The sequence below is a fragment of the Arvicola amphibius genome, chromosome 14, assembly GCF_903992535.2.
Source record: "Arvicola amphibius chromosome 14, mArvAmp1.2, whole genome shotgun sequence".
In the NCBI taxonomy this organism is placed as follows: domain Eukaryota; kingdom Metazoa; phylum Chordata; class Mammalia; order Rodentia; family Cricetidae; genus Arvicola; species Arvicola amphibius.
Window position 1 is genome coordinate 43,567,871 of NC_052060.1, and position 72,089 is coordinate 43,639,959.

The following is a 72,089-nucleotide window of genomic DNA, read 5'->3' on the forward strand; positions in this document are numbered from 1 at the left end:
GGGAGCTGAGCCCACTGACAGCCTTGTCATGAACAGTGGCATTTCTTTTGTCCCACAGAAGAACTCAGTTCTTTTGCTTCCAGTTTTAAACTACCAAACAGCTTAAGAGTTGCCTATCAGAGAAGCTGTGGCCAGCTGAGAAGGAGCAATGGTTTCTGGATAATTTTCAGGGTGAGATCTGGCTTATAGAACAGTTACCTCTGATAATTTGTCCCGACACCCCTTTGGGCAACCACACTGTGGTGTTCTTAATAGCAGGAGCATAGCCAGTTCTCAGCCAATCTGGTTTTTCCTTTGGCTGGCTGAGACTACAGCCACTTTCTTTCACCTTCTGTCCAGCCCAACCTGGTTCTGTAAATATGTCACCCAGAGGATACGTGGAGCTGTGTTCTGCCTCAGTGCCTCCAGTCCGTGATTTTAGCAGTCATTTTTACCTTTCCACAAAGAGAACCTCTGATCTGATCGTAATCCCAGGTGGCAGTTTGAACCTGTTGAATAGTGAGAATGGTCCAAGATTTTAAAGCATTTAACAATTTGGAAAGAGGATTTTAGCACCATCAACAAAGAGGAAAAAAGCATAACATCTTTGGAGTGGTGAATCCAAAAGCAAATCTGAGAGGTGCATCTCAGCACCATCACCCGGGGGTGCTTGGCTGATGGGAGTGTATCACTAAAGGGGCACATGCAAGGGAAATTAGTTCTACTTCCCAGAACTCATGTGTTCTTTCCCCTTATCTGCCCTGCCAGGATCTGCACTGCAGGTGCCAGTATCAACTCGGGATAAGCAGAGCTTCCTTACTGGCCTTCACCAGACCTAGGAGCATTCTCTAAAATGGTCTTTATAGTAGACAGACACAAGAGAAATGTCTTTTAAAAACCACAAACAGCATTCTGTTCAGCCAGGAAGTAGAAGATTCTTTTATCTTAATTTTTCTTATGGGGACGATCCCTGAGTTTCACAGAAAGAGAATTACCAATAGGAAACTTAGGCAGGTCTCCCTAGATTCACCCTAGGCTCTTTCACCTATCCCCTAAGGAGGAGGAGGAGGAGGAGGAGGAGGAGGAGGAGGAGGAGGAGGAGGAGGAGGAGGAGGAGGAGGAGGAGGAGGAGGAGGAGGAGGAGGAGGAGGAGGAGGAGAATAAGGATGTTGCCCTATGGTTTAGATGTGGTTGATCTATGGAAGAATCTCAAGTTGGAAACTTGGTTCTCCATAAAATGATGTAGGTGGATATGGAACCTTAAGAAGTCAAGATGGTCAGCATTTCAGCATGAAGGGGAATAAGAGAATTCTTTTTAAGTCATAGGCCCTACCCCAGCTGAGGAGTTATGGCAGTTGTTGGTTTCTCGGGAGGGAGAGTCAGTTTTCTTTTAGGATGTGTCCCGAAAAGAGAGCATGAAGTTGGAGGCAGAGATCTAGGAGGAATTAGTGGGGGGAGTGAACATAATCAAAATAAGTTGTCCACATATTTGAAATTCTCAAAGAATTAGTAAGAAGTGTTATTTTTTTAAGTGGAACTTATTAGAAAATCATTCAGTCATTGCGAGTGCTGCCTTTATCAGGAAATAAAGTAGTTCTTATGAGACCCTGGTTAATGCTAAAGGAGACTGTCATTTTTTTTTTTTAAAATAGCAAGTTCTTGGCACCATACTGTCCACAATTGGACTTCCCTTGTGACCAAATTAGTAGGGTTTCCCAATCTGACTTTCAGGCTCCAGAATCTGTGAACTAAATAAACCTGAGTTTGTACATCACCTGCCATCAGGTGTTTTGCAGAGCATGCACTAGTTTATGCTGCTGCAGGTAGTTTGGAACCTATGAAGAGAGAGAGCAGCCTTCACGGCATCAAGGGAGCATTTTGAATACCCATGTCTAGGAACAGTTCCTGTGGCCCCCAAACAGAACTTCCTTCTGACTCCACAATATACTTGTTTGAATGCACACTTCTTCATGTTCTGATGAAAGCAAAGCAGTGTCTGTTTTGGTTAGATAGTGATGAACTCTGCAAAACTTGCTGATCTTTATCTTAATAGGATGGATCAATTGCTCTGTCCTGTGTCAGCAGCAACTATAGAGTTGGGAAGACAAAAATGTAGCAACCGGAAATCTCCCCATTATCTGCCTTCTTCACTGTCTTTAATCTTTGCCCACCTAAGACTAAATGACTGGTCAGAGGAAATGCTTAAATTTCCTAAAACTATTTTATCCAAATTCCGAATTATTTGATCCACTTCAGGAGTCTGAAGTGGGAATTAAAATAAAAATCCGTTTGGCATCGAACTGAATGGGTGTATTTTCTGGCACACAGACATAGGCAAAATTATACAATTCATAATTCATAAGCATGTCTAGTGCTTTATCTGGAACCACTGGTTATTTTATTATCCAAGCTTTAACCCTTATGTTGCAAAGCAGATGGGCCAGGGAATCCCATAGGCCTAAATTGTGAGTTCTAGGCCAGTTATCCAGGGTTACATAGTGAAACCTTCAAAGAGATAAACTAACTGACAAAATGAAAACTTGCCAAACTTGCAATTTTAGGCAAGGAGGTACTTACATACTTTCAATTCCAAACTGAAAAACTGCGTTTGGAAAACATTTTGGTATTAGCTATCTTAATATTCTCTTTTGAAAGGTATAACATAATAAATAATTATTGATTGGCCAACTGATTCAAAATGTTTCAAATCCATAATCTAAAAAATATATATTTATAGTAGAAATAGTACAGAAGACACAATTTGTCACCCTAAAACAATTTTAAAGGAATACCACCAGCATTAACTTATCCTTTTATTAAATAAATAGTGTTTTTCAAGTTTAATTCTCTCATGGATTTTTTTGTTTTGATGGTAGATAAAATATATTTAGTACCGAAAGTATAACATTTAATGTACTTTGACTAAAATTTCATCTTCTATGTTAAATCCAATTTTAACTATGTATCAGTTCCTTATATTGGATGGACTTTGGGTCTGGTTAATTTTTGTGTTTTTTATTTACTTTTAAACTTTTTAGGATAAATCTTAAAAATTAAAGGTAAATATTTAATGTTGAATAAATTAATAAATAATGTCTAGAAAAATCTTAAATGCTAAAAAAATAGAAAGTTTTAAGGGAGCATGCTAAGGAATTATCAAAGGTCTTATATTTGAGGGTGATTTTTTTCACTAATTTTATATAAAGATTGCTTTTTTGATAAAGCTCTATCTTTTCTTCTTGTTTATCAGTCAAAGTTGGACCAAACTGCCTCCTTATTAATGATAAATGAAAAATCAGAAAGAAGCAAGTAAAATTAAAACAGCCAGAATTAAAAGTAAGTATGTGATTCAGAAAGAGACTGGCAAAGGGGTAATAAAAGACAGATGGTACATGTTAGGTTCCCTTATAGAAGGACAAAATCAGGAAGTTAAATAGCTTCCCAACACTCACTCACTCCAGCTGATCTTCCCAATGCAACACACGTCCCAATGTGACTGTGGGTAGGGTGTGTCCACAGCATAGGAAAGGGTGGACAGAGTCAATCGCCAATTATGGGTGTGGCTACATAAAGTTCCAGTACCAGAGCTAGCAGAGGACAGGGAAATACTACACAGAGGCGTGAAAATAGCGTCTTGAGATACGGTTTTGCATTGGATTGTCAGGGATTACCCTCCAGACCTCATTCCCAGTTTTACCTCTGTTATTCTTGACTAAAAAAAAAAATTGTCTTTTTGTCTGTTGATTAGTCTACATGAGGAAGAGGTATGGGTTTCTAGCCTTGACTCCTGTTTTCCTATGTGAGGGCTTAAGAGAGAGTATTTTCACAGAAACCCATCTCTTTCTGCCTGCCATGGCTTTGCTTTGTTGGTGGTGTGAGCCCTCTAGCAATGAGTGATGCCAGGGTCTCACAGAGCCTTGCTCTGTAGAGCGGATCCCCCTCCATCTCCCATAGTTCCTCTGAACCAAATGTGGAAATATTAAACATACAAAACTCAAATGAGAACATTAATCTGGAAGCATATCAAGATGAAATTTTTAAAAAAATGGATCATTTGGAATGCTCTTTATTGTCTCCCTGTCTCAGGGTAAGCCATGGTTTATGAATGTATGTGTTACATACATGAGTATTTCTATGCTCCTTCTTCCCTGTTGCTGGCAGAAATTCTCCAAATATTGCTTTGGAGTTGTTCTTTTGATTTTTATCCCCAGAGCTTTTATGCAGGAGAATAAGTTTAGCCATTTTTTCAAGCTGTGAGAATATGGAATGCATAACTTTTTCTGCTATAAGATACTTTTTTGGATGTATTTATGTAATTCAAAGCAGATGCATCTACAGATTTACACGAGGAAACACAGATTACTGAAGAAAGGGAGTCCGCTCTGGCTTGGGGACGTTTTGATATTTTTACCCTGGAAATGATTGCAATGTGTAAAACTCTTGCAGACTGGGTGCAATGGCAGGGCTCTGGCAAGTCATATATGGTGTCAGAAAATACATATCTGACTATAGCTCATTTCAACTTTAGGTCTCCATCTTGAGACATGGTCCATGTCAGATGGAAACAGTAGCCAGCGAAAGGAGTCTTCGGCAAGGTTTTCCAGAGCAGGGTAGCGTGATCTGGCCTGACATTCCAGCATCTGAAAAGCAGAAACTTACTGGCATGTGATCAAAGCGGCAATGTGGTCCTCTGCACTGGCTGCTGATGTGGACATGGGCCTTTGAGAAAGGTTTCTGGAGTCCAAAACTTAATGTGCGGGCAACCTGGGAAGCAACTCTTCTCTGAGACACACTCTCAGAAGTGAAGTCTTGGCACAGGTTCTGGGCTGAGGTGTGTAGGTGGATGACCATCTTCTCCCCAGCAAACTCTATGACTATGGAGTTCCTTTCTATTTGTCTTTGAAGTGGGAAGTCCACAAATATAGAAAGGGAAGGCAAAGGGATTGTAAGTTGTTCTGCTTCTAGCAATATCAAGAGCAATTCAGAAGCGAATATGATTGCTGCTATATCAGATCTTTGGTACTGACTCTTCTCACACTCTCTTTGTATTGCCATTAAATTGTCCTGGCAAGTGCTGCTATTTACTGTGGACTGTAACATTTAAGATAGTATAGCCTTGGTTTTCCATTCATGAAGTACTTGTTTTAAAATGATTTCATGAGTGATTACCCTGGCTAGGGAAGTCATAGGACCTAGGAGAGAACTGACCACTGGGTTCACTTAAAATGACATGGTGCCAAACTGTCTTCTAACCATGCACGTTTGTACTTATGCTGCCATCAATGGTAATCAGAGAAGTCTTTCTTTGCAGAGAACAGCAGTGAACGTCGACTCTCAGTAGCTCAAGGGGCTTCATAAAAGCCACTCGATGACTTATCCCTAAACAGGTCATTATACCACTCTTAGGCTCAGGGTCCTATCTTCTGGGAATGACACCGTCCTTGCAATTAGGAACTTACACACATGGTGATTGCCTACACTGGACCTATACAGGACTAGAACTGTCAACAGACCATAATGGATAGGGGAGGGGTTGAAAGAACCCATCCCTCCCTAGAGAACTGTAGCTTTTTGAAGGATTCTCGGGGAAGGAGAGTCATTATCTCAGATGTGTACCCACTCTTGAATCCTCCGGCTTCCATTGGGTAGTCCCATACTTGTGATCACACAGACAGTTCTGGTTAAATTAAGTGAGTGAGTCATAGAGCAAACCAAAAAGATGTGAATGGAGAAAGAGACCTATAGGGATGTGGGAAGGTTGATGGAAGTCGCAGAAGATAAGAGGTATGTGAGGGCATAATAAGCAGAATGTCTTAAATCTACTGAAAAATTGTCAAAAACCCAAAATTTAATTAATAACACCCAATTTTGTATCAGGAGTTTCTCAGTGCTGCCTGGCTGGAGCCTTGGTATCCCTCTTCCCCTTCAATTAATACAACTGAGACACTATCTTCCTTTATTTGATTAGTACAACTGAGACACTAGCTTCTTTTATTCAATTAGTACAACTGAGACACTAGTTTCCTTTTTTATTAAAGCCTTTTTTTTTTTTTTTTTTTTTTTTTGGTTTTTCGAGACAGGGTTTCTCTGCAGCTTTTTTTTAGAGCCTGTCCTGGAACTAGCTCTTGTAGACCAGGATGGCCTCGAACTCACAGAGATCCGCCTGCCTCTGCCTCCCGAGTGCTGGGATTAAAGGCATGCTCCACCACCGCCCGGCTAAGCCTTGTTTTTCTACTTAAAAATTTGAAACTTTAAACAATCCCTTTTATTTATTTTTAATTTATCGTTCTCTGATGGTTTCAAGTATCTGTATTTACACTATATAATATACTTTGGTCATTTTCATTCCGTATTACCTTCTCATCTATCTTCTCCTCACCCACTCTGAAATTTCTGTTCCCAACAAATCTCCCTTCTACCTTCATCATGTAGTGTGTGTGTGTGTGTGTGTGTGTGTGTGTGTGTGTGTGTGTGTGTGTGTGTGTTCTCCACTGAATTTAGTTAGGGTTTTTTGCATGAGCATAGGTTGGACCTTATTTAATGGAATATGGGGGAACTTACCAGGGGTAAAACCACTGAAGAGAAGGATTCCCCCACCACAATAGCAAATAACTAACTGCCAATAGCCCCGCAGGGAAAGGTAAGACCTCACGAATCCCTTTCTGACCCATGAGAGGATATTGATGGACCCTTGTGCAGGTCTTCAGTAATCACAACTGCTATGAATTTACAAGAACAACAGCTACGTCATATCTAGGAGGCAGCATTTCACAGCATCCCTTCTCATCTGCCAGCTCTCAGATTCTTCCCCCACCTTTCCCCAAGATGCTCCTAAACCTTAAAGGGGGTGGTGTAGATGTCCCATTAATCCTAAGCACTCATCTATAACTCATTATTAGCACGTCGATCAATGATGAGTCTGCACTAACCATTATGAAATGAAAAGAGAAGGTTCTCTGCACAAGGTTGAAGGCAGCAGTAGTCTGTGTGGATAAACAAATATTTGGAGACAATTTTATCTCATGTCTATTTAACTAAGGAGAGCCTTGGACTTTGGGCCAGATTTACCATATCAATGATAAATTTGGTTACAAGGCATAGATGGATCAAGTTGGAACTGAGAAGGAGGCTTCCTCACTGCCTGGGAAGGAAAGACATCAGTAGTTTTAACCCTCTGTTAACTGTATGAACTATAATAACAACCTGACAGAAAAGATGTGTCAACTAGTGTAATAGTGGTGTGACTGTCATTGAGGTAACCAACTGCTGTCTGGGTGGATTTTAAATAGCCATTTTTAAATTTAATATTAAATTTCATTTAGACATTTAATATACTTGATTCTTTGAAATATGTCAATGATAAGCAAACAGAAACAAGCAAAACACTTGAGAAGTTCCTTATTACAACTCTAATAATGAGATAGAAACAATATATCTTAATTATGTAAGAAAATATTCCTATACTTTCAAAACTCACAGATATGAAAGAAAAGAATAATTATACATTTTAAATTGCGTCTATAACTAAACATGTCATATTCTAAATTAATGTATAATATATAAATATATATAAATATAAGTAGACATATGTGAAATAAAAATATATAGTATCATTTCCTATAGTTTCTGTGTGATACTGAGTACGGAGTTCAGGACCTCCTATCTGTTAAGGAAGTGCTGTATCCCTGAGCACTTTCTTAACAGACTTATTTCTCTTTCTAAGCAAGAGTATTAATAATCTTGTTTTAATTTACTTTATCGTTTTCAACCTTAGTTCTCAGTTCACCCAGGGTATGGCATTTTGCCCACTACTTCTATAAATTTTCCTTCTCTAGACAGTTTGTTATTCATCCCAAGTCAATTGATGTCATATTTTCAAAGGCAGAACATCCATAGTCCCTAGCAGATGGCATTAGAATGACTTTCTTTTTGGAGTCAAAGAGCTCCATGCCATGGTCTGGACTTGGGGATAGACACTGACAATGAACGCTGTTCTGTGTGTAAGCGACTGTTGGAAAGCAGTGTAATTTACAGAGTGAACAAAGAAGGAGCAAAAGTGTGTGTGAGAGAAACCATAAGAATTCCACTCAAAAAGTGCTCGTTTTGGGAAACCAGCGCATGTTGAAATGAATTTGGTATGAGTTTTCTGTAAGTTTTAAGATAAAGGGTTAGACCAGCAATGAAAGTAATGAGGGAACAGATATTGTTTAAATCTGTCAAAAGGACATAAAGAATTATACACAGAGATAGTAAGTCTGCCAGATCGTGTTTTGAAATGATCTACACTTTGGAGCTTGGGGAGAAGAGAAAGAGCTACAATGGGATAGCACGAAGGAGCAAGGCTGCACACGAAACCACCAACAGTCTGAGATGGCATGCAACCCAGCAGAAAGGAAGTGGAAAAAATGTAAAGTAGAAATGGAAACCACAAGGAAATGATATGATGTAAGCAAATGCAGACAGGTTTTGACATCTGTGCATTGCAAATTGAAGAAAAAAATCATGACAAAGACAATGTCGTCTCATGGAAAAGAGACATGAATGACAAGTGGGGATAACAATACAGAGGGTAAACAGGGCAGCACATGGGGAAAAGCAAAAGAAATTTCTATTGATAGAAATAGTAAAAAAATGTTTCCCAAAGTAAAGAACATCTTGAATTTTCAGAAGTCTGAGCAAAATTAATACAGAACTGACAGCAGAATTAGATATTTAGCCAAATTAATAAAAGTCAAGGATCATAAAAGCAGTCTGGTGGACTTGTAATGACTCATTAGAGCATGTAAGGCAAGGAGATCGGTGCCAGAGCTTAATAAGCACTTGATACATGTCTTGCTTCCCCCCTTTGCGTTTTAATTGTCGTCGCTGCCACAGTCATTTTTCTCTTTCATGTTATGTTGCTGACTTCAGCATCCTTGGCTCTCGGTCTTCTTTAGGAAGTCTGGTCAGAATCCAGTTTCATTTCCCCTGTTTACTGATGACTTTACATCTCTACTTGTTTGTCCAGCGGCATGGTTTGCCATTCCTTTACACCCATCTGCCATTTGCTGGGTCTGGGGTATTTGACAGAGTGCATATGTCAATAATGCATAGCCACTCAGGATTTCATTCACTCCATCCACACTAAATAGATAGATGATAGATAGATGATAGATAGATAGATAGATAGATAGATAGATAGATAGATGATAGATGATAGATAGATAGATAGATAGATAGATAGATAGATGATAGATAGATGATAGATGATAGATAGATAGATGATAGATAGATAGATAGATAGATGATAGATAGATACATGATAGATAGATGATAGATAGATAGATAGATAGATAGATAGATAGATAGATGATAGATAGATGATAGATAGATAGATAGATAGATGATAGATGATAGATAGATAGATAGATAGATGATAGATAGATGATAGATGATAGATAGATAGATGATAGATAGATAGATAGATAGATACATGATAGATAGATAGATGATAGATAGATAGATAGATAGATAGATAGATGATAGATAGATAGATGATAGATAGATAGATAGATAGATAGATAGATAGATAGATAGATAGATAGATGATAGATAGATGATAGATGATAGATAGATAGATAGATAGATAGATAGATGATAGATAGATAGATAGATAGATGATAGATAGATGATAGATAGATGATAGATAGATAGATAGATAGATAGATGATAGATAGATGATAGATAGATGATAGATAGATGATAGATAGATAGATGATAGATAGATGATAGATGATAGATAGATGATAGATAGATGATAGATGATAGATAGATGATAGATAGATGATAGATAGATGATAGATAGATAGATAGATAGATGATAGATAGATAGATAGATACATGATAGATAGATACATGATAGATAGATGATAGATAGATAAATAGATGATAGATAGATAGATGATAGATAGATAGATAGATAGATAGATAGATAGATAGATAGATAGATAGACAGACAGACAGATAGACATAACAAGAGAGGAAAGAAACTTTCTCCTTATATTTCTCAGGAATCATTTACAATGACCTGTTGTACAGATGATTATTTTGGCGTCATCTAAACTAGTTTTGGCTCACTGTGATACTTTTTTCTTTATTTAGTTTATAACAAGAGAAGTCAAGAACTCAAAACATTTGACAGCTGAGTAATGAGCCATAGGGCTGTATAACAGTGTCTCTTTCTTGTTTATTTGCTTTCCCATACAGCAACAGTTTACTTCGACGTAATCTAATAATGACCTCAAATTAATCTTCCTTCAACCTCCCTTACACAGCTTCCAAACTGACCCTCCTAAAACAAAGTGCAATCACTTCTTAAGAATGGTTTTCTATTTCTTTGAAAAGGAAGTAGGAAATTTCGCCATTCAGGTGTCCCCCCTTTTCATCTTCAGCCTTATCCCTTCCTTGTGGATGCTTTGAGACATTGCATAAATATTTCTGCTAAGTGATTTGTGTCTTATTTTGAAAAAAATGACACTACTAAAATGGCGAGAGTTTCTGGGGCTAATGGTGTTCGTAATATGTTACTAGGATAATGAAGTTCATATAGTCCCTTCCTGTTTTCCTCAATCCCTCCGACCTTTTACCTCAAGCGCTCCCCTTTTCTCCGTTCCGCTCCCATTTCCTTCACGGCGCCCAATTTTCCTCCCTCCTTGCTTCCTTCCCCTCCTCTGACCTATCTCCGGACTTCTCGTCACTGCCGGCCGGCCATCCGACCGCTTTCTCGGCCTCCCTCATTTCCTTCCCTCCTCTTCCTACCTTCCATACCCTCCTTATTACTCCATCTCTCCCCTTCTTCCTTTTCCTTCTTTCCTCCATTCCTTGCTTCCTTCCTTCTTTACTTTCCTTTCTTCCTTTCTTCTCCCTCACTCCATTTCCCCCTTCTCCACTCTATCACTCTCCTCATTCTCTAATCATACATAGGTAAGATATTTAGCATTAAACACTGTACAGCATAGATTGCTAATACTTCCACCTGAGAGTCGATGTTATGTCAAAGTGCATCTTTGTGGGATTCTGCCCTGTACCTGTGTTTTCTTTTATTATACCTTAAAGCTGGTGATAAAACTCTCCTTTTGTTCTTTAACGGAATGTTTTCCTTTGTTTTGCAGTACAGTTCACATTTCTCGACATTTTAAGTAAAATCAGCCTCAGTTTGTCATGACAATATTCTAGACCTAAGAAACCAAAGGTAATCTAGTTCTTTGGAGTTCATTTAGTTTCATTCTGTATTTATATAGCAGCACCTATGTTTAGACCATGACACAGGTCCATACAAGCCAATGGTCTGGTTCAAGTGAAGGCAGCTTAGCAAGTGCCTTCAAGAAGGGCAGCCTATCCGCTGCCCCAGCCACCTCACCTGAGGTAGAGGAGCAGTAGCCTTTGCCAGCTACAAACACTGCACTCTTGCCCTTGGAATATGAAGTTGATTTTCTGCCTGGTCTTCTGGGTACTTGGTACTTGTAGTCATGGCAAGCCTAGGACACACATATACTTCTCTATAAGCCAGGGATACATGACTATCAGCTGTGATCACTTCCAGGGCTGGAATGCAAGCCCAGAAGACTCCCTAAAGCAGTGCTTCAGCAAATGTTAGAAATTAGTTTGTATAATATCTGTTCTAATACATTTGGAACAGAATGTGTCATTTGAGAACATGACGCTCTTTATTGGAAAAGAGAATTAAATCGTGTGTTCTTTATGAAAATGTCTGACTTAAGGCAGTTATATTTGACAAATGGGGAACCTTAAGGAAGGAAGACTTTTTTTTTTCTGAGTTCAAGGTTCCAACCTAAAAATAACTGACTTGGTGGCAAATGCCTCTCATCCCAGCACTTGTGAGGGTGAGGCAGTTAATCTCTGTGAGTTCAAGCCATCCTGGTTTACATAGTGAATTACAGACAAACCAGGGATACATAGGGAAACCCTGTCTCAAAAATAAATAAGTAAAAAATAAATAATCTGAAAGTTGAAAGTCCCTGTCTTGAGTGTTCATATTTCCAAAGCATTCAAGATAATACGATGACCTCTAGTCTGCAATTAGTAGGTAGATATGTTTCCAATAACACAATTCATGGCACCTTAGTTCTCAGCATTAAACAAAACAACTTGATATCATGAAAAGCAGGTGAAGACAACAGAAAGGCAGGTAGAGAATTTCTCTGCTCATTGTTTTTCTGAGATTTTTTGATAGTGTTTTGCATTCCCAAGGTGGCCAGCATGTGTATGTACATATTTGGAAGTCTGTCTCGGAATATACAGCAGGGTTTACCAATATCTCTCTATAATATCATGACTTTAAGGTAGAAAATATGTGAGCTGAATATTTCTTTAGCACGGAGTATCGCTTCCATCGGTTCATTCTCACAGGGCCACAGCTGGAGCTGGGGATGTAGCTCAGTGTTAGTATGCACAAGTGTTTGTGTTTGATTCCTAGCACCAGCCCTTCCATGTGCAAAATAGCCTCGGTCAATAACTGAATGGGCAGCTGCTGGACTCATCTGGCTAGTATTTATGAAAAAGGATGGGTCAAAAGTCTGTTATCTGTAGCTACCCAATCTTTGGGCCCAACGGGATCCGTAGCCTGGCTCAGAGCAAAAAAAGATACACGTGCTTATTGTCAAAGAAGTTGTCCAGCCAGTTAGGCAACATGTGAAGCTCATGAATTTTGTGCCTTTGTTAAATGGGCGCATTAGTTAAAGGGGTGAGGGAGAAAAGGTTCTTGATAGACGCCTAGCTTTTAAACGTCAGAGTTTTCTAAGTTATTCTAACTTCCCTGGCAATAAGAGGCTACCTCACTTAGTTGTGAAGTCTACAGGAAAGATGATTGATAGATGATTGATAAATTGTAGATAGATAGATTATAGATTGATGACAGCTGTTTATAAAAGGATGATAGATCAATGACATGATAGAAAACACATTATAGATAGATAGCTAAGACAGATTACAGATGATGGATAGATATATGAATGGGTACATGATAGATTATAGATACATGAGGTGATAAATGACAGATGACAAATTATTAGATGAATAGATATTAGGTAGATACTTAATAGGCAGACAGGTTACTTTTGGTTTGACATGTCAAACTGTTATCATTCTCAGCTGAAAATAAATTAATTTACATACTGTGCAATACCTCCATTTTAATACCAGGATGAGCTCTATGCAGCAGTATTGCGATGTGCATAGCATAGAAGACAGATGAAGGAAGCAGCAGAGATTTCAGAATATAAAATTAAAATCAGAGTGCCCTGGGAATCTGGTGGAACTACACTGCCAGTTTCCAGACCTTGCTGAAGTTCAGTTTGCTCTGCAACAAAGATATTATTAATACCAATTACTTTACACTTTGACATGAGGATAAAAAGACAATTTTATGTGCAATTTGTATAGGGTTGCTCGATAAAAAAGAATATTCAGTTAAATTTGCATTCCAGAGAAACAAATTTTTAATCTAAGCATTTAATATAACTCATGCAGACATTCATGAAACACAATTAGCTGCTTATCTGAATGTTTTCTTGTTACAGACGACAACTCAAATTGCAGAAAGCAACAGGCTAAATACTTTCAACTCCTAGCTTTCCTGGTACTGACTGTAGTGAACAGAAACCACATACAGTGCCTAAGCCATTGGGGGCAGCATAAATTCTTTAGGAATTGAACCATGAAGTCTAAAATGGCCTTGAAAGCAAATATAAATAGATTAGAATCCAAAAGTCAGAATCAAAAGAAAGAACAGACAATGGCAGAGAATCTGTCCAAAATGGGAATAGGGAGTTCACAGTTAACTCAAGGGCCAAGGTAAGGGGAAATACGATGTGTAAATTTAAAAATAAATAAATAAAAATAAAAATCTCTAGTGGAAGGCACGTACTGAGGACGTGGAGTCACAGCAAGCACACCTCTTGTTTTGTGGATGCGCCTTTACTCTAAAGAGCATAAATCGATGACCATTGTTGGGTAAATGTTTGCAGAAGGCTACACACGCCCACTGCGGGTTGATTGGTCACTGCTCTTCTCTGACAGCAAGGGAAGTCTGTAAGGGAGACTGTAGGATGCTTTTGTCCACAGCACTTTCCTTAGTCGTGATGGCCAACAAAACATCTCCCTTTGGTACAGCATTTGAACTTAATTATGCACAGAATACATAAATTTATTAAAACCCAATTTCCCTCAAGGTATTAAGCTGACATGTCTATTCAAATAGAGGGGTTTTATGTCCTCATTCTGTGCTATTGGCTTACAAAAGAAAATGTCACATTCAGTCTGTACACTCAAAAAGGCTCATAAGCCATCCACAAGGTTCAACATCAGCCAAAACGATGGCATAACCAACCTGTCCTGGGATAACATAGTTGTGCTACCGGCTCCTACTCAGTGAGAATCACTGGATTAAAGTTTTGAAACAGGAATTTTCATCCATGAGAGATGAGTGATCAGATTGATATATCTAATGTAAAGATATTATTTTTCAAAAATAAAATGACCTCAGTAGAAAAACTTGTACCTATGCCAGTTATATTTCTATATTTTTGTCTATTTTTCCTAGAAGTGTCAAAGTGCACACACTTTCAAATCCCATGTTTTTAAGACCATAATCACTAAGTCTACTTTTCCACATCATTTTCCCCCTACTTATTCCCTGTAAGAGTGTCTTTTGCCCAGCCATAACTCTAAGTATTTGATACCTAGTGTCATAGATCTTGGTTTCTCTGGACCAACTCACCCCAGAATTTTGGGGGTTCCTTGAGAGACTGGGTTTGGCCCCAATGAAAAACAGAACCAACGCAGAGTAAACAGTGAAAACTGGTTTTAGGCGGGGCTCACCATGTGCATTCTTTTTCATCCTTCCCAACATCCCATAGGCTTCTGTAAATCACGAGGATCAAAAGACTGCAGAGTTTGGTTAAGGGCACACAGCTGGGCTTGGGTGTCTCTGGGTTTATACTTATGGATGTCTGAATCCAAAGCCCCTGTCATGTCTGCTGCCTCAAATTAACAAGAACTTTCCTCGGGCAAAATTTCCACAATAATTTTCAAAAGATTGGTTCATACTTCAGTATCTTTCCTTGGATGCATTCAAGCTTATTGGTTTGAACTAGTCATATAAATGCTTTCTCTCCTTGACATATAAATTTGTTTCCTTAGCTTAGGTCCCTTTAGATAGAGTCCTGACCAACTATACCATTCAAAGATTTTTCTAGGAAAGGAAGCTGATCGGCAGTTTTCAACCTAAAATAAATAAATAAATAAATAAAGGCAGGCTTTGGTGATGGCTAGATCTCAAAATACAAAATGACAAAATTTGGTTAAAACTTAAATCTAGACACATAGCCCAGTGTAGCTTCTATTTCCTCAGCTCTCAGTCCTCTTAGCAGGCATCTAAAAATGGATTTTGAGTTGGAAAAACACATGGGCATAGTAACTATTTGTACTATCAAAAGGAATACATTTTATTTGCTCACTACTAAAGAAAGATACAGCATGATAAGTAACATTTTCTAAGACACAGTGTGGCCAGCACTGCTCCAGATGTTCTTGAAAGTCATCTTCAGTGCTGGCTTCCAAGGACCTGTAGAGTTCCCTCTGTTCTCTATGCTGGCCACATCAACGCCATTGCCTCAGGGCGAGACTTCAAGTCTTCACTTCATTGCTCTCCTTCTCTTCTGACGTTCTTAGAAGGGGAGGCTCCAACTCTCCTCTTACTTCCATGAAGGCTGAAACTCAGAGCAGGGCCAGCCCCTTGGCCGCTACTCCCATTTCCTTGAGCATTGCTGTTAAAATGCTTGAGATAGTCTGCTAAGAACCTCCCCATCTTCTTCTCACTGTGTGAGAAGCAATTTTCAAGATGTATTTCTGTGGTATGGAGTATTATGATCTGGAGAAGGAGAAAAATGTTTCTGTAGTGTTCATTTCTGGAAGAGGTGGAGATCCCAGCTCAGAGCAAACCAATGACCCCGACATGAAGTTATGGGGTTTGGTTCACAGCACTACTGCCTCCCAGTGGTCCTTCTAGTTGTACACAGTAACGATCATCTGGCAGAGGGATGAGAGTTTTAGTAATCAAAAGCATCCCCCATTTTCCCTGTAGTGATTCTATCTTACCTTATCTGCTGGCAGCAGTCATAGCCACCATTAGAACTCGGCTGAGTCTCTTGTGAACGACCATGTTCTGGAACACACATTGCCTCGCAGCATTCCAATTTAAGCAGTGTAATGGAGGAAAAACAACCACCCTGAACAGTGCAGATGACACCTAATTATCATGGTTTGGTGTGAATTAAAACATGGTGTGCTAAATTTTCCACTGAATACCTAGCAGATAATTGGGGATTGTTACATGGTACCAATTTCCCTTATGATGGTAGAGATTCTGGACAAACTTTGTACCTTATAACCCAAAGTAGAAAGGCAGCTCACTGATGTTCAGCAGGGAAACATCATGGTTTGCTGCCTTTATTTTCTGCTAAGTTTTTACTGTTATTATGGACATTGTGCCATTTACTGACCAAACACAATAAAGGTCCTAACAATTACAAAAGAGTGAATGACATAAATTTCCCTAAAGTGTATCATATATAATCATTTCCTCAGAAAATAAAAGCCAGGAATAAAAAAAAAAGTTCCGAAAACCTCAAAGAACCACATATTTTCTCCAGTGCCATGCAGTGGGGGTCTCAGCACGAACTGTCTTGCTTTTTGTGAGGTAATTGTTTAACCAAGAATTTTGAGAAGAATGCTAGAGATATTCCTTGCCTGGATACTAGATTAGGGCAATATCCCTCATTTTCAAAGTTTTTTCTTTTTTTAAATTTTCACGAAGCTGTTCTCTTGCCAATATTATCATTAGGAGGAGTTGGTGGGGGTGGAAATGCTATTTGGAGATTAGCTTTTCAAGAAAAGGATGATCCAAAATGCTCCAAACGATGAACCAAATAAAATAGCATCTGAAAGCTAAGACACTAAGAGGTAGAACATTCAATTCATGTCCACACACTAACCGATCAAGCCAGAAGTACAAGCAAATGATCCTTTTCATGGGATCAAATTTAACTTTTGATATTGCTTCCCTGGTTGTAACAGCTCCGACCTTGAGACAAACACCTGGAAAGGTAAACCCTGAAGAAAGTGCCTCCACAAACGTAAACACAAACACCACACCTGAGAGATATTTAACAAGCTAGTTTTTCAGGACTGTCGTGTGGGTTTCTCCTCTGTAGCTAAATCGGATTCCACATACATTCCAAGCTATGTTTAAGCAAACCCAGTTACTATGGTGACATGATACCCTTTTTAAATCCAGCATGCAATATCTAATTTTGTGTTTAACTATTTGGCTGCAAGTTACAGAAAAACTAATCAAAAATGTCGCCCATGTTTTTTAAAAAGTTTGCCCTACCTCTGTCCTGGTCAATCTTTTCCCTAATTATCTAACTTTTTTCTACATGATTAAGTAGATGGTTTGTTTTTTCTGAAACTGGCTACAGGTTTTTTAAAAATAACACAGAGAAGCAATAAATTTCTCCTGTTTAGGATAGAAGAAACCTTAACATAGGAAAACAAGCAAATTCATTTTTAAAGAATTTCCTTGCTGGCTCTCATTAGAAATGACATTTTCAAAATAAATCCCCAATATTAGAGCTTGTTGGTCTCTCTAATTTTAGTCTTTTTCCTCCCACACCCAGTCACGAGTTTTGCATTTTAGAGTTGCGCTCTCTGGATGAAGAACGAGAGAGCTGTGTTACATGGAAAGCTGTACAGAAAAGTCCACGTTGAAGCAACAGGATTGTGTGTGTGTGTGTGTGTGTGTGTGTGTGTGTGTGTGTGTGTGTGAGAGAGAGAGAGAGAGAGAGAGAGAGAGAGAGAGAGAGAGAGAGAGAGAGAGAGAGAGCTCGTGCATGTGTGCATGCGCTCTCCACTAGAAGAATGAAATAGCAATCCAAGATTATTTCTTCAATTTTTTTCATTGTCCATCACCCATCTATTCCACTCTGATAGATTCTCTTCATCATTCTCTGACACTTTGGTACCCTTTTCTCTTTCTTGTTCATCTCTATCATTCTGCCCTTTAAACAAAACTTGCTGTTCTCAGATACGTGGGCATCATCTAGCAGAGGACAGTATGGGGGACTTCTCCTTACCTACTGGACTCTGTCAGTGTGGATCTGGGGTACTGGAGGACTTCATAGTCCTCACATGGAAATATCCCAGGCCAAACCGGCATCCTCTCTGGTTAGCATAGGTGATCTCTCTGAGCAAATGTTTATGTGTTGTGTTATGAAAGTATCAGTGGCATATTAATCTTGGAAAGATGCATGTCAGTAAATGGATAAATTCTCACTAGAAATACTGGATTTTTAGCTATGATTTATTTTTTGAAGATATTTTCTTTGTGAATATTCTTTTTCAAAAGGGCCTCTTTTGATCTTGATGGCGTGTGATACTAGTACTATGTCTTCTGTATCTATATACCAGCTCAGCCGTCCATTTGTCTGTCCATCCATCCTTCTGTCTCTGCCCTGGACAAACAAACGTAACTACTTTCTAATAGGATATATTTTGCCGCAACATTCAATGAGTTTGGTATCTCTATGGACATCAATAAGTTTTTTTTAAAAAAACACCAATTAATTATAGTTTAAGGGAAAACAGAGTACAACCTTCTCAGATAATAGTGAAAATTTAACTATGGAACTCCTTTTCTTCATGAGTAAGGTGCTGACTCCACGTTTTCAATCTGAATAATTTGAGCCCTTGGCTCCTGCTCTCATTACCCTTATGATACTCTATCAACATCTTCTGCCCTAGCTTTTTTTTCTTGGTTTTTATTCTCCTCTACTGCATCTTAGTTCATTTTTGTGATTTACTTCAACAACTTCATCTTAGAATCCCAAACTCCAGACTGGTGTTACTACTATGGTCTCAACATGTGGTATTCCTTTGTGTGCCAGCCCCACTTTCTTGTTCCCCTTGAACATGCTTTTTGGCCCTCCATGGAATTGCATAATTTTAACCACCATTTACAATGTAAATATTTCACACGAATTTATCTCATGTAAACATCCAGAAATCTTTTTATGGAAGTCAGTACTATTGTTACATCTTTGATTAATGATAATGAAATGATCTTAGCACAGATTTATTCAATGCCATATAATTAACTGGAGGACACATATTGGTTCTATTTGACACTAAAGCTCTTAGCTGAAACACTGCTGTGGATCGAGAACCTTCCTGACTTGGCTATGAAAACATAAGTCGCCAGTGAGGAAAGGATGATACAAAAGATGGCAATTCAAAAGTAAACGTAGGTGATGCCTGCTACTGGGACCTAACGAAAGCTCTGACAAGGTTTGATGCTCCCACGATGCTCTTCCTCCACCTGAAGAAAACAGGGAGGTAAGAACACCTGTGGGCTCAGGGGTTAGCAGCCTGTGGGATATCTTCAAGCGCTCCACCAAACACAGTGAAAGGAAAGCAAGGGGCACAGGTAATACAACGAGAGTTTTCCGTTTCCCATACACAAGATATTTGCCTAGCACTTTCATCAAATATCACAGATCACAGTTTCTTAAACATTTCCATTCATGATCCCATTTTGCCCAGGAAAGTTTTACATGATTCTAAGTACACAGGTTCATAAGACAGGTATGCAAACCAAATGGTTACTCATAGTAAAAACACAGAAAAGTTTGTTTTAAACAATTCTTTGTTACATGTATATTTTCAACAGTATATGAAAGCAAACTTATATGCTAATGAGATGTGCTTGCTTCCTTTTGCCAAAAGAATTAAAATTTAGCTCAGCATTTGTGGCATCGGGCAGATAGCATTGCCGATGTTTTTCAGTGTTTATTATGTTTCTATTTTACAGTCCTTGGTACTGAGAATGGTAAAGTCAAACATTCAGATACAATCCAATCCGAAAGCATATTTAATACGATACACGCTGAGGACGGGTGGTCAGAACATATTTAAAAGTTTTTGTTTTCAGAATGAAACATGATCCTATAAAATTGGGTAACTTTGTGCACAGAAAAAAAAAAAACTACAATTTTTACTGTGTAGCAGTCTGAAATCTGAGCCAACATGTCTCAGGAAACCTTGCCGGAGTTGCACAACGAGGCAGCACATGCAGCTCAAAGCACAAATGCTGTGTTCAGAACTAAGGCTTCACTGATGCCACAGGATGCAGCGTGGGGCCAGCACCGCTGTGAACACCTCCAATTCGTTCTGTTTTGATTTTGAAGACAGTTTGGCCAGTGAGTGCTCAGAAAACTCTAATCGTTGCAGATGGCTTTGTGATCTGTCACATGACCTGCCACATCACCTCACATGTGGTGCCCACACACAGATTAAGGGACCAGGTGATAGTACCAGCCCCTTACATTTTTACAGTGAATTCACTGCTCACTGTTTGTTTTCTTTGGTTTCTGTTACACTTAGTTGAATTAAAGAAAATATTTGCTTGTTTCTGTCTATTATTTGCCCCTGTTGGGATGTAAACTCTGAGAGTCGAGAACTTGGCTCTCTGTATTGTTTCATTACCCACAATTGGATCAGTGCCTGGATAAAGATAAAAAGAAATGTTTGCTGGATACATGTTTGAGACAGAAGGAAACCTAATGTAGCATTCAGAAGGAAAAATTATTTTTTAAAAAAATGCATCCATTTGTCATCTTTCCATTCTTGCTTTTCTCCTTTTTTATTGAATTTATTGAGCTATACATTTTTCTCTACTCCCCTTCTGTCTTCTCACCTCCACTTCTACCCTCTCCCGTGATCCCCATGCTCCCAATTTACTCAGGAGATCTTGTCTTTTTCTACTTCCCATGTAGATTAGATCCATGTATGTCTCTCTTAGGGTCCTCATTGTTGTCTAGGTTCTCTGGGATTGTGATTTTTGCCTGGTTTTCTTTGCTTTATGTTTAAAAACCTCTTATGGCCGCCGGGCGGTGGTGGCGCACGCCTTTAATCCCAGCACTCGGGAGGCAGAGGCAGGCGGATCTCTGAGTTCGAGGCCAGCCTGGTCTACAAGAGCTAGTTCCAGGACAGGCTCTAGAAACTATAGGGAAACCCTGTCTCGAAAAACCAAAAAAATAAAAAATAAAAATAAAAACCACTTATAAATGAGTACATGTGATATTTGTCTTTCTGGGTCTGGGTTACCTCACTCAATATGATGTTTTCTAGAACCATTCTTGCTTTTTGCTGTTGTGCATTTTACTTTATTGTTTTCAACCCTGTGCCAGCCACTGTGCTAACAAGCACAAAGAAAGTGAAGATAACTGTGTACCCTTGTTCCAGTTATATTGTAAGGAGACAATGACCAGTGGAAAGAAACCTAGATGGGACAATATGTACTCTGGCACATGAGGGCCTGAATATTACGTGAAATTTCTGGAAAGTTAAAGATAGATCTATAGCAAAACAATTGAAAGTTGAAAACTGATTATCATTTAAGATTAAAAAAACAGTGACCTTAGATTTAGTATCCTTAATATTTCATATTATTGACTGATGAATTGATGTGGGAGGTCCTTCTGTATATTCCTTCTGTATCTGTGTTGATTTTATTGCTTAATGAATAGAGAAAACCGGCTTGGCCTATAGTATGAGAGGAGCAAGGTGGAGTTTGGGGAAGCCATGGATCCACCTGAGACAGATGCTAGGCACTTTAGCTGGTAAGCTACAGCTACGTGGTACATGAAATAATAGAGATGGGTTAGTTTAGGATATGAGTTTAGCCCGAAAAAGACTTAACAATGAATATCCATTTGAGTATATGTTTCCAAATAATGCCAAATATTCCTTTCCCGTAATTAACTCTGAGAAGCAACAATAACAACTAAAAGCAACTTATGAAAACTGAGTAGGTCATCCCCTCAAAATCAGCCCAAATGTATTGGAGTTACAACTTGGTCCTATGTGGATGAGTTTGGTGGACTTGGTTAGCAAGAAGTTCTCCCCACAGCCACAGAGGAAGAGTGTAAGCTAGTGGTTTAAGCCAATGGTTCTCAGAGATGGGTATCAGATAGTAGCATCAGCAGTATTTAGGTCTTTACTGCAGAACAAATCTTGAATTAGAAGATGTTGCTTTAAGGACCAGCCCAGATTCAGGAACTGAGGGGGAGCCACGGAGTAAGTGGACTAATTACACAATTTGACTTTTCTTTCTTTTTTTACTTATTTACTTTTGCCATTAAAAAATTTACACTTCCTCCCCTCCTCCCATTCCTCTCCCACTCCCCCACTCACCCTCCTCCCTCTCCCTCCCTCCTTAAGAGAGGACAGGGAACCCTGCCCTGTGGGAAATCCAAGGTCCTCCCCCCTACCTCCAGGCTTAGGAAGCTTTGCATCCAAAAAGACTAGGGTCCCCAAAAGCCAGTATGTGCAGTAGAAACAAGTCCCAGTGCCTTTATCAATGGCTTCCCAGTCAGCCCCCATTGTCAGCCACATTCAGAGAACCTGGTTTGATTTCATGCTCATTCAGTCCCAGTCCAGCTGGATTTGGTGAGCTCCCATTAGAACAGGCACACTGTCTCAGTGGGTGGACCAACCCCTCGTGGTCCAGACTTCCTTGCTCATCTTCTCCCTCCTTCTGCTTTTCAACTGGACCTTAGGAACTCAGTCCAGTGCTCTGATGAGGGTCTCTGTCTCTATCTCCGTCCTTCACCGGACATGAAGCCTATAGTTCGCAAGCCTATAAAAGCCAAATAACAAGGTGGACCCAAAGAAAAACATACATAGATCCTCCTGGAAATTGGAAGCAAACAAGATTTCCCGGCAAAAGTTGGGAGCATAGGGGTGGGGGTAGGGGTGGAGGTGGGGTTGGGGGAAGCGGAGAGGGAGAGAGAGAAGAAAGAAAGAAAGACTGGAGAGAGCTTGGGGGAGTGGGAGGGTGGAGATGGAGGAAGGGAGGATATAGGAGCAGGGAAGAAGATATCTACATTAAGGGAGCCATTTTAGGGTTGGCAAGAGACTTGGCTCTAGAGGGGATCCCAGGCGTCCACGGGGATGTCCCTAGCTAGGTCCTTGGGCGGCAGAGCAAAGGGTGCCTGAATTGGCCTTGCCCCACTATCACACTGATGATTATCTCGAATATCACAATTTGACTTTTCTATCTGAGGGAGTAAAACTTGATTTTCTGGGTCTGGCAAGTGGGGTAAAACTAATTCTCTGGGACTGTCAAAAAAGGGACACACACACACACACATTTCTTTAGAGTCTCTATCATCTCTATCTATATTCGTTTTTGTTTTACAGTTTATATATACCAAGAAAATATTTCAAACAATATAAAAATTTCAATGTGGTTATATTCTATTTTTCAAGTGAATGATTATAATAAATACAGATAAAAAGCAATATGTTTCTCAGTTCCCTTACATGATTAAACATTTTACATATTATAGGTAAAAAACAAATTACTTCCAAGAACCCACATACATTCACATCCAAGCAACTTGTTATAGATTAACAAAGTGTAAGCAAGCAAGGTCTTTTTCTCAGCTAGTTCTTTTACTGTCAGGCTGTATTTCGTATTTATAAAGAAAGGACCAATTACTTTATTATTTATCTCAAAAGGTAATCTTACAAGAAACTTTAAAAAAATAAGAAATCTGAACTTTCAAATATGAAAATTAAACAGCCAGCTCTACTTTAAATCCTCAGGGTTTTATACCCACTCATCAAGATATTTTTTTCTATCAGGAAACTGAGGGCAGAAATGGATAACAGGAATTAATCATCACACCTTTTATCGCCTAATCCATCCTAGCAAGAAGTGTACATCAGTCAGCAATAGCCAGGCTGCTTTTTTTTTTGTTCCCTGACTCCAATGAGTACCTCACTCAACTATTAAAAGTGTGTCTTTCTAAACTTTAAATTGTTCCCAAGATTTTCTGCCTCAAAGTCATTAGCAAAAACATATTAACCTAACCTTAAGTCATTATTTAAACCTTTGTTTTAGCTATGATGTACACTGAAACCTGTGAACACATTCCCCAACATTAAGGTTAAAAGAACTTGAGCTATCCTAGCTTCTGGGACTCAAATGTTTTCCTTAATCATGTTGGCTACCAAGAAGCCATGCTTAACTCTGTTCTTTTGTGTTTAGAATTTCTTCCAAACTTTCTCATGTTTTACATGGATGTACTTGACCATGTTGGTACCAATTTGTTGGCAGAGGCTGCTCGTTTGTATTCTGGTTGCCCTGACTCAAAATAATGACACAGAGACTATATTATTTGCAATACGGTTTGGCCAATAGCTTAAGCATATTTTTAGATAGCTCTTATATAATAAACTAGCCCATCTTCATTAATCTGTGTATCACCAGGTGACTGTGGCTTACCATGTAAGTTCTGTCCAGTGTCTGTCTCCAGCATGGCTACATGACTTCTCCTTGACTCAACCTTATTTCTCCCAGCATTTAGTTTTTTTACCTAGGTCTATTCTGCTAAGCTACTGACTGAAACAGCTTTATTCATTAACCAATAAAAGCAACACATATACAGAAGGACTTCCCACCCAAAAAAGCACATAGAAAATGTTTTTCTTGTATTTTAGTGTCTAAGGAGGGTATGTTTGAAAGATGTAGCATATAGTGGCTGGTAAGAAAAATGACTCCATAAAAGAAATTAAAGGAAATAACAGAACAGGAAAAAAATTATAGAAGCTTCTTGAGAGACCAGAGCTATGGTTTTATGTAATTTTGTTTATTTATTTGGGACAGGATGAGGTGGAGTGCATACAGCTGATGAGATTAAAAATAAGAAAAGAAAGAAACCTTAAACCTGAGCATAACCCAGAGTCCTTCATATACTTGCCCTCCCTGTGTTTCTGACTATTCAGTATGTCTGGAGGAGACAGTCTTGCCTTTCTGCCTCTCAGGTAAGGCTGTTGCTCTTCAGGGAAACAAACTACCTCATGACTTTGTGTGATTAGAGAGTGTTCATCAATTCTCATTACATCAGGAATTCCTCTGGTGTAGAACTAGGGATCTGAAGGTGAAATTGCCTTCATTAATTACACAAATAATCTTCTCAGATACTATTTTCTTATTCTACCCACTAATATGTTTTAACATTTTCATTTGCACACACGCATACACACACACACACACACACATGCTTACATTTTCAAATTATTTCATCTTCAGTAGAAGGTTTGGCTCTATGTAGCGACTGAGCAATCAGTCTTCACTATGTAAAACCACCAGGACCCTTACATTATCCTATTTAATTTAATTGTCTCCTTGAAGAGAGCTTGCCTAATAATAATTGCTTTTCCCCTCAGCATAGGCTGAGACAACATGCACTGCACCTCATCACTCTTGATTCCTCTCCTGTCTCATCACTCTTGATGCCGAATTAAAACTCTATTGTGGCTGAAGTTCAATGTTCTCCCAAAGTGCAAGAACGAAGAGACTTCCTTGTGTGTTATTGTTACTATGTTATTATGTATACACAATCATCTAAATGTCAGCTGTGTTCTAGAAACTGTACTGAGCAAAGGCTTTGACAAGGTCCCTGTTTGGGGATTATATAAAAGCCACCCAAGTAGAATTGAATTAGCATATGGGTAGGTTTAGAGCATATGTACCTGAATATTGATTGACTCTTTGAATATGAAGTACCTTATAGAACAACAGAAGAAATGATTTCCAAGCTTCCTTTTAGCCAACATCTTCCAATTTAACCTGAAAACTCAATCATCCCTGAAGACAACAATCCTTATTTATTGTTTCACTTTTTTGAGTTGATGGAATAGAATTACTGGTAGAAAAGGATACATGCTATCTGTGGTTGTAAGCACATCTCTGGCCAGTCCATCTGTGTGACTATGCAGCATCCATGAGGTCTGCACTCCCCATACCTTCTTTGTGTTATTAGTGACCTGGATGTAGTTCCTTGTTTTAGGCTGGAAGGTTTATTTCTTTCTTTCTTTTTTTTTTTTTTTTTTTTTTTTTTTTTTGGTTTTTCGAGACAGGGTTTCTCTGTAGCTTTGGAGCCTGTCCTGGAACTAGCTCTTGTAGACCAGGCTGGCCTCGAACTCACAGAGATCCGCCTGCCACTGCCTCCTGAGTGCTGGGATTAAAGGCGTGCGCCACCACCGCCCGGCTTGGAAGGTTTATTTCTGCATGTTTCATGGGACTCTCTCCTCCTCCTTTCCATTTTACTATTTCCTTGCGAGGTAATTACAGCCGACACGTGCAGAGGTAACTTTGCAGCCCAAGAGCATCATGTAAGTGGATTCATATAACATAGAATGTGTTTTCTTTTCTCCCTGACTTCTGGGATGGCATCTGGGTGAGTAAGACAAGTGAGGTGTTCTTTTACCACAGGGCAGCTCTCCAGTTGGTCAGTAGGCACTACTTATTTTGTCTCTCATTGGACATGAAGATTGTTGATAACTGGTACTCTGATGATTAAAGCTACTATCAACAGTTTTGTACAGTTTTTTGGTGTCCCTATGACCTAAGTACTATCTGTTGTTGAGTATGTGATTAATTTGATGTACACTGGAACATTGAATGATTGTTCTACTTTGAACTTCTGCATTGTATTGCAGTTCCAGTATTTTCACATCCTCATCAACATGTAATTAAAATGTTAAGTATTTTTAGGGTATGTAGTAGTGCCTCTTCATTAATCTAGTTTTCTGTTGATGGTTGAAACTTCTAGATTAAATGAAAAATATCAGTCCCTAAGAGTATTCAGAAAAGAACAGTTTGACTGTCAATAGTTCAAGCCCATAAAATGCAACTATGCAGTCTTGACTAGACTCTGTGGCCATCCATGAGCTAGAATTTACCCAAACAAACCAATAATTATTAAATACTCACAATGTCACTAATTTGTTAGGTATTTTATGTGCAGTGACTCCTTAGAGCAGAAAACTTCGATCTGAAATTGATGTAGCTTTATTTTGATTACATTCTGAGTTTTAGACTTTTTTAGTCAATACAATAATCCAGGTTTTCTTCTCTGTCGTGAGGACATCTCTCTGGAACGAACAGACTATTACAAAATGTTCTATGCATTTCTCAGTTATGAAACCAAACAGACATCTTCTTATGGATAAAAAGGGATAGCATGAGGGCTGGACAGGCTGGGAAGAGGCAGGGGAAGGGCTTTAGCAGAGCTGGAAATACACATGGTGCCTTGTTCCAGAGGCCTCAGAAAACAATAGCAGAGCACAACAATGACATCACTAATGGGGAAGGTAAAAACAGCCCCAAAACTTTGCACTTCATTTTACCTGATATAGTCTTCTTTCCATTTCTGCAAGGGAATTGGTGCTGGGATCACGGATGACACCGAAAGGTTAGCATGTTCAAGTGGCGTGTATTAAATAGGGTAGGTTTTGATGGAGCGCGTGCAGCTTCCGGTTTGAGAGCATCTCTGGATTGCTCACACTCTGTGACATAGCACAAGGATCGGGATAGCAGTTCCGCTGTGAATGAGGAAAAGAGAAGCTTTGTGTTCGTGTCCGGTACAGACTTGCTTTCTGAGGGATTCTCCAGCCTCTGCTGTCCATGGATGTGGAAACTGTGGCCACAGAGGGCGGAACGCGCCTCACGTCACTCATGTAGTGTCTACCTTCCAGCAAGTGCACAGCCCCAGAGAATGTAACTTTGGAAAAGAAAATGCATGCCTACACACAAACCCGTATGTGTATGTATACCTATGTATATATATATTCAAATGTCAAAAACACAGTCAACAAAAGGCAGACTAAAAGAGGTGGCGATCAAAATGATAAGTAAATGGGTATCGGCCGTGAGAACAAACACAAAAGAGCCTCCGTGAGGCTTTTGCATTTGTTCTCACAGAACTGGGAGCAATTTTGACACTGACTTTTATATAAACATGGATCTCTCTCTCTCTCACTCACTCTTTCTCTCGTACACACACACACACGAGAGAGAGAGAAGAGAGAGAGAGAGAGAGAGAGAGAGAGAGAGAGAGAGAGAGAGAGAGGGAGGGAGGGAGACATCGTAGATATGGAGACGCAGGTTTCTTTTATTTGGAGTAACACTCACCCATAGGAAGGCTGGAACGGTCACTGTAATGGGGCTGACACCACACACCACCACAGTTGTGTGAATTCATGGCTTTTAGTACATTCACCTCGATACAGATTAAAGTAGATGTGTGTGCATGTGCGGCTCGCTAGTCACACAGTGTTATGATCCTTCTCACTGTGAGGACTGAGAGTCCAGGAGCCTTGGGTACCCTTGGCTCTGCCTTTGTTTGGATAATATTGACTGTATTTAAGCATTTGGTGAGGAAGATTACATGAAAATAGCATGGTAAAGTCCAAACATATTTGTGTCCTTTGTGAGAGCTGGAAAACAACTGGGGCTCAGAACAGAAACAGGGGAAGCAAGCTCATTGCTGTCCACAGACCCGATGCCAGAAGCTGTAACCCACTCCATCTGGAACTCCCTTGCATAGATACAATATGCTGAGTGAGCTGCTCACCCACAAGCAACATTTCTAATAAACTGGACATATGTGAAGAATCTTCTGTATTCTTGAAACTTGGTGAACACAGAGCCAATACTAAACCTCTAGTTAATTACCTTTTCACATCTTCAGATTAACAGCAGTGCGTCAAAGGAAGGGAGAACAAGGTCATCTTCCTTCTCGCTGGGCAGATTCATATTCCATCCTGTTAGTTAAGATGGGTGGAAACAAGAGACCCACACATGAAGCGTTGAAAAGACTAAAACAGCAACCGCACCATATTGCTGGCATTTTCCCCTTGCCTCTCATCCCATCTGTATTGCTTAGGCTACCGCAGTACTGAGCAGATGGGACCGTGTCCTGGAGGTCAGAGGAAAACTAGCATGCTGAGCTGACAGCCACATTGGTAGAGAAACACCCTCTTCTCAGCGCTCCTCTCGTAGAGAGCCTGTATCTCAAACCCATGGGTATTTTAGGAATACAGCTGATTTCACTCAATCAGTCCCTTAAGGAAACATAGACAGTGAATCTGAAGCTGTCAAAATAAACAGATCCTGTTCCTAATTAACAAAGGCAAAGCCATTTTGCCCCAGTAAATTGCCTTCTGTCATATTTTCTTTCCTGGACTTCCATACATTCTCAAGCGACCTCAGTATCAGGAGGCGTCTTGCTTTTGCTTTAAGGGGTAGCATAATGATATGCAATGCCACGTGGGTACCATCCGTCATAGGCTCTGATTTGCTTTTATGTTTACTCCGTCACCAACTTCTCTCTCCCTCTCCTCTGCGCTAAGAGGGTGCTCCTCAAGCAGTCCAACTCCTTCTCTGCCATGCATGAGTAGTTAAGTTGTCGCCTCAACTCACACCATGGACAGGCTGCTATTTTTTCACAAATTGAAATCCAAGCTTTGTCGAATGACCTACAAGTATTTTTTCCAATCTAATTCCCATCTTCACCCTCACCTAACAACCCTCTTTTGGTTGCTACACTATATGGCACAGACTCACAGCGGACACTCTCAGAACCCGGAGCCTTGGCTCTTTTTCCTCTGCATAAATGACCTTTTCATTTCAGTTTCTTCCACAAGAGTAACTTGCTGATGTCCCAATCATTAGCTCTAAGATGTTTCCTCTGGATATACTCCACTGCGTCTCACCTGGCCAGAATTAATAACTCCTGTGCTGATGCATTGTGCAACTACTAAAGGCTGGATCATAGAGTCTGTTTATACATTGAGATTTCTCTGAAGGAAAGTTTTATTCTTTTAGTTAAAAAATAAATTAAATCATAACTTAAAATTATAAGTGTGTGCATGCACATGTGTGTGGGCTATGTGCATCGGGCTAGAGGCATTGGATCTTCCTTGATCTGGACTTACAGGAGGCTGTGAATTAGCCACCCCATGTCAGGGAGCAGAACTTGGGCCCTCTGCAAGAACATAAATACTCACTCTTAGTACTGAGACATATCTCCAGCCCTGGCTTCCATTTCTTATTCTTATGGTTCATTCCTGTTTTTTTTATGTTTAGCAGAATTTTAATAAATGTGAAAGTGGATAAATGAATGCAAATACCATGGTGCTGTGCTACCCTGCAGGCAACACAAAAATTGTCTAAATATACAGACATGGGACCGAAACTTTTCTTGCACTTATAGCCTGTGCCTTGGGTGGTGGATCAAGCATGCTACTGTTGCCCAGACCTTTGCAGAATATTGCTATCCATTCTCAAAGACCTCCTTGTCTGCAATTTTGAATGATATTCTAATGTGGGATTCCCCTCTGTATGCTGTGAATACCATTGGTTAATAAAGAAACTGTCCTGGGCCTGGTCAAGAATAGAGGTAGGCAGGGAAAACTAAACTGAATGCTGGGAGAAAGAAGGAGGAGTTAGAGAATAGCCATGGAGCTGCCGGAGACATATGTGCTAAAACTTTGCTGGTAGGCCACGACTTCGTGGTGATGCACAGATTAATTGAGATGATGGGTTAACTTAATACATAAGCGTTAGCCAATAAGAAGCTAGAGCTAATGGGCTAAGCAGTGATTTAAATAATAAAGTATCTGTGTGGTTATTTTGGGGCTAAGAGGCCAGAAACCAACAAGTGGCTTCCTGGCAACAATATTCATGTCACCCCCAATTGCCATACAGAGAATCATAACTTTTAGTAAATCTGTCTGTGGCGGTTGATACGCTGAAAGAGTAGTCAACATTGAATGAGCTCGTAATGTGAGTCCTTTATCTGACAGGATTCATAACTTTCTACAAAAGGGGAACCAGTGGGTTGTTTCTATCCTCTGCCTCTCTGCACCATGGAAGGAGGTGAGGGATTATGGAAGTTATAGATGTCTCCAAAACAAAAGAAGAATCCTAGAATGAAGCCTATTTTGTTTTCACCTTATGTGATTTCCTGACCTCTGGGTGTGAGAAATTAGGTTCCTGTGGTTTAAGCATTCTCTCTCTCTCTCTCTCTCTCTCTCTCTCTCTCTCTCTCTCTCTCCTGTCTGTCTCTCCTTCCCTTCCTTCCTTCCTTCCTTTTCTTTTCTTTCTTCTTTCTCTTCTTTCTTTCTTTTTCTTTCTTTCTTTCTTTCTTCTTTCTTTATTATTTTGGCAGCTGGAGCAACTTACCTTAGAAACCAGTGATGGTCTCTTCCTCCGCTCATGCTTCAGAAAGCTAGCTGAGGAACTCAGGAACCAATGCCTGTGAGTAGGAGGTGGCACTACACATGTCTGGTGTCACAGCAAGCCTCAGCTTCTTTCCAGCCTGCCCCACCTCCTGCCACTTGGAGTCACCTCCTGTTCCGAGTCTCACTGTCAGGTAAACCTTCTTACATCTTTCCACGCTGTCAATTCAAAGATCATCCACAGCCAGTCACAGGTGAGGGCCTGGATGCTAGTCCTGTGCCAAGAGCTTCAGACACTGACACGGAGACGGCCAAAGCCCCTGCTCTCAGAGCTCTCACCTGCCCCGCCCCTGTTTCTATCCCATAAGAAATGAGATCATTGCTCCCATGGGGCAGGTGCAGTCCAGTGCTGGGGACTGACAAGTATTTCTGAATTCCCAGTAGTGGGTTTCTCCACCGACACGGTAAGGCAAATTAAGCTGAATGAAAAGGTAAAGGACCAGGTTTAATCTGAGCAAAGCACTCTTGGGTGATCTTGGGGGAAGGAAGGAGCAATCAGGTGGTGGGTCTATGAACTGGAGCTTTAATACCCTGTAGATGTGGTCTTGTGCAGCTCCAGGGGAGGAGATGCCACTTGGCCAGCTTTCTGAGGAGCAGGGTTTGGAGAGGGAGAGGGAGGCTGAGGCGGAGCTTCCAGTGAAACAGGGAGTCTGTGGAGAATGTTTCCCGGAGACTCATTTGCTGCTGCTCAAGGGAAGGCTCAGAATACCGAGGAACACACAGCAATACCATACAGCAGGTGATGTCCCTGTGGTTTTTGACAAAATGACGCATGAAGACATATGCTGTATAAGCTCCTCTATCTTCTGGGAAAACAAAACAAAAACAAAAATAAAAACTGCACCCTGCAACCTATGGGGAAGGGAAATCTGAGGCTGAGCTGTGCTTTGTAGAAGAAAATGTAAGCCAATGACTAAGTGAGCCCTTTACTCAGCAGAGCAAACAATGTCCGTAAACAATGAAGCAATATATCTATGGGAACAGATTTAGAAATTCCAAGGGGCTTCCAGAAAGATGTCATGCAGAAACTATCCCTGTCCATGGTTCTGAAAGCAGTGGAGGAAGTCTGAAGGCCCTTGTTGATTACCCACAGCATCCCAATGTTCCCACAAGGGCCTGTGTGAGTAAGCAGGAAGGAATGGCAAGGAGGCCTCAGAAGGGCATATACTGAGCTCTTAAATGAGTTCCAGCTTGACTCCATGTTTTTGCTTCCCCCAGGAAGGGGATGAGTATTAGGCATAGCCAGGTGAACTATTATAAAGGAGACCCGTGGGGTGTTGTGTATGCAGCATCATAGTAGGTGAGGCACACACTTGTTACTGGCCGTTCAGTCCTTATATCTGCATTTCTCTCTTCGATGTGCTTTCTTCTGCAGGCCTTGTATAACCTCTCCAACTGCTTGCTAGATGTTTGATTGCAGAGGGGCAAGGCTCTGTTGTGCACTAAAATGGAAATCAGACTTACATCTGTGGTTGTTATTAGATCTGTTCTTGTTCCCACAGTGTGCCTAGCTACCAAGTCATACCCTCCCCACCCTCAGAATTCTGTTCATCTGGCTTTGTCACCGTGGATCTGCCCCAGGTAGGACTCCACACTGCCTTGACACATGTCACCTGCTTCACAATCTTTCCCGCACTCATTTATAAATAGAGCTTGCTTCTGTTCTGAACGACCACTTCTGTTTTATTTCCTGTTGCTGGGTCCTATCCCCTGTGTGGCCACTTACCTTTCCTTGATTGACAACAGCATTAAAGCCGAGGAGAAGAGCCACAATATGATTGTTTATTGAGGTTTAACTATGGGACTCTCTCATGTCACAAAAGTTAGAAACAAGTATTTTTGTTGAAACATCGTGAGAATCCTCTGAGTTAGAAATTTTAAATTTTGTTTTCTTTGAAAACTAATATGTCAATGCATTCACCTTGTAAATTTCTTTTGGAAAGGCTTGCTTTATAAACAAAGTTAACATGCCCCTTCACGTCCTCGTGATTACCATCAACAACAGGGGGGTATGTTGCTCTCCAGATTTATGTGACTGTGTATGTGGGAGGATTCAAAAATGAGTTCCCGTTTCATTTTACAACACGTTTTAGAACTGACACGAGAAAGGTCAGCGTGTCTTTATATCACAAGGTGTAGAAAGAGAGGCATGGAAGGATTAAGAAACTTTATCCTAGCATGAAGTAGTTTCCACTGTGCAATATTCTTTCCCCGTTCCTTCCCACCCCTTGCCTCTGTAACCACTTCCCAGGGTGAACCCTGTCCCAGGTCTCTTCAAGCAGATTTGATCACACTACAATTCTTCCTACGTTACCCAGAGGAGCAATGTACCTTGTCAGTGACCTAAGGAGAACACTAAATCTGGCCGCAACATAAAGCAAGGCTACAGTGTGTTCTACCGACTGAAGAACAGAGAGCACAGCAAGGGCTTTGAAGACATGTGGGGCAGATAAGATGACCCCAATATTTTGTTTTTTATTTCTAAATAAAAAGTGTGTGTATGTAGGGTGGGAGATGTGAGAGAGAGGACAACTTGGCCTGGAACTTCTATCCTCCTGCCTCAGCCTTCTGATTTATATGTTTCAGGCATTTGCCATCACATCTATCTCTACCTCTCATTTTTTTTAAATAAAACATTTATGGATAGTTGCCAAACCAGCGACCCCCTCCTTGATACATTCTGAGCTTTATGTATTCTTTAAGATATTAGAAACTTATTTTTTCATAAGTCTTTGATCATGAGACTTTTCCAAGAAGTAGAGTCTCTCTTCTTTTCTCTGTTGTCATTTACTGCTATGGTTGATCCAGACATCTCATCAGTGAATCTGTGATTTCCTAGTTAGCTAGAATTGGAGCATTGTGTTATCAGTGAGGTATGCTTTTCTCACCCTGTCACGCTGTGTCCTATATTCATGAGCATAACCTAGTGACTGTCCAGACTCCAGTTGCCTCGTCCTTCAGCACCTCTCTGCCCTGATGCTAACCTGATGCACTTTTCTGCTAACCATTGCTTTTGCCAGACCAGTCTCCAAAGCAAAGTCTGGGATGACGGTTTCCTGTCTACCCAAGTTGAGCTCACATGGGTCAGAACTATTTACTCTTCCCTCTTGTGGGCACCTGCCTGTGCTAACACAACCATCAGATTTATCAGACAAGTTCCAATTCTGGGATTCATTTAGAATTTTTAAAAAGCCATTCTTAGTTACAGTAACAGTCCCCAATTTCAGTTTTCAATGTACTGTCCTCAGAGGTTTGGTTTTGAAGAGTCACCACAATCCTGTTTGCTCTCTATTTCTGTTCTCCACCGCTGACAATAAGAACCTTTGCCTGTTCCGTGAATATGCAATACGTCTTTCTGCTGCCAGTCTTCAGTCATGCTCTGCTCACCTAGGCAGCACTCTGTGCTTTCCTTCTGATGAAGTGGAGAATGACTGACTGTGATATCTGTCATCCTTGGCTGCTACTAGTACATCTTGTACCTTTCTAGGATGCACAAGAGAGTGTCCCTGACGGAAGGACAAATGACGTAATGGCACCGGTTTTTCCTATACTGTCATATCTCTCTGCTGGGATACTTGGCTTGGTATGCTTCAAACTCCTCAATTTTAGCCCCCACTTCCACTTTCCTTCAATGTCTCTGTGCAGAAAACACACACATACACACACACACACACACACACACACGACAGACACACACAGAGAAAGATACACACAGACTCACACAGACACACATACACATACAGAGACACACAGACAGACACATACACAGACAGACACACACACAGAGAGACTCACCCAGACCCACAGATAGACAGACATACACAGACAGACACACAGACAGACACATAGACACATACAGAGACACACAGACAGACACATACACAGACAGACACATACACAGACAGACACACACACACAGAGACTCACACAGACCCATAGACAGACATACACAGACAGACACACAGACAGACACATAGACACATACAGAGACACACAGACAGACACATACACAGACAGACACACACAGAGAGAGACTCACACAAACCCACAGATAGACAGACATACACAGACAGACACACAGACAGACAGACACACACATACAGACTCACACACAGACACACACAGACAAAGACACACACAGAGACTCACACAGACACACACTCAGACACATAGACAGACACACATGCAAGACTCATACAGATCCACAGATAGACAGACATACACAGACAGACACACAGACAGACAGACACATACAGACTCACACACACCCTGCACATGGCATAAAGCAACTGTATTAAATCCATCACCTTGGAGACTATTTGGTTGACCTGACTGGCAAGGATAATGCATTTGTCTTTCAGTCTTCCTTAGCTTACTCCCATCCGACCCTAAGTGGGTTATTCCACGGGAACTGGCCCCCACAGCCTCTCAGCTGCAGAGTATGTTTGTGATGCAAGCGTCACATTGAATTTTTGATTATTGTCTGCCTTACTTTCTGCAGATTTCTGGAGTAGAATTTGGTTTTACTGATAAGGAAATTTCCTAAAGATTGAGATATGAGAATTAAAACAAAGCTAAGTACATATTTTTATGTAGTTAAATCCAAATTTCCATTAATTGTAAGGCATATGACTTTTCCATATATAATTATCAGGGGAAAAGCCTGTTGAATTACTTGCTACTCAGTACATATTTAAAGTAGGAGAGTCAAGATAAATATACTGCCTAAGATATTTATAAGCTTAACAGATTCTACTTTTAATAATTTTTAAACTTAGTTATTTTAAATTTTTAATTATATCCTGTTTATTTGGTGCGTGTGTGGAGGTGAGTGTGTGTGCCATTTCATGCATGTGGAAGTCACAGGACAACTTGTGTGAGTCAAATTCTCTTCCACCATGTGTGTTCCAGGGATGGAAACCACATCCTCAGGCTGGGTACCAAGCTCCATTACAGACTGAGTCATCTCACCAGTCCCTAACTGGATTGCTGATGCTTGTGATTTCCTGTGATGGTTCCACCCCCTGGCTGAGCAAACGAGCAGCACAGTAAAGCTTCACTATCGTTCGACAGGCTTCAAGTAACAGCTAAATACTCCGCGAGTTTTGAAACTAGATCCTGTAGCTAGTGATGGGAGGCTGTACTCATTCAGTTTTACTCCTACACTATCAAAGAAGATCAAATATGAGTAGGTAATCACATTTTTGCCATCACTGACATCCACCTAGCAGCAATAAAAGACGCCACGGTTTTCCACACTCATTCTTACTTTAGATGTGTGAATAGGTAGAACAAATGCAAATTAATTTGTTAAATCAGTGTATTTCAGTAGATTAAAAAGTGCTTTTAATTTTCTAATGAAATCAATTGCATGTATCAAGCAGCATTGTTACATAGAAAGAAGGTTGGGGATTTGTCTCAGGAGTTCTGGTCCAGGTTTCGTGATGATCTCATTTTCATTTTACCGGGCTGCATCCCACAGTCATCATGTGGAGGATAAGGGAGCTTCATTACCACTTGCCAGGGCATTGGAAAGCAACAAAACTCAAGTTTGAAATCATTAGTCCAGATTCTCATCCAAGGGAAAAAAATCCCTTGGACCACAACTCTGCCTGGAGATTTGGATTTGTCTGATGAAATCTGGCACAAACCCTGTGTGGTAGAAGCAGAACACATAAGGGGATGATAACGTGAAATCCTCATTCATTTGAGAAGAAACTGTCCATATGCAAAGTCTCTGAGGCTCGGCGAGGAAGTAATCACAGAGATTAACCCAAGAGTTCATTTGTACAGAAAGAGCTAGATCCTTGGAGATTTCAAGCATTTTTTTTCCTCCAGAATACTGACAAAGAACCAGAGACATTGTGCTGGAAGGAAATTAGATTGCAAAATAGTTAATCCTCCCCAAATGGAAATCTGGTAAAGAATTTATGCATGGAGCCTGAATTATACACAGCTGAGCCAAGTGACTCAGTCCATTTATAAAAAAAAAATCACATTTTAATTAAATGTGCTGGTAGGGAGAAAAGAGGAGTGGCGTTATCTGGCTTTCAGGAACATATAGAATCACTGTAAATGTAATAGGTGAGTAATGTTATTTGCACTTTCTTGTTCTGCAGTCAAATCATGCAATATAAGCCTACTTAATGTTTTTCTATGTTCCTGTATTCCCTGTCTTATATGTAGCTAGTTCTGCCCCCCTCCAAAAAAAAGCACCAGTTTTTTCTTTTCTTTTCTTTTCCCCCCAAAGGAAATCAAATGCCAAGGAAGTGGCATAACAATGAAGAATGACGGCTGGAAGATTTCATGTCTCACTGTTTCTTTTCTTTTGCACTTTAAACAAATAAACAATTGGAATCATTGAGAGTCACTGGGCTTCGGGGCAGAATGGGTTCACAATATCCGGGGTTCAATAGCGCAGAGACCTGTCGTGTTGTCGCTTAAATACGATGAGAGATGAAAACTCCTGAGCACTGTTTAGCACCTGGAAGCCATTCAGTAATGAGAGCCATTACCATAGGTAGTGGTATAGAGAGGGTAAGGATCTGGGACCTCAATAGGGAGGTGAAGAATAGGACATTGGAGAAATGGGCTTCATGTTCAGGCTTGTGAGAAATGGTGTCCTATACCAGATATTTCCAATGCTAAAAGGAATGCCAAACTATATGTAAACCATCATGACTATAGTTGGGTCCAGTTAGTCCTGGGTAGAAAGTCAGTCCCGGTGCTAGACTACTCAAGTAAATTTAAAATGTTGAATTTGGCATCATGTGATCGCCCACCAGGAGATGCAAGGCCACCTTGCCTGAAGGGCTAAGGAGCTTATGGTGGTACATGCAGCTGACAATCTGCTCCTTGGGATAGCCCGTTGCTCCCAGTTAGCTAACCTTGTTTACGGAGCTTTCTTTTCGCTTTACAGATCACGGGGAAAGGAGGAGAAAGTCCTCTTTGTTCAGTGCCTCCACGTTTGGACAGTATCAGAAGTGAATTGGAATTGACTTTTCCTCCCTGGAGCTAATAAACACTATGCATGAGTTTGATAGACAGCCCAGGCCTTAGCAGGACCCAGATCTTGAGATTGGGGCACACTGTAGAACCGAATCTTCTCATGATCACCTTGTTTAGTGACTTCTCTAGTATTAAGAAGAAGCTGAACATTTAGGACAACTTTATCCACCCCATTTTGTATGTCTTACTTGAATTTATTTATTTATTTATTTATTTATTTATTTATTTATTATTGCTTTATAAATAATACCATTCAAAATTTCCACTTCCTCTCCTCCTCCTATTTCCCTCCCATTCCCCCTCCCCCTCCCCCTCCCCCTCCAATCCTAAGAGAAGGCAGGGTACCCTGCCCTGTGGGAAGTCCAAGGACCTTCCCCCTCCATTCAGGCTTAGGAAGGTGTGCATCCAAATAGACTAGGATCCCAAAAAGCTAGTACTAGTACATGTAGTAGAGACATTATCATTGGCTTCTCAGTCTGCCCCAATTGTCAGCTACATTCAGGGATTCCAGTTTGATCCCATGCTCATTCAGTCCCAGTCCAGATGGCTTTGGTGAGCTCCCATTAGATCAGGCACACTGTCTCAGTGGGTGGACCAACCCCTTGCAGTCCAGACTTCCTTGCTCATCTTCTCCCTCCTTCTGCTCTTCAACTGGACCTTGGGAGCTCCGTCCGGCGCTCCCATGTGGGTCAGACAATAAGGGCAACAGTGAATAAATGGGACCTCCTGAAACTGAGAAGCTTCTGTAAAGCAAAGGACAAAGTCATTAAGACAAAAAAGGCAACCTACTAAATGGGAGAAGATCTTCACCAACCCCGCATCAGACAAAAGTCTGATCTCCAAAATATATAAGGAACTCAAGAAACTAGACATTAAAAGTCTTACTTGAATTTTGAGAACCTCTCCTCTCAGCTTTAAAGGAGCTGGGATGCTATTATATTCTATTTCGCTGAGTGCTTCTGAAAAACCCATCATTAGCCAGCTACTTCGGTATAATTTCCTTAATCCAAGATTCACTGGGGCAGCTTAGAAATAGTCAGATAAATGTTATCCCTACCTTTGAGGTGGGCACCATAAGCAACTGTCTGTGGGAGATTTATGCTGAAATGCTCTATGTTGTCTTGCCCTTGGTTTTTATCAACCAGAACAAGAAACTCCGCCCCAAAGCATGTTGCATATGAATTTCATACACGAGTCATCTCTCTATTGTTGTCCTAACCCACCACTGTCAAGATGTTTTTAAAAATATTCATGGGATAAGCAATAAATATAGGCAATTTCCTTATGTAAGATTTCTGTGACTCTTCTCTGTAGAAAACCTCCAGTGTGCAATCAGAAACTGTCCAAGATTGACATCGGTTTCCAGCCTTCCTGAGACTAGGTAAGAATAGCAACCACCACCACTGCCTTGTGCCACGGGGAGTTTTTGATCAGAATAAAGCAAATCATAGTTTGAAAATGGCACTTCACACAGATAATAGAAAACTAGACAAGGGTGCCGCAGCATCCAAAGGACAGCAGCAGGCCCTAATCTCCAGGGCATATTCTATTTCCCCTGTCTGAGATTTTCAAACAAATAGGAATAAAAGTGACATTTTCATATCGGAATGGCAAAACCCAGGTGAACTGTGTGAGCAATCAAGACACAAAGGACCAACTTTTAATTCATAAAGACAGACATGTTGTAATAAATGACAAGGGTCCTTTCAGGGAGTCTGGAAAAATGTTGACTCTCAGAAGAACAAATAGATATCAGAGCTTTTCATTTCACTCGTTCAATTTCTGGCATTAACATTTATAGTAAGAAAGAGGGAGGGAGGAAGGGAGGAGGGGAAGAAAAGGGTTTGTTAAAACAGAGGGGGGTTGGTTTCTAAAACTATCTCAACAATCTCTCAGGCATTTTTGTGGCCAGGAATTATTTTCCTATGCTCAAGGGGAGGCAAATTGACATACTGCTTTGACTTGCTCCTCCAAATCTATTGTCTGACTCCTTTGCCTCTTAAAAACTGCTTCTGTGGATGTCTTTGCCTCTGCTTCTTCTGGGACCCAACAGATGAATTGGACACTCCCCAGATTCACAAGCAGCTCCCTGGTGTACAATAAGGACACTCAGTCAGAAAGAACATTGTATTGCACATTGGAATCAGGGCTCTTTCCAATCCTTCAGTGACCACATGTGGCACCTTGGAAATTCCTTACTTATAAAACACAAGGTTGGGCTATACTAGTGCTCATCTTTCACCCACCTGAATTTGTATATTGGTTAAAATAATTCAGATCAATCAAGAAAGAAAATTATCAATCCTTTCTTTACATTTGTAGAAATCATGTATTTAATGTTTAACTGTGAATTTTAATGACATAGATATTAAATACATATTTGAAAGCTTTTGTTTTGCATGCTCATATTTTAACCCATTTACTAGTGGATGCTTGGATATTTCCATATAAAATTTTAGAACATAGGATAGAGGTAAACCCATATTTTTTTTCACCAGCTTAATTCTTCTTGATGGGTCTACATGGTGCTTGAAGAAACCAGAATTGAGTATCAGTTTTCACCACTGAACCTTTAATTCAAGGAAAATGGCAGAAATAAACTCATGAGAGCCAGACAGTCCCACATTCAATAGGACTAGAAACTGTAAAAAAAAAAAAATGGCCCCAAAAGCTGATGTTAATATGCTGGACATCAGCAAGCAAAGGGCAGTGATTCCTGAGTGACCAGAAGCAACAGAGGGAGCCCACTGTTCACATCTTCTAATAAGAGTAAGTTTCCAGGAGCCAGCCCCGTGAGGGGAACCTCAGGAAGAGCAAGCGATCTCCCTGCACAGGGGAGGCAGAAGGGTACATCACAGAGCCAAAAACCAGCCTGAATTTCTGAACTAAAGTGTCAAAAGAAAGAGATCTACACAGCAAGACTATAGCACAGTGCTCTGTGTCAGGAGGGGACAAAATCTATAAAACTCTCTGTATCTCAGAGGTATGTTCAAGCTTCAGAAATGTATCCGTTCGTTTGATCCTTAAGAGCCTTGCTCCGGCCCTTCCCAGCTTGCACCCAGAATCCTCCCCCCCTCCCCCTTCCTCATCCTCCCGTCTTTGGGGCCACAAAATCCCACAGCTCAGCCTGTTTGGGCTCTGGGGACCTGGAATTGAGTGCACCCAGGCCGGTGGGAGGTCCCCTCCTTCATTTGACTGCCCGGAGCAAGGTAGGCCTTTGTCTGAGAGCTGCTTGGCCTGCAAGGGGACCTGAAAGTCTGCAGGAGGATCCATCGTTCTTTGGGGTGAGTGAGGAGTGAGTGCCCGAACCGCGGCAGCTGCCCGGTGAGGGACCACCGACTCTCCACAACTCCCCCTGCCACCAGCACACTTCCTGCTCTTCCTGCAGGGGTTATTCTCCCCGGATACTGCCTCTCTCTTCCTGTCCCTTCCCAGCTTGCACCCAGAATCCTCCCCCCCTCCCCCTGCCTCATCCTCCCGTCTTTGGGGCCACAAAATCCCACAGCTCAGCCTGTTTGGGCTCTGGGGACCTGGAATTGAGTGCACCCAGGCCGGTGGGAGGTCCCCTCCTTCATTTGACTGCCCGGAGCAAGGTAGGCCTTTGTCCGAGAGCTGCTTGGCCTGCAAGGGGACCTGAAAATCTGCAGGAGGATCCATCGTTCTTTGGGGTGAGTGAGGAGTGAGTGCCCGAACCGGGCAGCTGCCCGGAGAGGGACCACCGACTCTCCACAACCCCCCCTGCCACCAGCACACTTCCTGCTCTTCCTGCAGGGGTTATTCTCCCCGGATACTGCCTCTCTCTCCCTGTCCCTTCCCAGCTTGCACCCAGAATCCTCCCCCCCTCCCCCTTCCTCATCCTCCCGTCTTTGGGGCCACAAAATCCCACAGCTCAGCCTGTTTGGGCTCTGGGGACCTGGAATTGAGTGCACCCAGGCCGGTGGGAGGTCCCCTCCTTCATTTGACTGCCCGGAGCAAGGTAGGCCTTTGTCTGAGAGCTGCTTGGCCTGCAAGGGGACCTGAAAGTCTGCAGGAGGATCCATCGTTCTTTGGGGTGAGTGAGGAGTGAGTGCCCGAACCTCGGCAGCTGCCCGGTGAGGGACCACCGACTCTCCACAACTCCCCCTGCCACCAGCACACTTCCTGCTCTTCCTGCAGGGGTTATTCTCCCCGGATACCGCCTCTCTCTCCCTGTCCCTTCCCAGCTTGCACCCAGAATCCTCCCCCCCTCCCCCTTCCTCATCCTCCCGTCTTTGGGGCCACAAAATCCCACAGCTCAGCCTGTTTGGGCTCTGGGGACCTGGAATTGAGTGCTCCCAGGCCGGTGGGAGGTCCCCTCCTTCATTTGACTGCCCGGAGCAAGGTAGGCCTTTGTCTGAGAGCTGCTTGGCCTGCAAGGGGACCTCACAGTCTGCAGAAGGATCCATCATTCTTTGGGGTGAGTGAGGAGTGAGTGCCCGAACCGCGGCAGCTGCCCGGTGAGGGACCACCGACTCTCCACAACTCCCCCTGCCACCAGCACACTTCCTGCTCTTCCTGCAGGGGTTATTCTCCCCGGATACTGCCTCTCTCTCCCTGTCCCTTCCCAGCTTGCACCCAGAATCCTCCCCCCCTCCCCCTGCCTCATCCTCCCGTCTTTGGGGCCACAAAATCCCACAGCTCAGCCTGTTTGGGCTCTGGGGACCTGGAATTGAGTGCACCCAGGCCGGTGGGAGGTCCCCTCCTGCATTTGACTGCCCGGAGCAAGGTAGGCCTTTGTCTGAGAGCTGCTTGGCCTGCAAGGGGACCTGACAGTCTGCAGGAGGATCCATCATTCTTTGGGGAGGATCCATCATTCTTTGGGGACACCAAACACCTCCGCGCTCCTTTTGAAGGAAGAGATGGGCAGGCGCCAATGCAGGAGCTCCTCCAACAACATGAAAGGCAACATGACATCACCACAAGCCAGACATCCCGAAACAACAAGAATTGAACACCCTACCCCAGAAGATATAGAAGAAACCGACATTAAACAGTACTTTATAAAAATAATAGAGGACCTTAAACAGGAGGTAAAAAACTGCCATAAAGAAATGGAGATGACAAACAAAAAGGTAGACGAAATAAATAAATCTCTCAAAGATACCCAAGAAAAACAAGAAAAACAAGAAAAAGCAATCAAACAGGTAAGGGAAACAGTACAAGACCTGATAAATGAAATGGAGGTATTGAAGAAAACACAATCTGAGGGACGACTGGAAATGGAAACTCTGAGTAAACGAACAGAAACTTCAGAGACAAGTATTTCCAACCGAATACAAGAGATGGAAGAAAGAATCTCGGACTCTGAAGATACTATAGAAGAAATAAACTCACAGATCAAAGAACTAAACAAATCTAACAAATTCTTAACACAAAACATTCAGGAAATCTGGGACACCATGAAAAGACCAAACCTAAGAATAATTGGGGTAGAAGAAGGAGAAGAATTACAACTCAAAGGCCCAGAAAACATATTCAACAAAATTATAGAAGAAAACTTCCCCAACCTAAAGAAGGATGTTCCTATGAAGGTACAAGAAGCCTACAGAACACCAAATAGACTGGATCAAAAGAAAGCATCCCCACGCCATATAATAATCAAAACACAAAACATACAGAATAAAGAACAGATATTAAGAGCTGCAAAGGAAAAAGGTCAAGTAACATATAAAGGGAAACCTATCAGAATTACACCTGATTTCTCAATGGAAACCATGAAAGCCAGAAGAGCTTGGATAGATGTGCTACAGACACTTAGGGAACATGGATGCAAGCCTAGACTATTATACCCAGCAAAGCTTGCATTCACCATTGATGGAGAAAACAAGATATTCCAGGACAAAAACAGATTTAAACAATACGCAGCCACAAATCCAGCCTTGCAGAAAGTAATAGAAGGAAAATCACAAACCAAGGAGTCCAACAACGCCGACAATAACTCAGGCATCTAGCGACCCTTCACCAGCACAACTAGAAGAAGGGAAACACACAAACTCTACTACTAAAAATGACTGAAGTTAACAACCACTGGTCATTAATATCACTTAATATCAATGGACTCAATTCACCTATAAAAAGGCACAGGCTAAGAGACTGGATACGAAAACAGAATCCAACATTTTGCTGTTTACAAGAAACACACCTCAACCACAAAGACAGGCACCTACTCAGAGTAAAGGGTTGGGAAAAGGTTTATCAAGCAAATGGCCCTAAGAAACAAGCGGGTGTGGCCATACTAATTTCCAACAAAGTTGACTTCAAACTAAAAGCAATCAGAAGAGATGGAAAGGGACACTTTATACTCATAACAGGAAAAATCCTTCAGAATGAAGTCTCAATCCTGAATATCTATGCCCCTAATATAAAAGCTCCCACTTATGTAAAAGAAACACTTCTAGAACTCAAGGCAGCCATCAAACCACACACACTAATAGTTGGAGACTTCAACACTCCTCTCTCACCAATGGACAGGTCAATCAGACAGAAACCTAACAGAGAATTGAAAGACTTAATGGAGGTAATGAACCAAATGGACTTAACAGACATCTATAGAACATTCCACCCAAATAGGAAAGAATATACCTTCTTCTCTGCGGCTCATGGAACCTTTTCGAAAATTGACCATATACTTGGTAACAAAGCAAACTTCCACAGTTACAAAAAAATATTAGTAACCACCTGTGTCTTATCGGATCACCATGGATTAAAATTAGAATTCAACAACAATGCTACCCCCAGAAGGCCCACAAACTCATGGAAACTGAACAGTCAACTACTGACCCACACCTGGGTCAAGGAAGAAATAAAGAAAGAAATTAAAGTCTTTCTTGAATTTAATGAAAACAAAGACACAACATACTCAAACCTATGGGACACAATGAAAGCAGTGCTAAGAGGAAAGTTCATAGCACTAAGTGCCCACTTAAAGAAAACGGAGAAAGCACTCATTGGTGACTTAACAGCACACCTGAAAGCTCTGGAAAAAAAAGAAGCAGACTCACCTAGGAGAAGTAGAAGACTGGAAATAATCAAACTGAGGGCAGAAATCAACAAAATAGAAACACAGAAAACAATCCAAAGAATCAATGAAACAAGAAGCTGGTTCTTGGAGAAAATCAACAAGATTGACAAACCCTTAGCCAATCTAATCAAACGGCAGAGGGAGAACACGCAAATTAACAAGATCAGAAATGAAAAGGGGGACATAACCACAGACACAGAGGAAATTCAGAAAATCATTAGATCTTACTACAAAAGCCTGTATGCCACAAAATTGGAAAATGTAAAAGAAATGGACAGTTTTTTAGATAAATACCATATACCAAAGTTAAACCAGGACCAGGTAAATGCTCTAAATCGTCCTGTTAGTCGCGAAGAATTAGAAACTGTTATCAGAAACCTCCCTACCAAAAAGAGCCCAGGACCAGATGGTTTCAATGCGGAATTCTACCAGAACTTCCAAGAAGACCTAATACCTATACTCCTTAAGGTATTTCATAATATAGAAACACAAGAGTCACTGCCAAATTCCTTCTATGAAGCTACAGTTACCCTGATACCTAAACCACACAAAGACTCAACCAAGAAAGAGAATTACAGGCCAATCTCACTCATGAACATGGACGCAAAAATTCTCAATAAAATACTGGCAAACCGAATCCAAGAACACATTAGAAAAATTATCCATTACGATCAAGTAGGCTTCATCCCAGAGATGCAGGGCTGGTTCAACATACGAAAATCTATTAATGTAATCCATCATATAAACAAACTGAAGGAAAAAAACCATATGGTCATCTCATTAGATGCTGAAAAAGCATTTGACAAAATTCAGCACCCTTTTATGATAAAGGTCTTGGAGAGATTAGGGATACAAGGGTCATTCCTAAATATAATAAAAGCTATTTACAGCAAACCGACAGCTAACATCAAATTAAACGGAGAGAAACTCAAGGCTATCCCACTAAATTCAGGAACACGACAAGGCTGTCCACTCTCTCCTTATCTCTTCAATATAGTGCTTGAAGTTCTAGCAATAGCAATAAGACAACATAAGGGAATCAAGGGGATCCAATTTGGAAAGGAAGAAGTTAAACTTTCATTATTTGCAGATGATATGATAGTATACATAAGCGACCCCAAAAACTCCACCAAAGAACTCCTACAGCTCATAAACTCCTTCAGTAACGTGGCAGGATACAAGATCAACTCCAAAAAATCAGTCGCCCTCCTATACACAAAGGATAAGGAAGCAGAGAGGGAAATCAGAGAAGTATCACCTTTCACAATAGCCACAAATAGCATAAGATATCTGGGAATATCGCTAACCAAGGAAGTGAAGGATTTATATGACAAGAACTTTAAGTCTTTGAAGAAAGAAATTGAAGAGGATACCAGAAAATGGAAGGATCTCCCCTGCTCGTGGATTGGGAGGATCAACATAGTAAAAATGGCAATTCTACCAAAAGCAATCTATAGATTCAATGCAATCCCAATCAAGGTCCCATTAAAATTCTTCACAGAGATTGAGAAGACAATAATCAACTTTATATGGAAAAACAAGAAACCCAGGATAGCCAAAAAAATCTTATACAATAAAGGTACTTCTGGAGGCATTACCATCCCTGACTTCAAACTCTATTACAGAGCTACAGTATTGAAAACGGCTTGGTATTGGCATAAGAACAGAGAAGTTGACCAATGGAATCGTATAGAAGACCCGGATCTTAAACCACAAACCTATGAACACCTGATTTTTGATAAAGGAGCCAAAAGTACACAATGGAAAAAAGAGGGCATCTTCAACAAATGGTGCTGGCATAACTGGATGTCAACCTGTAGAAGAATGAAAGTAGATCCATATCTATCACCATGCACAAAACTCAAGTCCAAATGGATTAAAGACCTCAATATTAATTTGAACACATTGAGATTGATAGAGGAGAAAGTGGGAAGTACTCTACAACAAATGGGCACAGGGAACCGTTTCCTATGCATAACCCCAGCTGCACAGACTTTAAGGGCAACATTGAATAAATGGGACCTCCTGAAGTTGAGCAGCTTCTGTAAAGCAAAGGACATTGTCACTAAGACACAAAGGCAGCCTACTGACTGGGAAAAGATCTTCACCAACCCTGCAACTGACAAAGGTCTGATCTCTAAAATATATAAGGAACTCAAGAGACTAGACGGTAAAATGCCAATTAACCCAATTAAAAAATGGGGCGATGAACTGAACAGAGAATTCTCAACAGAAGAAGTTCGAATGGCCAAAAGACACTTAAGGTCATGCTCAACCTCCCTAGCTATCAGGGAAATGCAAATCAAAACAACTTTGAGATATCATCTCACACCTGTCAGATTGGCTAAAATCCAAAACACCAATAATAACCTTTGCTGGAGAGGTTGTGGGGTAAGGGGCACACTCATCCATTGCTGGTGGGAATGCAAACTTGTGCAACCACTTTGGAAAGCAGTGTGGCGGTTTCTCAGGAAATTCGGGATCAACCTACCCCAGGACCCAGCAATTCCACTATTGGGAATCTACCCAAGAGATGCCCAATCATACAACAAAAGCATATGCTCATCTATGTTCATAGCAGCATTATTTGTAATAGCCAGATCCTGGAGACAGCCTAGATGCCCTTCAGTGGAAGAATGGATGAAGAAACTGTGGAATATATACATGCTAGAATACTACTCAGCGGTAAAAAACAATGACATCTTGAATTTTGCAGGCAAATGGATGGAAATAGAAAACACTATTCTGAGTGAGGTAACCCAGACCCATAAAGATGAACATGGGATGTACTCACTCATATTCGGTTTCTAGCCATGATTATAGGACATCGAGCCTATAAGTTTGGGATCCTTGAGAAGATAATAAGAAGGTGAACTCCCAAAAAAGATATAGTAATCCTCCTGGATATTGGAAGTAGACACGATCGCCAGGCAAAATTGGGAACTTGAGGGTTGGGCAAGACTGGGCCAAGGGAAGATGGGGAGAGAAAAGTGTGAAGGGGAGAGCGGGGGGAGCTCGGAGGAATGGGGTGCTTGGGATATAGGAAGGGTGGATATGAGAGCAGGGAAGCATATATCTGAATTTAAGGAGCTACCTGAGGGTTGTCAAGAGACTTGACCCTAGAGGGGTTCCCAGGTTTCCAGGGAGACGCCCCCAGTTAGTTCCTTGGGCAGCTGAGGAGAGGGAGCCTGAAAAGGCCAGTTCCTATAGCCATACTGATGAATTTCTTGCATATCACCATAGAACCTCCACCTGACGATAGATGAAGAAAATGACAGAGCCCCACCTTGGAGCACCGGACTGAGCTCCCAAGGTCCTGATGAGGAGCAGAAGGAGAGAGAACATGAGAAAGAAAGTCAGGACCGTGAGGGAACCTCCAGCTGGCGACAGATGGGGAAGGTGACTGAGCCCCACATTGGAGCACTGGACTGAGCTCCCAAGGTCCCGATGAGGAGCAGAAGGAGCGAGAACATGAGGGAGAAAGTCAGGAACGAGAGGGGTGCGTTCACTCATGGAGACGGTGGGACAGAACTAATGGGAGATCACCAACTCCAGTTGGAATGGGACTGATGGATCATGCGACCAAACCCGTCTCTCTGAGTGTGGCCAACAGCGGGGGCTGACTGAGAAGCAAAGGACAATGGCTCTGGGCTCTGATTCTTCTTCATGGACGGGCTCTGTGGGAGCCTTCTCAGCTTGGTCGATCACCTTCCTGGACCTGGGGGGAGTTGGGAGGACCTTGGTCTTAGCATAGAGTGGGGAACCCTGATGGCTCCTTGGCCTTGAGAGGGAGGGAGGGGAGGTATGGGTGGAGGGGAGGGGAGGGAAGGGGGAGAAGGAGGGGAGAGAAAGGGGAGAAGGAGGGGAGGGAGGGGGGAGGAGGAGGGAAGGAGATGGAAATTTTTAAATATAAAAAAAAAATAAACCATGAGAAAAAAAAAAAAAAAAAAAAAAAAGAGCCTTGCTCCGAAACTCTGCCTTATGCAGCTTAAGTAAGCTTAAAAGCAAGACTGGGAAGGATCACATTATCTCCAAGTGACTTAACCACATCCTAGAACAAAGTTTGAGTATATTGTTGGGAATACAAACGTTTCAATTACCCCAAAAAGCAAAAGTCTCAAGGTGCAATTTCTAATAACAATTTCTAGATGTGGAAAGTAGCAGGAAAATACAGACTCTGTCAAAGTGAAGATCAATCAATAGTAACTGCCCCAGGAATGACACAGATGGAAGAATTCATGTGAAAAAAAAATGCTGGAACTGTTATAAAAAGTGCAACAGAATTTGTAAACAATGAGCCTGTGCAATAAAGAGCTGGATATTCTAAAAACTCCATAATCAATGCTGTAGAGAAAGACCCTATTTAGATAAAATACAGACTGAACTCTTAATATTCACAATGATTGTGAACACTGAATTAGTGAACACTTTGCAATATGAGCAGTGCAGAGGAAGCCTCATGCATCTACTCTGTGCTCAGGCCCTTCTGTCCTTCCCCACTGTGGGATCCCAGTTGCTGGAACGATGCCATCTACGCACAGGGTAACTCAATGGAGACCCATCTCATTTAACTCAGTCTAGAAACTCCCTCATAGGCTTGCCCAGAGATGTGTCTCCCAGTGTTCCTAGACTCTATCAAGTTGATACTTAATACTAACTTTCAAAATATTTTATATCTGGGCCATAGAATAAGAATCATTATAATTTATTCAAGTTTTTCAAAGTATCTTCCTTTGTCACAGTGGAGTTCATGGGAGATTAGTGCTACAAAGACACCTGTAAAACCCTCGAATTATGGAAATTATATAAAGTATTCTAAATTATGTTGATTGAGATGACTTTTAGAATATTTTGGGTAGCATGAGCGTTAAAACCCAAATATGAACATGTACCTGCCACACAGTGTGACAGGAGAGAATTTATGGAACAAAATGCTTAACTTAAGAAATATATAAAATAAGCAACCTTGCTTCTATTTTGGGAAGAAGGGTTGGTATGCAGGGCAATGGTAGGGCACTTGCCCATCTTGTGGAAAGCCCTCTCCGGTTGCTGGGTTACACCCCCAGCATTGAGAAGAGAGAAAGTAGTGAGATAGGTTGGCTAGAACCCAAGCTCGGCTAGAAGACAACATGGGCAGAAGACACGAGAAGATAAATACAATTACAAGAGAAAGCAATGGGACAGAAAACAGTAACACCAGAGGAAATAAACCAAATTGTAGCTTTGGAGATCTGTTAAATCCCAGAAGTTCTAGTCAAGCAAATCAGGCAAAAATGTACCATGTAAGTCATGATGTGATGTCAGTGTCAAATGGAATATCAGGACCACATGCACAATGCTCACTGAGGGAAAGAAAACCAAGTGAATGACTTTCTACCGTCTTCTAGAACTGAAGAATAATGAATAAATCACTGTAAATATGCCTGCTGTCAAGGCTCACAAAAGAAGGAAGGTCTCACACAAATGTCCCCTTGTCCATTCAGTATTCTGAAGTTTAAGTAAAACATCTATGCAAAAATCCTTTAAATAAGAATAGAAACATATATACAGTGTAACAAAATTAACTTTGAATTTGCCTCACTATACCAAAATCCATGCCACTGCAAAATATTTGAGGTTAATAGATTTCTTTATATCCTATATTTCTATATTCCTACCACATAACCAAAGACCATACATACTGTCCAAGTTTTAGGAATGTGGTCATTGTTTTCTCCAAACTGCTTCCTGCAGTCTATGAGCGAAGTATCTTATATAACTAAGGAAAACTATAATTATAGCTGTCTAGTCTTCAACTTCATCAAAGACCACAAAAGGATATAATATTACATGAGTCCCTGTTAAAATTTTGAGATAATGACCATCACTGGGAGAAAGAGTGATAGATATCACCAGTCAAGGTTCAGAAGGTCTCCCTGGGTCAAAGTGGTCCATCTTAACCTGGAATGAATTCATAACCTCTTTTTTTCTATGGAAAAAAAAGCAAAACCACTTCTCCACAGCTATGCACCTCTTAAGTTCCATTTTATAAATATATTTTTTGACTTCTGAATTAAAGTTAAGACATTCTAAAAATATTTAGGTTGATATATTTAATTGGTCTCTCCTCAATCCCATGTCTCCAGCAGCTGTCTCTTGTCCATCCGTCATCAAAAATTTCAAAATGAATACAATAACATAAAGGATCCAGACTCTTTGTGTATTTTCCATCTTTACATGAATTTTTATTTTATATTACTTTTATATTACTATATTACTGTCCTTTCTTAAGACTTTGCTTTATTTTTTAAAACTATTTCTATAGCTGCCTGTATCCATTTTCTTATCTTTCTTAATCCTTCACACATTGTAAAACACACGGGAATCTGTTTAGAGGATTTTCCATCTGGACCTCTTTAGCCTTTTGTGTTATTGTTGTTATCTATATGAGTAAAAACTAAATCTTCCACACAGCATGCTGTGTAGTTTGGAGATGCTTCTGTATACCATGGAGGGAATCCATACCATGTTGGTATGCTCAAGCCCACATAGCATGGGGTCTCTGCATTGCCACATGCATAAGAGATACAACTAAGAAGCTGTTTTTGTCTCTGTCTATGTTATGTTATAGAACACTTTTTAAAAAGTTTTCTCAGGCCTTATGGAAATTTGAGGGCCCCACATTATTAAGCCATCTGTAACTGGAGGTTTCTCTCCTGTCTGCCAGTACCCTAATAGCCACTCTGAGGCTTAATATTAATTATAAATGTTTGGCTGATGGCTTAGGCTTATTACTAGCTAGCTCTTGCATTTAAATTAACCCATGCCTTACTGGTGGTGCTGTGGCATATTGTCCCTTGGGCGGCTTGCTGGTGTCTCCCAGACTCTGTCCTTCTTCTCCTGCATCTCTGCTTATATTTCCCACCCAGTTCTATCTTGTCTTGCCATAGGCCGGAGCAGCTTTGTCAACTAGTGAGAATAACACATATTCACAACATACAGAAAGACATATTACATAACAGTGACATCATGAAATTTGCAAGCAAATGGATGGAAATAGAATAAATCATTCTGAGTGAGGTAACTCAGACCCAGAAAGACAAACATGGTATGTACTCACTCATAAGCGGATATTAGATGTAAAGCAAGGAATAATCAGGCTACAATACACATCTCCAGAGAAGTTTGATAGCAAGGAGGATGCATGGATAGCCCTAGGAAGGAGAAATAGATGAGATCTCCTGGGTGAACTGGGGGCAGAGGTTTAGTAGAGGGGATGAGAACATGTGAGAGCAGAATGGTTGAGTTGGGGAGAACAATGAAAGAGGTATCTTGACAGAGGGAGCCATTGTGGGATCAGGGCAAAACCTAGTGCTAGGAAATCCACAGGAATCCACAAGAAATCCACAAGGATGACCCCAGCTAAGACTCCTAACAATAGTGGAGAGGAGAGGGTGCCAAAACTGGCCTTCCTCTGTAATCAGATTGGTGAATACCCTGTCATTATAGAACCTTCAGGCAGTAACTGTTGGAAGCAGATGTAGAGATCCACAGCCAAGCACCAGGCTGAGCTCCAGGAGTTCAGTCAAAGAGAGGGAGATCGTGATGGGGAAATCCTCAGAGTCAACTGACCAGAGCTCACGAGAATTCACAGATTCTCGACCCACAGCTGGGGAGCCTTCATGGAAGTAAACTAGTTCCTCTACATGTGGGTAACAGTTTGTGTAGCTTTGTCTGTTTGAGGAACCCCTGGCCATTGGACCAGCATCTGTCTCTGGTATGTTAGCTTGATTTTATGGAGTCCATTCTCTATGGTGGATGCTTTGCTCACATTTGATGCAGGGGTGGAGGGGTGTGGTCTTACCTCAGCTTTATGTGGCAGGCTCTGCTGACTCCCCATGGGAGGCCTAATCCTTTCTGAGGAGTAGATGGTGGGTGTGCTAGGAGGGAGGGGGAATGGGAGGAGGGGAGACATGGGGAATTGTGGTTGGTATGTGAAATGAATTAAACATTTTAGATAAATAAAAAGATTTTCTACTTACCTGTGTGAGAAAGGATTTGAGTGTGGGTACATTAGAAAGCTTACAGTTTACAGTCTGCAGTGAAACTGAAACTGTCCAGCAAAGAACCAGGGAAAGGTTCGAATAAATACTTCATCTAAGAAGATAAATGAAAGACAAATGAGCACAAGCCAAGATGCTTAATTTCAACAACCAGGAAGAAATGCAAAATAAAGTGATAATTGATGATATTGTACATGTAAAGTTGAACATGGTATTTGCACATGTAAATCTGGGCATGGTATTGCACATGTAAAGCTGGTCATGGTATCACACATGTAAATCTGGGCATGGTACTGCACGTGTAAAGCTGGGCATGGTACTGCACATGAGTGCTCTTCATGAAAGGAGGTGTGGGAAGGAGAATCTTTGGAAGCTTATCCAATAGCCTACTGTAACCAGAAGCAAACAAGTAGAAGGTGAGGAATATGATTTAAGGTTGATTTCTTAGTTCCACACATGTACTGTGACCTGCATATGACTGCACTCACAAACACAAACATGCTCATGCACCCTACACAGCCGAAAGAGAAAGAAAAAAGAAGTCATTAATAATCTTCTTGGATTTCAGATTGCATTATGTAAACCTTTGAAACTTCTACCCACTATATATGTATGTCTATTCATGTATATATTCTGTATCAGTTCTATTGTACATAATAGAAAATATATAATGTATGCCAAATATGCAATCAATATTAAGTAAGGATTAATTTAAAATTAATATATTAGGAATGCTAGCCAAAACAGTAGTCTGAACACTCTGTAACTGGATATCTTACATTATTTAAAAAAGCAAAAATCCATGCTTTTATCTATTATAACACATCAAGTAGAATTTGGTTTAGGTTATACAAAATTTATTTTAGTAAGTATTTCAGTTGCTTTCACAGTGAAAAGATGTTGTTATGAGGAAAACTGATGGTGAGTATATGCCTGGTAACCAGCAGCCTCTGCTTACCGCTTCCATGTATTGATGTTAGGTTCTTGCAAGCTAATTGGACGAGGTGCTGCATTGCTAGCACTTTGCCAAAACGGAGTTAAAAAGCTCTCAAAACTTCATGTGGAAGACTGCTAACACATTCTTAAAAGCGTGTATGTGACTTTGAATATGAGCCTCATTATTTTCATCGTAAGGAATAATGAGGGAATCATTTTAAATATCCATTTACAAATGTGCTTTCTAAAGTAATATATATGAATATATATATGTATATATACTTCATCATGCATTATAAAACCCCACCTTTAATTAATAACATTTTTCATGTGATTTTTATTTTTGAAAATATATATTATATCAGCAGCTTCTTGATATCAGTGAAAGAAAGCAAATGGAGTGTTTTTAATTTTTCTTGACACTATTCAATACAAGTAAGCACTTTACTACATGATAATAAGTACATAGTTCTATGGAATAGAGAGTTAATGCAATTATTCTGTATTCACTGTATCCATTACATGTATATCTTTTGGTCTTGAGTTTTATTCTCCTTGAAAATAATAAGCTTAACTTGACAAATGACAAATCTTAGCAGCTTGTGTTTTTTCCACTTCAGCTGGTTCTCGCTGTGGCTCAACTTGTCTCAGAGAACATCATAGAATCTAAAAGTCAACCCTATATATGGGGCTAATTCATAAAATTCCTCTCAAAGTTATTGATTTATACGAATTTAAACAAGTGCTTTATCTTGAGAATGCATCTTCTGCCACACACATAATGACTTCCTAATTATAGTTTTATGAGTATTTTAGCACCAAAAGAGAATTTTGAAATTACCATAAACTGAGCATAGTAGAAACATTTGGGGTCTGACCAAACAGTCAAAAAACTTACCACCCCACTCAATGAGTTTGAAAGCCTGCTTGTTTAAATTCTTGACAGCATTTCTCCATCTTTAAGATGAACTTGCAGAAAGGAGGATGGATGTAGATTTTTTTTGCCATATGAGATTTTGACATTGCTTTGTATATTTTTGCCACAGTAAATAGTGTTGGGGTGCTTTGATAGTATGTAAAAACACTCACAATATATTTTTAAATGAATTAATATTATTAGTAGAGTTTTGTATGCTACTGGATTAAGAAGTTGCATATAGGGCTGGGTAGATGGATCAATGTGTAAAGTATTTGTCATGCAAACATGAATATCTTTATCCACCAACATATAAAAGCCAAGGATAGTGGCATGTGCTTCTAATCCCAGCCCTGGTGATGACAAGACAGGAGAATCCCTGGGCTTCAATGGCCAGGTAGCTCACCTAATCAGAGATCTCCAGATCCCAGTGAGAGACTGTGCCTCACCATATAAGACTCCTGAGAAATATGTGGCGCTCTCTCTCTCTCTCTCTTCCCCCTCTCTCTCTGACAATGCACACACATACAATGGGGGACTTTCATAATTCTAAGTATTGATTGCTAAAGTTTGTTGGGATGTGCTTTCTGTTAAGAAATTTCCAATATTAGAATTCTATTCAACCAAATCGTGTTAAAAGCATTCAAATATGTGATGAAGTTTAGATTGATTTGAACTAGTCATAATTCATAAACACAACTGATTGAGGACTTACCACTGAGGTACCATGAGGGTACCACCTCAGCACTCCATCCAAACACTTTGTCTTTGCTCTGTCCTTTGGACTGAGTGACATCCCACCTCAGCCTACATATCAGTTCTAAAAGCTTTTTAAAAAAATGCAACATATAAATGAATATTTTAGTATTTGCTTCCATTATCAGCTAAGGTTCAAGACTGGCTGTGTGCTCATCATTTTAGAGAATTGCTCTTTTTGAAAATTACTCTTTAATTTATTAGCAAAACCTTTTAGAATTAGCATACACAGGGTTAGACTTCATTACAGTGTTCAGAGACAAAAATTTCTTTTTTAGACCGTCTTCTCCCCCTTTTTTCCATCTGTGACCCTCCCATAGACTCTTTTCCACTTTCATGCCTCATGTGTCTATTCTCTTCCTCAACACCCCCTTCCCCCACTCATAGTCTATAATTTAGTTTCATAGGCTATACTCCTACTTATATACATCCATATGCACTTTATGTATATGGAAAGAGCATATAGCCACGTATGAATATTATAAGCAAGGATCCACATGTAAGAAATAACAAGCAATTTTTGTCTTTCTGAAATTGGGTCACCTCAATGAATTTTTTTCATTTCCATTAATTTTCCTAAAAATTTCATCAGCTCATTTTCCTAACAATTGAATTAAATTGTGTTGTGTATATATGTCACATTTTCACTACTCTCGTGTGTGTTGATGGACTTGCTAGAGTGAATAGGGCGGCAATGAACATGGTTGGGGTAAGTATTTCTAGAAGGTTTCCTTTGAGTGTTTGCCTAGGAGTGATATAGATGATCAAATAGTAGGCTTACTTGAATTTTTGAGAATGTTCAGTACTGGTTGTAGCATTTTCAGTCCCATCAGCGGTGAACAATAGCTGTCCTTTCTCCACATCCTCACTGGGGTTTTTTGTTTTTGTTTTTGTTTTGTTTTGCCTGTCACTGGCTGTCTTTGTCTGAACCATTCCGAGTGCAGTGAAATTGAATCTCGCAATGGTTCTAATTTCAATTTCTCGGATAGCTGGGGATATTAAAGGTGTTCAAATACACTTAGTGGAGTTTCTTCCCTGAAAGTTTCCTAACCATAGAGGAATGAGTCATATTGTTGGAGCTGAAAGAGCGGCAGGGAAGGCCCTGAAGAGATCCACCACAGAACCCACATTATCTCTCACCTGTTTTTGAGGGGCCCATGCACCTCTAACAAATCTTGATCGTTTTCCACTGAAATGCCTTCCCTTCTCCCTCACCCCTACTAAGATGGGTTATTAGCTGCAAATTCAAGCCACCTTCACGGATCACATTTTTCCTGTGAAGTTTCGCATTTATACACAAATAAATATCTGCTGTGGCTCCTAAGCAAAAGAGCTACTTGTTGGTCATCGGCATTTCTTCTTTGAAAAGTATTAGCTCATTTTCTAACTAGCAGTTTTGTGTTTGGGGTGTTTCATTTTCACGGTTTCTTTATACATTCTATATATTCCTGTAGGAAAGATGGGTATCACTATAGTGATAGTTTATGTTTTAATAAATGCAGAAACAAACCCAGGTGGTGGCAGATCACACCTTTAATCCCAGTACTAGGGAGTCACACACCTTCAATCTCAGCACTAGAGGGAATAGAAAATGGGAGGAAAGAGAGGCTCTGTCTGCTTAGTTTGCTTAGTTGCGGTTGCCCAACCTTGGTAGAGGTAAGACTTCTCTAGTGGCTTGGCTGCCTTGGTGTTCTGGTTTTCGGGTTGTACCTCAACTTCTGTCTTTGAGTTCTTATTATTCGTGCTACAAGCAACCACTATGTAATTCAGTATGAAAGAGGATTAAAAAATTAAAATAACACTTCCATATGACACAGTTATATCACCCCTGGCATACACCTAAAGGACTCTACATCTTTCTACCGAGATACTTCCCCAACCATGTTCATTGCTGCTCTATTCATAATAACAAGGAAATAGAATTTGTCTAGACATCCAACAATAGATGAGTGGGCAATGAAAATGTGGCATATAAACAGAATAGAATTAACTCAGTGGCTAAGAAAAAATATGAAATATTAAGGAAAATAGATGGAAATTATATGTTCTTTCTTTTATTTGGCTCCTAGTTTTTTCTCATATGTTCACAGGTCTGCATGTGGTTGGGATTGGGCAGGGGCATAGGTTATGAACCCAGATTATAGACCATTAGGGGAAGCAGGAGGTGCTGGACAAAAATGGAGAAGGACAGATGTCATATGTACATAAAAATGGAAAGAAGCCTCTTGAGGTGTGGGGAGATACAAGGAAGGAAGGGACATGGGAGAGATGGGGAAGAAGAGAAACAGCAGAACACATTTTGTTAGAAAAATGACATAATGCAACCTAATTCTTTGTAAGCTAATAACAGTGCAATGAAGAAGAAAATACTGTATGAGCATGAACTGTGAGGATGTTCACACTAAGATGCACCTAATTTGCTTTGGTTGTCACAGAATTCCAATTTAATGCTGTGGCTTATTAAGGCTCTCTTCATAAAAGAGAAATAAGGGACTTTGTGCAAAACATTATGAATTTGGGGCTGTTGTCAAAATTTGAATGATGATACTGTACCAATGTTGGTGTCACTGTATTTATGATTAGTATTATGATTATGTTACGTAGGATGATACTCTTTTTGAAGAAGTGTGTGTGTGTGTGTGTGTGTGTGTGTGTGTGTGTATGTGTGTTGTATAGGAAGAGTATTTGTACCGACATGCAGCCAATGGCTGATTGGAATAGGTCTAGAGCTGAACATGGTGATTACTGGGCTTTCATATTAGCACATTTAATTTATAGAGACAAGAGGAGTTCAGATATTAAATATATAGTGAAAATCCAATTCAGAAAAGGAAAATGGTTGATCTGTATGTTGATGTTCATTAATACCCATGTGATAAACGTCTGCCACATAACCCAAGGTAGCCACGAATCCTCCAGTAAGAGACAAGCCACATACTTGGGGATGAACATGGCAATTTCACATCCTAACATCATTGTTTTCCTGAGCAATGTAATTAAGCGTGTTTTCTAAGGAATGTTTTAAAAGTGGAGACTGTTGTTTGTATCTCCTGTGTAGACTGTCTCATTTTCTGCCTTCAATACTTGTCAGACCATGCTGGCATCCCTGCTTGTGATGCCATTTCCCTATCCATTAGAGAGAATCTATTTTTTTAGCTTTGAAAATTTTTACTTAGTACTCAAGAAATATCTCTTATATTCTTTTTTTTTTTTTATTTTTCGAGACAGGGTTTCTCTGTGGTTTTGGAGCCTGTCCTGGAACTAGCTCTTGTAGACCAGGCTGGTCTCGAACTCACAGAGATCCGCCTGCCTCTGCCTCCAGAGTGCTAGGATTAAAGGCGTGCACCACCACCACCCGGCTTCTATGATATTCTTATTTTAAAAGTATCATTCTGAATGTTGCTTGTTTCCTTTTCTCTGTTGCTTCTTCTTGGAGGCTCAAGTAAAGCAATCTTGGAACATCATTTTTCTACTCCCCATATTCATAATCTTTTTCATTTTCTGTCTCTTTTGTGATTCACTTAAATCATTTCTGCAAACCTTTCTTCCATTTCTCAAATTTTTCTTTTGCATTCACAAACTCTCTAACTTCAATTAAAGCATTTTTCTTAATTTTAGTTGCATTTTTGTTCCCAGAGTTTACTATTAGTTCCTAATTAAGCATGTGTTCTTCCATACTGTCTTAGGCTTGGGTAGGCATCCATTCCTATTGTCCTCTTCTTGACCACTTCCAACACGTTTGCTTTAAGATCTCTTTCATGTTTTCTATGTGTTATTCTGTGGTGAATGCCCCAGATCGTTACGTCGTGATTGCTCATGACAGTTCGCTGTTTTCCTCTTTGGTGAGATTGACTTGTCCTTCCAAGGAACTATTTCCTCAGAAGCTCTGTCTGGATCGGGCGGAGATCTTTTGGGGAATGCTTGAAGCACCCTCTGGCTGAGTGCCCAGACTTTCGGTAGTACTTGCCTTGACTTCACAGATGGAAGTGTCTGAGGTTTCAACTTCCTTTATTCTCTGTCCCAAGCCACTGTTGAAGACATCCCCAGCATACTCCTCCGCCTTCGTCACATCGCTCTAGCCTTGACTTCAAAGTCTGCTTACACGTTCTTGGTCTGTGACTCTAGGGAGAGGTAGATATAGCACTCTCAGCATTTGAGAATGGAGCTGTAGCTCCCTTTTACAGAGCATGAAGTCTATCCATCCAATCAGATGCACCTGGGTGTCATTGCTTCTAATGGTCATGAAACAGGAAATTAAAATTATATATTGAGTCCCTTATTTTATCCATATATATATATATATGAATTCAATAAGAGTTATGGTAACATTGACAAAATTTATGGGCAAACCAATTGCATTAATCAGATTAACCTCTTACTAATTTATTTACATGTTATAGAACCTGATAATTTTTAGTCAATCAGTATCTGTAGGAGGTGGTTTTCTAGAGAAGTATCTTCAGTTGCTTTGCAAATTATGAAGTTGGTTTTGTGGAGATTTCTATTCAACACTTATTTTTTGCCTTTTAATTTTATTGATTTATCCACATCTCTTCTGGAACTTATGCTAATCTTCAGGCCCAATGCAGTTGAATCTCTGTGTTGTAATTGGTTACCTGCTCAGTGGGTTGATGTGTTGCCTTCCCATTTCAATGTTTAGGTCAACCAATAGATTTCTAAGTAAAATATACACAAGCGTGCGTGCACACACACATGCGTTCACACACAGAGAGAGAGAAAGACAGAGAGAGAGATTGAATATAGCAAAATGAAGGTTAATAGACATTATTACCACTTATTTATAATGTGTACTAATCAATCTGTTTTATCCATTATTTTCAAATGTCTTGCAAACTAAGTTTTTGTCTTATTTTATTTATAAAACTGTAGCTTGGTGACTGAGTTACACACTGAAAAACACACACTGCATTTATATTCAAGCCAAGTTTCCTCTGATCAGGTTGGTTTCTCTCTTCTCTTTATTTTTTTTAACCTTGCCTTTGATGGCAACTGGAATATTGGATAATATTTTACCTTGGTAGCCTTATTTTTAAATGGATGAATGTGATAATTCCTCTATTTTTACAAACTATGGGGAGTGTTAATCTAAGTAAAACATCCTTTATAGTGAATAAGGTAGATGTCCTCAAACCTAAGGTCTAATAATGCAAATAGAAGAGAGAAGTGGGTCTGAATGCCCATTTTATGCATTTTATGCATTTCACAGCTCTGCATATAGTAGGGAATAGATCAGAAGAGTGCTCCTTAACTCCTCTGGTCATAATTACCATCTCATTTTAATACTTTGATGGAGTGAGGCATGCTCATAATTGCTGTCCAATTTGTGGGCTATTATAACAGGTGGCTGAATAATACATTTATGTGGTCTCAGAATGAGGACAGTCCCTAGTCAAAAGCAGTAGGCCCACTTTTCTTCATGTAATAACAGAACTGAATGTGCTCAGTTAAATTGGTATCAAGCACAGGAAAGCCTACCGATTTTCTCTGTTTGGAAAAAGTTGGACTTTGCACAGAAGCATAAAACAAATGCGGTGTAACATGAGACAAGGGTGCAGCCATCTCGACTGCTGCCATGTACTCTGTGTTTCCTGGAGCCAAACAAACTCTCAATTTTAAGTTTCTTAGTTTTTTACTGAAAATCATTACAGTCGGTTTTCATTGCCTTTTCTTAAGCTGTGCAAGGCTCTCATTTACCTACCCTCTATGGAATACAAAGAGCAGAAGGAGCGGGGGAAAACTGCACAATAATTATGGTTTCTAAAGGAGACACAGTTTGGTGTTACAGCCCCAGAGCCATTTTGGTTGAGCTAGTAGTCAAGTCATGAGTGATGAGTGCTGTAGGAATTCCTACCGCCAGTTGCCTTTAAGTTACCCACCCACTTGGGTGTGGCTTCTTCTACTATTTATGCCAATGTAAAGCATGTATCCAGCCTCTTTTCTGGCTGTGGGATTCCATTGCTGTTCCCTGTTCCAGCAGAGGATTGTGATCTATGAGTTTACCCCTAAATAAAAAACCCTCCATTATTCTCAATTCTGAGCTAGTGTGGGATTTCTTTTAAGCTTCCTTCTTCAGGTGAGGACAAAGATGGACTTGACCATCTTGAGACCATCATGAGACCATCTTGAGACCATCATTCCAGAAGGGAGTCTGTCCTAGTTAGGGTTACTATTGCTGTGATGAAACACCATGAACAAAGGAATGTGGGGAAGAAAGACTTTATTTGAATATGCTTCCCAATCACTGTTCATCACTGAAGGAAGACAGGATAGGAAGTCAAACAAGGCAGGAACCTGGAGGCAGGAACTCATGGAAAGGTCATGGAGGGAGCTGCTTACCAGATTTCTTATCAAGCTTGCTCAGTATGCTTTATTATAGAACCCAGAACCATAAGCTCAGGAATGGCCCCTCCCACAGTGGACTGTGCCCTCAACCACTAATTAAGTAAATGCCAAACCACAATTCCAGAGAACTTAGACAATGAGGACACTAAGAGAGACTTACATAAATCTAATCTACATGGGAAGTAGAAAAAGACAAGATCTCCTGAGTAAATTGGGAGCATGGGGACCTTGGGGTAGGGTTGAAGCGGGGAGAAAAGAGGCAGGAGGAGGAGCAGAGAAAAATGTAGAGCTCAATAAAAATCAATTAAAAAAAAGAAAATGCCCTATAATCTTGCCTACAGTCCAATTTTATGGGGGCATTTTTTTAATCAGAGGCTTCCTCCTTTCTGATGATTCTAGTATGTGTCAAGTTAACATAAAACCAGCCAAACACATAGTCATTAACTTACATTACTCTCTTAGACTGAGAACTTAACCCCATCAGCCTGTTCAACATGTGATGGTGACTGTAAACAGAGGAATTAGCACACTCCTCAGATTATAAGCCATAAGCGATGGTCTGTACTATGAAGACATTGTCCTAAAACAGGAGAAACTGCTTAGCTGACAGTACCTGGGTTCCAACAGTAGCTTTCTAGGGATACCACATAAAAATGCAAAGCTCAAAATCTTCACTCTGTGCCCAAACCCCAGGGATGGGGGAGGGAGCTCAGGACCAAGAAAGCTCATTTTTTTCAACCCCCACCATACACATATCTGTATTTACTGTATCCAAACACACTGTCAAAGATGACCATTGAAGTGGAAAGCACCTTTGGAGAGAAAAATATTGGAAAGGTAAACCATCAGTGCAAACAAAATCAAGTGTATTATAGCCTAAGTGTTTCGTTGGTAAGTGGAAGGCAAACACAGGCCTGCCGGTTTTCAGCGGAAAACAAGCAAGCTGAAGGTTGGTTCCTGAGCTCGGCAGTAGCCTAGCTGGAAGGAATGGTTAGTGACTGCAATTTATTTTGTTTTACGTATTTGGTCATCAATCAGAAATACTGCTTAATTGATCATTAGAATTATATGTTTATCCCTTTTAATTTGTAAGTAAATATTGGTGTGTCCCACACTAGGCTGCAGAAGCTAACTAGGTCAACATGTTGACAACCTTCCTAACTTGTAGGCTATATATGCTTTGAAAGTGACCTAGATTTTCCTTTTAGGACTAATTGAATTTCCTCAATTCCTTTCAATGAGTAAATCACTCTTATAATGAAAATAAAACTAAATTCTCTGAAAATAACATTCTGCAGGATTAGTGACATTTCATTTGCTCTATGCTTTTCTCCCATAGGCATATCTTCCCGCAGCATCCCTCTCCAAGAAAAAAAAATAAGACACAGAACATCCCTCCAGATTAAAAATGCATGAAGATCAGTAGACGCCCAAAATCAGCACAGCCAGACGATCTTGCTGGCAATAAAATAAATAAATAAATGAATGAATAATTCTGAAAGGTGTCCATATAGGTCAGCTTCTGGTACAACTCCAAGGGAATACACAGCCTAGTCTCTCTTCCATATGTATTGTATGCACATGGACATGGGAGCTCTGTGCATAATGTGTGGCTAGAAAGGCTGTCCCTGGAGTCATAATGCCTTGATTTTTATTTCTGGACAATTATATAAGCTTTAATTTCTGTTTTTCTTACTTATAGAGTGGAAAAATAATAGTTATTTCTTTACAGAATTAAAGAAGCTACAGCGTGTAAAATATTTGCACAATAACAAGGCCATGATAGTGTATTTGTTATTGTCATTGTTGCTGTTAAATAAAGACATATGCAAATAGGACACAGTGGTGAATAAATGGCTGACCACCAGGTTTGCTAAGAGCCAGGGCACAGCAGGAGATAACGAGCCTCCTGCATGTATGTTCATGATCACCTTCTTGTCCCTGTGTGCATCTTCAACGGACTCTCGTCTTGCTGCTTGTGAGATATTTTTTGCTGCTCGTGAGATATTTCGTGGTGTTTCACATTTCTTCTTTTCACTGTGCAATTTAAAATCACAAGCCTCCTTTAAGTTATTGCTTTAGCTGTATGTTAAAAGTTATGTAGTCTTTTTCCTTTCATAACATTGATCTATTCATTTTGTGTATGTGTGTGTCTGTGAGTGCTCTGTTTGTGAAGCAAGAGGACAACTTGAGGTGGGAGAATCTCACCTTCTGGCATGTGGGTCCTGGGTTCAAGCTCAGCTTGCCAGGCTTGACAGCAAGGGCCTGTATAGGCATAGCCTGCTGGGTGACTCTACATTGGATTTTAGATGTTTGGAATTTTAGTTGGGAATTCATCTTTGACTTATATATTATTGTATTTGACATTTTTTTTGCCTGTAAAGTATGCATTGCTTCCATATATGTATGGTCTATCAACTAGATTGTACCTACTAAATCATTAATCAAGCCTCAAAAATATGGCAGGTTTATGCCTTGGGGTCACTTTACCTCATTTCAAGACTGAGATGATTTGTGTCGCTTCTGAGAAAACACCCAGGGCTGTAGTGTTCCTAACGGTTGGTTCTGATCTGCCAGGGCCCCGGATGCTAAGACCGAATCTCTGGAAAGAGAAGCAGTCATATTAACATTGCACCACAGGCTGTGAAATGAATTTGAAAAGAGACACGGGTTTCAGCAGGGAGACAGAACTCGGCAGTATCCCGACGGCTACAGGATCAGGCTGGGGGCCACTGTCTCACTGCTCTGGATAAATGGTTCCTTGTCTCCATAGCCATGCCACAGGAAGAAGGCATGCTTTCAGAAAAATTACAGAGATTCTCTCCAGGCTCAGAGCTGACAGGTAAAATGCAAACCAGTTAAGTCAGAACTTTAGAGAAATAACCAATGTTCTTGGTGCGCGTCTTATGCGTGATATATGAATTATGCTATGCTCACCGTAAAAAGTCACCCTCTTCCCCTTTTCTTCTTCATTATCTCATCTTTTCTTCATCTTCCCCCTCCACCTCTTCTCCCTTTCTTTTGCTGAGTTTGCACATCTCCCTCTGGGGGAAGTACCTTGGGACAAAACTCATTGTCAGGGAGGGAAATATCTTGAAACAAAACTCATTGATATGTGGTGTTCATGGTGTAAAACACCTGAAACAGACTTTTTTTTAGGTTAGGGAGATCATGACTTGTCAAGAGAGTGGAGGAATTTCTGTTTTACTAGTGATTAGTTTAAAAAGGATGGAAAATAAGTCTTTAGGGAAAGGGACTGAGTAGCTATCCAACCTTAACTAAAGGTTTGAATGCTGTAATTGCTCCAAAAATCACATTGGATAAATGATAAATTAAGTATAAAGGGAAGCAAGCAGTGCTCAGGAATGAATAGAAATGACTGAATAACGATTGATTACCTAGCGGTATAGTCTTTGTTACTTAGATGTGATTTAAAAGTATGGATCAATGGGTGTTTAAACAGAAATGTTCCAGTTGCCGTAACAACATTATAATACCTTATTATGTCACTTTCCAGCACATTGTTTATAATATGGTTATATTATTTTAAACTATGGTTGCCAGGAGAACCAAACGGCTTCTTACATTGTGATAACTCATTGCTCACTCAGACAAAACTCTGAATTATGGCTTGGGGCTATACATAAATGTGTGTAAAATTGCGTATAAAACATCATAACCATAAATGGGTCTTATTGAGTTCAAATTCTGTGGTGCTATTATCTGAAATTTAATATATGAGGAAAAGTTCTGATATATAGGAAAGTTTTCAAACATTCTGCCTTTCTGTCTGTCACTTCTGTGGCTGGTGCCTGCCATTTGTCAACTGTTCATCAGCTCTTGTGGTATGCCTAGGTCTCTTTACAGTTATTCCTCAAACACTGTAATAAGAAACTCAGTGCGTGTATGTGAGTGTGTGTGTGTGTGTGTGTGTGTGTGTGTGTGTGTGTTGTTATGCTTGTGAATACACTGGTGCATGTCCCAATGTGTGTGCATATGGAGTGTGTGCATGTGTGAGCGTGTGACGTCAGAGGAGGATGTTCGGTATCTTCCTGTGAAGATGGATCTCCACCTATATGCCCTTGAGACAGGATCTCTCACTGAATAACTAGTTCAAATGCGATGCTAGCAAGCCTCTGGGAGCTGTCTCTTTCACTCAAATCCAGAGTTACAGGCTTGTTCAGCAATGCCTGTTTGTTTTTTTTCTTGTGGGTCCTGGGTTTGAACTCTGGGACTCATACTTACTTGTGCAGCAAATGGTCCTACTCATCAAGCTGTCTCACCAGACCCCAAACTAATTTACTTTTAAAGTAAAAGTTCTTTTCATTTAAACAGAGTTATTTTAATTAAAACATTACTTCAGCATACTGAAACAGTAATCTTAGGAACAATATAAATTAGTAAAGTCTAAACCATAGCACTAATGTAACATGGCTGATTACACATTTTGAAGAGCGGGCCATGTCTGTACTTGAAAGATAAATGTCGTCATGGCTGCTAAGCCTTGGACTTTTTGAATCGCAGACTGCTCTGCTGTTTGCAAACCTTGACTAATAGTGGGTGTGCAGCATGGTGGTATGGCTGGGGAGTGGTGAGAAGTCAGAGGTGGGCCTTCTTGAGGAAGTCAGTCACTGGGAGTGTGTCCTTAGGGTTATATCTGACACTAGCCCCTTCCTGTGTTTCCACTTCTCTGTCTCCTGACCAAGAGGATATAGGCTTTTCCACTGTGGTCTCCCTGCCACTTTGGACTGACCCCTCTGAAGCTGTGACCCAAGTAAATAATCCTGTCTCTCAAGAAAATCATTTTGTCATAGTCCCAAGAAAGCTAACATATCTGGGTAAAGCACTTGTATATTCGAACCAAACAGACTTTAAAGTAAATCCACTAGTCTCTTTAAATCTTCAAGGCTTACTGGTTCTCCATATACTTTAAGTACCAGAAATCAATCAGCTCAGGGCCTTATATATAGGCGTCAAGTGTTCTCCCACCAAGCTACACCCTTGTCCATTACAGGTATTTTCAGTCATTGTTAATGATATTCAAACAAGAGAAATCAAAGTGCACATTTTCATTCCCTTACTGCTTTGAGTGTGAATGCATATCAGTGCATGAGTGCTCACACTCATGTGTATGCATGTGTGTTCTTGTGCATGTAAATGCAGTACTTCAGAGGCCAGGAGAGAACTTTGGGTTCTCCAGAACTGCTGTTAAGGGTTATTGTGGACTGCCCAATCTGTGTGCTGGAAAATGCAGCACGCTGCAAGAACCTCTGCACCTTCTCCCGAGCCCCAATTTCTCATCCTTATAATCCACATTTTACATTATATTCCCCCCAGTTCTCTGGTATATCCAATCTCCTTACAGATGTTGCTTTATCTTCATTCTCTTGAGCTCACTTTTCTGTAGTTCTCAACCTTTCTAATGCTGTGACCCTTTAATACAGTTCCTTATGTTGTGGTGACCCCCAGCCATAAAATTATTTTGTTGCTACTTCATAACTATAATTTTACTATTTTTATAAATCATAAGGTAATATCTGATATGTATGATATCTGATATTGATCCCAATAGGAGTTGTGATCCACCGGTTGAGAACCACTAATAGGCTTTCTCTTATACCATGATTCATACTCCTTTTAGCAAGGCAACCGAAGCCTCTTTAGTTGTCAACTGCTGAGTGCAACATCTTGAGGTTGCTTTTCATCTGTGCCATTCTCTGTATGTACTGGATATTTTAACCTGATCCTAAATTACTCTCTTGCCTGAGGAAGGATCTAGAGAGGCCTGTACTATGAATCTCACCACAGTAAGGAAAGGCCTCTGGACCAGGATATATTTAGACTCTTTGGAGGCAACATCCATTTAAAAAAGGAGAATTTATATTTTACATGCTTATTTTGTTGTTACTTTATCTTGAAAACTGGGGAATTAGCTCACCCTTCAGCAGGGAGTCAAATGCCTTTCAATGAGTCAAACACTGGGCCATATATAAAACCTGGCCAAGACACCCAATCTTTTCTTAAGTAATTTCCTTTGGACTACGTTTGTCAAGCCTGGATTTCTTTCAATTGTACAAAGGAAACAATTCTACATTTCCTTGTATATCATGTCAGAAGTTCTTGGTGTATCAGGACCATGTGTTCTCTGCTCAGCCTCCCTAGGACTTGTGGTGACTGAACTCACATTGCTTCAGACATCCTAGATCCTGTATATCACCTTTGCCATCATTTGGCTACTGTTGAATCACCCGGTGCTGGGACAGCAGCTCCCATCAATTCATGAGAGTCACACTGCTGTCCCATGGGGCTGATGCCTGTCTTACTAGCCGGTTCTTCATCTGCTTTGGTACATGAAGCATACTTTAGGGTCAAGGTGTTTCCATCCTTATGAGCTATGGCACAAGCTTGCCATGTACAAAGTTCATGTTGGAGAGCTTACAAAATCCCAGACCACATATCCAGTTTATGATTTTGTGTTGAGCTGTGGTCATAGCTATCATGGAGCACATGTGGCTGTCAACTGCAGGCTGCACAGGTGTTCATCTTTAGGACCTTCTAATTAATCTAGGCTGCTGGGTTTTCCAGCCTGGGATGCCCATTTCATGGCGCCTCTAGATCTCCTGTTCCAACGACTGTTCCAGTAGTTCTGTTATATCTGTTTCATTTAGTCAGACCAATCACTTGCTCAAGCTTCTAGAATCCCTTTGCAGCTTCTCCTGGGATTTCATCACAGTGTGGATGTCTTTATCATAAAAGCGTACTCCCTCCGACAACTTTCATCTGCCATTGTCTGGTGATCGTAGGTCCAGCTGCTGAACCGCATAGAGCAGCACATGTGACCAGGTCATTGCATTGTCTCTAGGATGCTCAAAGTCTACTTCCACACACAGTGCCTGGCAAACACACAGTTTACCTTGACATACAGAATTTGGCTTCCATAGACACCATCTGTGTGGGACATCTGGCAGAAGAGTCAGTGATTCCTCCTTCAATTACTCTATAACACTCAGGATATAGCTCCATCATGAAAGGTTATACTAATTGTTCACTGTCTTTGTCTTCTCTTCCACTGGAGAACTAGTATCCCTTTTCTTCTCCTTGTATCTATAAAGTCTAAATGGGTAGGTGACTAATGCATTGACAACTGCTAAAGGACAATTTGGTGCTGGTGCTGTGGAAGGACTTTACAGGAAATAATAAATTAAAAAAGTGTGTGTTTACCTTCACAGAGCATGCATTTTTGTGATGAGCTTTTCTTTTTATCATGAGTTGAGAAAATTGCAAGAGAATGGTTTTAGTAACTGGCTGCCTGGGGAGCTGACTGACAGACTCATGTTCGGTTGAGCTAATCACAGCTTATCCAAGGAAGTTTCTCCATGGATTAGCTTGTTATTTTTGTGAAATAAGGCTGGAAGGCTTATCACTGAACCATCATTTTTTTTCCTTTTTCTTCCATTTTTGCTTTCATCTGTGCAGCTTGTCCTTAACCTATGTAGAACAGAACTCTGTATTCTCACATGACCGAAGTGATTAGCCTCTCAGTTGTCTCAGAGAATACAACAATGAATGAAGCAGATGCTCTGCAAACTGTGATTGTGCATATTTTCCACTGATGATTTCCTCAGAAGACACAGACAAGTCTTAGTGATGACAGAGATGATCGTTCGCCTTTAAACTCAGCCGTTCATGCTTTACTCACCCAGGTGAACTACATAAAGCACAGCTGGGAATTCTTCCTCCCCGTAACATTATAGATGAACCCGAAGAACCAAGTGTGATGCTGGTTAGCTAAGACAAGTTGCAGGGATAATTAGATTTTGGAAGAAGCGTGTTAGCCTGGTGGAGGGTTAGTTGGTGACCGTACCTTTTCATGAGCTCAGATACTGGTGTGAAGCTTAGAACATTGAACTGAGCTTTCCTTTTGAGTATGTAGACGATGGAAAGACTTAATACAGAATAACAGGAAATGCTCTTATAAACTGAGAGTGGACAATGACCAGAGATGGCACTTGTCAGCTCCCTGGTGTGAATAGGTTATCTACCACTTCCTCCAGTCTCTGGGAAGACAGATTCCCTGAGGGTCTTTTCCCATGAAAGAAAAAGGAGGAGGAGGAAGATGATGATGAGGAGGAGAAGGGTAAAGAGGAGGAGAATGGTAGGAAGAGGAGGAGGGTAAAGATGAGGAGGATAAGGAAAAGGAGGAGGAGGAGAAGAGGAAGAAGAGAGAGAAGAACTACAGAATGAAAGAGTATGAGTCTCAGATTCTCAACTACAGTTTTCAGAAGAGAAAGCTTGCCTTACATTTGCACATATGCGTGGTTCATCTGAGATCAACAGCAGAATTGTGCAGGAGAGTGTGTATATGAAGTCATGGGAGCCCATTTTGCTATGCGTATTTTCCAAGTGAAAGACAAGGCAGGGCTTGCTTATAATTAGAGAAAATGAAAAACAGAATGATAGATGATTATGGGTTGAACCAGTATTTTTGTTGCTGTCGCCGCCACCGTTTTTAAAGAAGTGTATTCCAAAGGAACTAGTTAGAATTACCTTTTGAAAGAATGCTTGTTTCACCTCCTTTTACCCAGCTTCCCCCATCTTCTTTCTAAATTTGAAAAGTTTGTACCACTCCTGAAAATGAAATCAGTTTATTGCCAATATCTCCAGGGGAAATTCTCTAAAAAATGAATACAATTCTCTGGGATGGAAGGAGACTGGGAAATAAGACACTTCATTAGAAGCAGACACTAAGTCATGTTGTATTTTCACCCTGCTCATCTTGTAGTTCAGGGCTCAGGAAACAAGGATGTTGCTGAAAAAAATCTGTCATCTCCTGTGACAGATTTCTTTCTGGGATTTCATACTTCATTTGGTTGACATCTTCCTGTTCCCCCTTCTTGAGCCTCTTTTGTTACTTTCACGTGTTCACCTCCAATATTCTTCTCCAAGTTTTTTCTATTGTGTTTCCCATCCCTCTTCTACATTTCACCATCTCATGGGCCTCTCTTTCTTTGCTTTATACACATTTACTCCTATCTGTATATGCATATTTAACAAGATGAGTTCAGAACTACATAAGAGGGTGAGGATATGTATTTGCCTTTCTGATCCTGGGTTACCATACTTATATAATGGTGTCTTTATATTTCTATCTATTTTCATAAAATTTTATCATATTTGTACATCATTTTATATATGTACCACATTTCCATTACCCATTCATCAGCCAAAGGACATCTAGACTGATTCCATTTTCTGGCTACTAAAAATACTTATCAACAAACATGGTTGTGCAAGTATCTTTGTGTTATGATGCAGAGTTCCTTGAGTATATGCCTGGGGATAATGTACCTGTGGCCTATGGTAGATATACTTTTCCTTTTGGGTGAATTTCCATACCGATTTCCACAGTGGTCACACTGCATGACACTTTCCCCATCCGTGGGTGGAGATTCCACTTCCCTCGCCTCCTCACCAGCATTTGCTTTCATCATAATAGCCACTCTGACAGGAGTGAGGTAGACTCTCAAAGTAGTTTTAATTTGCATTTCTCAGCTAGATGTTTTGGCCACATTTAAAAATATTTCTTAGCCAATTAGCCATTTGTATCTGTTAATTTGAGAATTGTCGGTTCAGATAAGTAGTCTCTCTTTTTAGTTTGGTGTTGAATTTTTGAAGTTTTATTTTATGTATTCTAGATATCAGGTAGTGAGAATAAAAGATTTCCTTAATGTTTTGGTAATATCTCACAATGTATCTCATGTTGCCCTCCAAATTGTGATGCTGCCCATGCTATCCTTAAATTCACAAATTTTCTTCCTCTGCGTACTTGCGTGCGGGGATT